The 72,089-nt window shown below is 32.9% G+C and overlaps 1 protein-coding gene across 2 annotated transcripts; it reads right to left on the minus strand.

Moving 5' to 3' along the window:
* Window positions 1-777: 777 nt before the first annotated feature.
* On the minus strand, window positions 778-31,747 carry Su(P) (prostaglandin E synthase Su(P)). 2 transcript variants are annotated; one of them, XM_085812093.1, is made up of 6 exons: window positions 31,316-31,745; window positions 22,874-23,086; window positions 13,985-14,190; window positions 8,228-8,440; window positions 6,075-6,192; window positions 778-1,426 (listed from the first exon to the last, which is right to left on the minus strand). In XM_085812093.1, exons 1-6 carry the CDS (start codon window positions 31,688-31,690, stop codon window positions 1,289-1,291), a joined length of 1,263 nt encoding a protein of 420 aa, XP_085668219.1. In that variant the 5' UTR covers window positions 31,691-31,745; the 3' UTR covers window positions 778-1,288. The 2 variants fall into 2 exon arrangements, with proteins under 2 accessions (XP_085668219.1, XP_085668220.1); XM_085812094.1 differs by lacking the exon at window positions 22,874-23,086 and having other exon boundaries at window positions 31,316-31,747.
* Between the last annotated feature and the right edge of the window lie 40,342 nt (window positions 31,748-72,089).

The following is a 72,089-nucleotide window of genomic DNA, read 5'->3' on the forward strand; positions in this document are numbered from 1 at the left end:
TGGTTTTTCAACATGCTAATCAATTCACGCAGAAAAAAGGTGGATGTTGTCATTCGAAAATTTCAAAATTGCTTTCATCATAATCGTAACTACTAACTGCTCAATTGTTTTAAATCATCACAATATTGAACACATACCTTTAAATAGCAATATCTGAAATGTCATTTTAGAGCAGATAGCCTGCTAGGAATTCATATATCAGATAGTTTTTTACAACACCCTGTATATTTTAGCAGTCCTTTGTTTAACTGTAGCAAATACCTGGTAAAGGGTAGTTATACAAATGTGTTGTACTGATAGAGAAATTATGTAATGCAATGATCTACAGCTGTTTTCCTTAATTTCCCTCCCCTAATGCAACAGCCTGGAAGATTCTTTCTCTCTTTTCATCTCAATAACATTTTCGCTTAAAAAGTAAAGTCTCTAAGGTTTTAAAGCTATGCATACAGAATAGCTTAAATGGCTTGTCCAAAGTCCCAGACATCAATTAATAGCTTTTGTGTAAGCTGAAAGATCAGCTGCAAATTAAACAAAATTGATAAAGCATTCCCTATTTGTCACGTACCAGTATGAATAAAAAGCAGTTTCTGTGAAAGCTTATCAGAACTTAGTAAAAAGCCCAATCAACTATACAAGGTAACAGTCAGAACAATAGGAAAATGTTTAACTCTCTTACCATTATAACTGGAAAAAAAACGTCTATAATATGTCTAGTGACTTTTGATTGCATAAAGTGTAAAGTACATATACCAAAAAATTACACAGTTTAAGACAGAGGCCAATATCTTAAATGAAAGTTTATTTTTATTTATTAAATGGAGGACAGTCAACAGTTTTGGTCAATTTCTAACTTTATATTGTTTTACTTCATTTCTATATTTTATATTAATAAAAGGCACATACACTAATTTCAACTCTACATATGTAATTCAAATGAAGAAACCTTACAAAATCGATAAATCTCTTAAATTTAATGCAATTCTGACATGCTCATTATACCTTGTTCACTGAGCAATATATAAAATGAGTTTTGTACATTATAAATTTCACATTGTATGAAATAAATAATTTAAAATTAACATTTTTTCTTCTTTTTATTCATTATGTTAAAAAAGATAAATTCAAATTACATTCAGAATTTCATAGGACCTGTAATCCTACAAAATGATCAAACAGTAGTAAATAAATTAATAAATAAATATCTGCAGATCTAAATATTTGAAATCCTAATCTGCTATGAAGTGGTTTCATTAATGTGAAAAAATTACTCTAAGTTGAATTGAAGATACTATCGCAATAGCTGATATCCAGAATGACTAGAAACAGCTTCTTTTACATTGTAGTACCAAGGACCAATCTTCGTATTATCCAGAAGATCTTGAAATGCTGTACAACCTTCTATAGAACTAAGTAAACCATACACAGCCTATAAAATAAATAAATAAATAATAGATAACAGAATTTTAATTAAAATTTTCATTAAATGACACAAAATTTCAGCTTCACAATAAAAGACCTTTCTAAATTAAAAATAGTTTATGCATATATCAAAGTTGACATCAGTTTGTAATAAAGTAATTAAAAAAGTTTATATAAATGATATATTGATATCTTTTAAATGTACATAAATAATCAGAATGGGCAAGGCAACTAAATGCTGACCCATGATTTCATAATATGACTTAATCCTCTATTTGTAATTAAAACAGCTTTTTGAATTCAGACAGACATGACCAGATCAATTTAGCTGTAAATATGTACCTACGTAGTATAAATACTGCTTCACGAGCAATTACATCATTCCTTTTCCTAACTTCTGCCATGCAAACATCGCTACACTGCTACGCTTACTTGTCTGAGATGGCATCATATCTTTTTGCTTGAGTATATGAAAATTATTGTGATTGCTTATGATCAAAAGGTGTATTATCTATGCTAAGAAATGATTCTGATGTGTCTGAAAATAAAGATGATGATTTGCCAAAATTAGTTTTGTCAGTATCTTCTTTCTACCTTACAAAAATTGACGGTATTTTGGTGAATATAGATATATTAAATGGTTAGCCTAAATGACTGATTTTTTTTTTTTTTTTTTTAGTCCAAAGGGGATTTGTCCCTGAAGAGCTATTGTTTTAGTTTTGTGATTTTACGTAGAATCACTATAAACGGCATATTACTTTTGAAATTGTTGCCACCAAATGCTACAGTCCTACATTATATTTGAAGAAATTAAATAATGAAAAATATGCATAAATGTGTGTATGTTTTTCACATTGTAATAAAACAATGATACCTAGAGCCATCCAATTTTGAAATTTAGAATTTTTTTATTATCGATTTTATATTTTGTAAAACTTTAACGAATTTCTGATTAACAAACTCGACAGTTTAAAAGCAAGAAATGGCAAAACTCTACGGGAAAAAAACCCTTTTTATCTCCAGCGCGCTGATCTGTGTATCAAAAATTCTAAAGATATGCTCATTTTAAAATTATTTTGTGACACTGATGTTGAACTGAATTTTATGGTTTAAGTGCAAAGAACATGATATTTAATAAATAAAGATAACTTACAAAATGTTAAAAAAAAACGCCCCTTTGGACGTAATTTAAAATCTGAAACATTTCAGTTTTTTTCATTTTTTATTTATTTATTTTTTACTGCAAAATGGCAAATAAAGCAAGAAAGGAAAAAAGGTTTAAAAAATTTTGTTTTATAGGAGAATGGGGGAATTTACTTTCATTCGACATGCACTGCACATGCAAATCTCTGGATTCTCGAGGTTACTGGAAACTTGCTTTGCCTTTCTAAAAGACAATCTGGATGGTGCTGCAAAATTTGGCTCTATGCCAGCTGTTTGATTGATGCTCACATGATACATGATTCGCCAAGAAAAAGATCACTTGTGACGTTGGCATGAAAATCGCATTTTGGGGAATCACAGTATGAAATACCCTGACTTTTCCAAATTTTGACTAAAATATTTAAATTCCCTGACTTTTTTTGTCAATTTTTGAATTCCCTGACTTTTTCCGGTTGTCCAAGGTAGCGTAGCAACCCTGTAAGAGGATTATAATATGTACTTAATTAATTGGAAATCACCAGGAAATACACAACAGAAAAAATATAATCAATGGCCCTAAATATACTACCTCACATATCTTGTAGAATTAAAAAATTCTATAACTAGAAAAGCACAAGAATGTACATTTGTAACTAATTCCCTGTGATTTCTGAACTGAATTATGACTTAATATGCTGAGAGGCAGTTTCATCTAGTTATGTAACAATGTCCTCCTTCCCCCTGGATATTCTTTCTCAAAACTGGGATGGAAGTTTTACAGTTAGCAAGGCCTATGAACACATAATATACACCTATTATGTGAGACAAAGAATGCACAGAAGCTGGATTTACCTGTACTGTACATTGTTCTTCTCATACATTCAGGTCAGTGGTATTCAAATTAATGGGTTGTGAAAATTTACAGTAGGGTCACAAGGTGAAAATCCTAAAGTATTTGATATGTAAATAAGAGTTGATGCTCTGACGAGGTGGCAGTCATTTGCAACTTTTTATGGTCACACTGCCATAAAATTTGAATACCACTGATCTAGGTATTCTGAGCCTGGTATTTTATGCTTGGCATTGTATGGAAAATGGTGTTCATTGAGCAATATTTGAATACTAACTTCTGTGCACATTTGGACATAATTTTTAAAAGAAATCTGCAAAATGTTGAAGCAGACTTATGCTGAAACTTATGCTCTTGAAACCATTTAAATGTCACATAATTTTAGCAATTCCACAGTTATTGAAGGCAAAAAACACACTGCCCGACTAGTGATAAGGTATATTTAAAAAGAACTCTGTGATCATATGAGCCAAAAGATAATAAATGATTCAAAAAGTAGTTACCACTGTAAAGATATAATAAGTTGACAATAAGACCACATGCCTATGAATACAGATACAGGGTATGAATATGCATCAAGCATTGTACTATGCACGTTGACTGAAGATCTCTAATTCTTTGCATGGAAATGGCAGGTATCTCACAGCCATTATCTTAATATACCTTTAATCACTTAATTATGGGAGACCTACACAACAAATGAGCATCAACTAAGTGATAACTGGATAATTACCCATGCTATTAGAAATTAGACATTATGCACAACTAATTTAAGATTATGTTAAAGTTGCTTCTTGCTATATTTATCTTGAATATCAAGGATAAATTGTAAAGTTGTAAGTGCTATGGTGTAATAATGATTCTGCTCTCAGGTTTTTCTGGTCAATTTAAAAATTTTAATGCTATTTGAACACACAGGTATCTCAAAGGAAACTTCCGTATATTCTTCAAAGACACTGAGTAGAAGTGTACCTTGAAGAAAAGATTCTGTCTGTCCCAATTCCTTTATAAGCACTAGCATGCAGTTAGTTATGAAAGCTTTGATTTATTTGATTATGGCAAAGGACTCAAAGGCTATCTGTTTAAAAGGAGGGATGCTTTTCATTGAGGGCATTCTAAGGGAAACTGGCTTGTATACAAGTTACACATGTAGAAACCATGAAAATGGCCATGCAGCCAGCCCATTCATGGGATTTGAACCTCGGACCAAACTACCAGTATTCAGTGACTTCACCACTTGGCAGCTGATGGACCATTTATAAAAGGTATATTTTGATAATTAATATGTACCAGCATTATAACTCTATGGACTCAGTTTTGAATCTTATTTCTTTCAGAACTTTTGAATCTTATTATGCTAGATTGAGACAAGGGGGGAAAAAATATCTTACTCAATTCATATTATGAAGATCACCAAATCATAAAGCTTTGAGTTAAGTTCACAGCAGCCTAAACAAGATCAAACACACATTCTTCTGACGTCAAGATCATAAAATGATTATCATGTTTGCTAGATATCAGTCTCTTAGTTATTTCTGATATGTACCTAAACAACTTATTCAAGCATTTGTTTTTTCAGTTCCAATTAAAAGGACATAAATATAAAAAGTAATGCAACTACATGCATCATATCCACACAGCAAATCCAAAACTTCTGGAATTCTACACCTGATCTAATTTTACCACAGCAATCCAAATTAAAAAATAACATCAAGTGTTTAATATTTTACCATTTTGGTAAATATACTGTGATAACAATAAATAATTTTTAAAAAATACTGTCATCTATAAATAAATTCCTTAAAACATAATAAAACACCTTAACTTCTCTGTATCAGTATCCCCACAAGTGTGACAGAACTAGAATAAGCTTTTAGTATCTTCATACACACACACACACACACACACACATATATATATACCTGCCCACATGGTATAGTGGTTAGGGGAGCCTACTATGGTAACGAAGAGCCCGGGTTCGAATCCCGGGTAAGACATGGATTTTTCTAAATGTATAGTGTCGGTGCGGCATGGCAGCACTCTAAATATGCGACGAGCCAAAAGTCATCTCGTGTGGATTGGTGAGAGAGGAGAGGGGTGGGAGGCCCCCGACCCCCCCCCCCCCGGACACTTTTCCTCAAAATTGGGGGTGGAAACTAGAAGTGCAACTTCTCTTCGGAGTAGGCTCTGGCAATCATTGTTCCATATAACATGGACAAGACAACAACAACAACATACCTAATTCCTGCAGGACTAGTTTCGATGGTTTAACCGAACCACCATCCTCAGCTGCAAAACTGGGGGGGGGAGGGAGGGAATCTTTCTTAATTATATAATCACAATTTCTGGGTTTCTTATGGTCTTTTTTTTTTCGGGGGGGGGGGGTTTGCAGCTGAGGATGGTGGTTTAGTAAAACCATCCAAACTAGTCCTATGAAAATTTAGAAAATATAATGCTGATTTTTTTTGTTTGACTTCTGAATTAGTATTTGTTTGCCGTGTTATTGTGTCTTAAAAACATACCTGTCCACATATAATGTTTGTAAGATATAAAAGGCATACACGAATGAAACCATATAATACATTCGGATAATACACTAATTTTTTTTTTTCTTTCTTCCTTATGTAATCAAAATTTCTGGGTTTCTTATGTTCTTTCTTACCAGATCAGCAAGGTTTGGCATGTCTCCACCTTGAAACTTTTTCTTTTGTCCAATTCCTTTTAACCACGCTTTGCAAGCGTCATACAGAGATTGTCGAACATCATCTTTTAATGCATATCTGCAAAAATGTTATTAAAAATAAATAAAATTATCAGTGCAATTATTAAAATTTTTATTCTCACAATCAAAGAAAAACTATTATTTTAAATTATTACTGAATATAAAACACCACTAAATTGAAATATATTATTATTATTCAATGTTGAAAATTTCAATTTATACTCAAAAATTTAATAATGATAATATAAAATAGAAACATTTTTCTATTTCAATTTTACTTAAAATTTGGAAATGTAAATAAGTACAGCGTAGTTGAAAGCCAATATAATCCCAATAAAACCTATGCGAAATGCTTGAAAAATACTAGTTTGTATACATAATTTCTCGTGTATCATAAGGGGGGAGAAATTAAATTCACTGTCTTTAAAATATATTAATTATGTAAACTGTTGCATCCTTTTTGAGTTTAATTTACTACAGCAAAAATACTTTCCCCTAATGTCTGCACTAGTTAAATATCAGCATTACGTCATATTCAAACATTAATTTTCCATTATTTTTTTCATCCAGCGCATGTCTTCGCAATTTCACCATTAGTCAAAGAGCAACTCAATGATGAGAGTGTAAAAAGTAAGGATAAAAATTAGCCTTGATAGAATTGTCTGTAATAAACTTTAAAATAAGAGGGCAGTTCTTGAGATGGTCACCATTCATATAACCCCGATGATACAGAGGGCAATAAGCTGAATCGTTAACTCCAATCCAATGTAAATGTTGCTGTAAATAATCATGGCCAGTTGTCAAACAAAAGCAAGCAACTCCAACAGCCTGCAATAAGGAACTGGGAATTTTTTTTCTTTGTTGAACTGGATATTCAATTTCTTATCCACTGCTGCAACAACATATATGGATATTCTCTTATTTTTCATTTTATTATATATAATTCTTTTAATATTACACAAAGGCAAAGGGGAATCAAGTTGGGCCATAAAGGATCCAGCCTTGGCAAGTCTGCATGCCTGCTCATTTCAAAAAATATCACAATGGCTCGGAATCCACTGAAGGGCAATGCTCTTTCTGTTTTTCTCTCAGCTCAAAAAGTTTCATTTTACAAGCATTAACCTTGGCATTTTCATTATAGTTAGAAATGGTAAGTGACAAAATAGCAGCTTGTGAATCAATGAAAAACACACTATTTTGATTTAGGCAATTTTTTTTATTTATCAATTGCATATGTTATAGCTGCTATCTCTTTAGCAAAATTGTCACAGTACTTCCCAACAGGACTGCTAATAACTAAAATTATGTGAATATGCTCTAGCACAGGCTTAATTTTCCATATAGAAATATCTAATCCAAAACATTCATTAAAATTAGTCTTATGTTAAAAAAAAAGTCTTTACTTGTTGGTTTTCTGATAACTACCACCACATCACCAAAAAAACCCATCTGCTGGTCTGACTTTTGTGAGCAGTGCTAGAAGCTAATAGGGATTTTTCCAACAAAGATGAGATTTTGAATTCTTAAAAATTTCTTCCCTTCCCTAAAAGAGAGTGAAGAATGGCCTTTTTGTTATTAATATTGCTTCAGTGTCAATTGTTTGTGTCCCCATAACAGCAATTAAAAGTGTGTAGGAATCACTAAAGTAGAAAAGCTCATCATCACTCATATTTGAAATTATCAGAATCCATGAAATAAAAAATTCATAATTCATCACCAAGAGGCACCAACTGGTTATTTGCAATGTATCTGTGAATACCTGATAACCAACAAGTATTTTTTAAAAAATTCTATAAAAATCTAGCACAAATCTAAATAAATAATAATACCAGGTACATTGCAGATGTTTTAGCAACCAATAACACAATAGAATATGCATAAAGTCTACACAAAATGATTCATAAATAATTAGATATATTAATTTTAATACAAAAGTATGTCAATTATAAATTTCCCAAATGACTTCTTTCAAAATTCTTGTAAACCAAAAATTTATTACAGAAAAGATTTTATTATAATTAAAAAAAAAAAAAAAAAACATGGAATAGTTTTTAACTATTCAAATACACAGTTACTATAAAAATATATCTTACTTCTTTTTAAGTCTTTTTCCAATAAAATACATTGCAGTTGCTCCAACGTAGATAACCACAAGCCTTTCTAAAGTAGAAAAATTTTTCTCCCACTCTCCAACTTCTGAAAAATAATTAAATGCTTGCAAAGCCTCATCATAAGTGCGATAAATATTCGGAGATAAAATATGTACAAATTCATCATCTGCCCATTTTCTCCATTCTTTTTCTTTCCTAGCAATAAAACAACATAAAAAATTAATATAAAACTACCAAAAAATTACAACATTATAATACAATAAATATGCCTAACAACAGTTAGCCAAAAATTCATTACTGAAATCATATGTTTTGAAACAGACAGAAAAATGATGAATGTATTTAGCTACTGTAATTCTAAACACAAAATAATTCAAAATTAATTCACATTTAGAAATAAGTTTAAAGAATGCAAAACGAATAAAAAATGGAAAAAAAAAAAAAAAAACTATCTACTTTGGAAGACTACTTTTATCTACTTTATTATTAAAAAGAAAAAAAAAATATATAAAGATTTCAGTGAGTCCAACTACTGTAATTTTGTTGGGTCCAGCTAGTATAATTTCATAAAAATATTTAATAATTTTTATAATATAAAAAATTATTGCTTTTTATTACACTAATTTTATCAGTCATTCACATAATTTTATAGAGGGTGTTTGCACATTTTAAGAATGACTTCGGGGCCATTTAATTAATGTTTAAAATCTAAAGCACATTATTTTTAGCTTTTGACCTGATAACCTTTTTCCTGGACTGTAAGTCTGCATCATAACCTCCATGATAGAAGAGCTTTTTGCAAAGTTTCTAGTGGTTTTCATTTCTCTTCCATTACTTTCCAGAATCCATCAATCATGGTGAGTTTGAATTTAGAAAGAGCTTCAAGAAACCAGAGGCACAACAGTCCATAGGTAAAATAAAATGGGACTTTGTAGGAATACACTTAAAAGGTATATAAGTAATACCTATATGAAGCTTCCTATTTTCAAAGAATGCAGTGGTACTTTTCAAAGTATGAGTCGTTGTTTTGTCTTGATAAAGTTTTACCCTTTGATAGTTATGTAGAAAAAGAAATGGAATTTCTTCTGTAAATATCAGATGTAAAACTTTCTCATGGTAGTCCATTGAGTCGATTCTAATGTTTGTTTTCACTCTTTGTATTTGTAATTTCCTATAGTAAGAGAATCCTGCAACAATCATAAACCCCTTACCAAAATTTTCTTTGCATTGAAGGAACCAAGTTTTTCCATTTTTTCTTTTTATTTTCAATAATAAATAGACCTTTTTTAGTTGCAATCATTTAGCTTCATCAAGGATCACAATGTATTTCCATTTAAATCCAGTTAAATAGTTTTCCTTACATGATTCTACAAATTGTTCTGCGTTGAGCCACATGCCTCTGCAAAAGCTGCTGAACATTGTTTTTAGTGTAATAGCAACAATAAGTAGAATAATAAGTTATAAATCTTGGCTTATTATTCTACTTATTGTTGCTATAGATGTATTTCAAGACTTTGTAATTGATTTCTGTATTGGCAGATTTACTTTTGTTTCCAACAATTTAACTTTAGAAACAGTATTTACCTTTCCTGAGTGTTTACTTGGAGTCTTCCTTCAATGTAGAAGGAATGAGTGACTGTTTTTCCCTTTCCAATTAGTCATGTTGCTTATTTTGCATATAGAAATTTTAATACCAGGCATATCACAGCATTTTTGATCTATGGGATAGGGGTCTCTCTTCGGAAACACAAAAACGTATCCTGCAGTCCACAGCTTGTTTACGTGTGATAATTAGAGCATAATTCATGCACAATTTCTAAACTAAGAAAAACTTGTGTAGTTATCCAGTTGGGAGGAATATAATAGACAGAGTGCCAATGGTTGAACTGTCAATGTCACTCACTTAATTTGTACTCATCGGCCGAATTGACCAGAAAAGTAGAAGTTCAGGTGCTAATTTTTACTTCCATGTACGAAGTAAAAAGGAAGTATTGTAATCGCGAAAAGTTTCAGACAGCATATTTCAACGAAAATATCCATTTTGACTGCTATCGAATGCAATTTAACGATGGTTTTGCGTGATATCTGTACGTAAGGACAGAATAAAAGACTCGTTTCCTCCAAAAAAATTATAAAACTGCTTTAAAATTAATTCTGAAGAGAATTTTACGTACGTACATACATACATTCGTACAGAGGCCACGAAAAATACTCTTCAGAATTAATTTTAAAGCAGTTTTATAATTTTTTTGGAGGAAATGAGTCTTTTATTCTGTCCTTACATATAGATATCACGTACGTACGTACGTATGTATCTCGCATAACTCGAAAATGAGTAGCCTCAGAACGTTGAAATTTTGTATATAGGACTGCTATAACATGTAGATGTGCACCTCGTATTTTGGTTGCAATCGGCCGCACCAAACGTATATAAATACTATTTTTATATATATATCCACTCTTTTACTCGCCACAGTGATCTCAGTTTGTTTACTCTTATATGTTTGTAAATTGTACATTTTTTGCTTAAAAATGATTGAATTATGTTGTTCTTATCTTCTAGTTAAGGTTTTTATGCCTTTCGTAATTCTGGAAGCAATATTTGTACAATTATCAACAATTTAAAAGCTTCCATTGGACATCTTCCATTGGAGAACTGGATTTTCTAGAGGCATTTCACATTCATAAAAATCTTTCTGTTCTAGTTAACGATCCTAATTCCAATCTAAATTTGCCTTCGGCTTTCAGAGAAATTATGTTTTAGTTCTGGTTTCGCCAACAGATGGCGCCACTTGCTTATTCTTGTCCAGGCTTTCTTATCTTATCTAATCATTATTTTCCTATCTTGTTCATTTGCGGTTTTGCAGCTGAAGATGATGGTTCGGTAAAACCATCGAAACTAGTCCTGTGAAAATTTTGTGAATATAACGCTGATTTTTGTTGTTCGACTTCTGAATTAGTATTTATTCGGCATGTTATTGTGTCTTAATTTAAAAGCTGTTTAAGTGTGGTTTAAGTTTTAAATGACATGGCGGACATATTTGTTTACATTTGAAACAGCAGAATTGTAGATTTGTTGCCAATCTAGAGAGACTAAGCTTCGCAACAACAAAAATAACGCCTTCATTTATTATTGCGAATTAAATCCTGCTTAATCTTTTCTGGAATTTTTTCGAGGAAATAAGTGTTTAAGATTTACTTCGTAATTTTTAATACAGATATTTTGAGTTTTTATGTATTTTTGCCTTGTCGCGAAGTGAGAACTGAATTAATTGAAAGAGAAATACTAAATCATCTGTGAAAAACTGTTTTCTGTTTTATTTGCTTAATTTCTTTCATACATCGTTTTAGCTTTATTATAGTATTTGAATAGAACATGTGGCAACAATAATTCTTCAAATGATATAAATTTTGTGCATTCAGAGTGACGTTATAGTAAACAAATATAGTGAATTTTAAAGAGTGCATTTATTCTATTGTGGTTTATGTGCTGTCGACGAAGTACATTTAATTCAATCCAATCAATTTAAATGAAATTGAAGAAAAAAATGCGTATAATTTAATATTCCATACAAGGAAGTCATGTGGTGTACACATTAGATTTTTAATTGATATAAAATTAGCAGTATGTCCATAGAGAAGGAGAAACTTTTAAATTTTTGAAATAATTTTACATGAAGAATTTTAATAAATTCTATTACAATAGAAAATGTAACAGAAATTATAACAAAGTGAAAATAAATGTAACAACAATCATTATTTATTTTATTACTAATGATTAGAATCGAGTCTTGACAAATCACAATTTGACTTTTATATTGTGTTTATACTAAAACCTATGTTTACATAAAAATATATTTTACTTTGGGGAAAAAAAAGGTTTTTGATGATAATTAGAAGCCCTTTCAAACATAAAGAAATTTTTCATTTGTCGTTTTGCAACTGAAGATGGTGGTTCGTTAAAACCATCGAAACTAGTCCTGTGAAAATTTTGTAAATATAACGCTGATTTTTGTTGTTTGACTTCTGAATTAATAAAGAAATTTGTTTAAAAAATTCATTAGGTAGTAAAGGCTACAAAATATCTTTGAATATAAAACATCTTCAAAATAATTTTTATTTGCTGTCTTTGCTATACAGAGAATGCAAGATAAAAATCTTATATTCTAGTAAATTTTGCCGCTGTCAAACATTTCTCTAGTAAACAGCAATTTTTTTTTTTTTTTTTTTTGACGTACTTAAGAATTTTTACATACTTTTTGACATACTTAGAAGTACTGAATATTTTAATCTGAAATCAGCAAAATTAATTTCGTTGCATTTAGAATGAAGTTAAGTAAAATGGTAGACAATAAAATGGTGAAGGTAAAAATTTACTCAAATGGGGGAGAATAAATAAAATAAAACTTTTAATTAACATTCTTTATAAATTTAAGAAGCAGCTTTCTACATATTTTTAATAAATATTTAGTAGGCATTATTAATAAAAATTGAAATGAATTCCCCATGAATAACCTTTGGTATAAGTTTACTTGGAAATTTAAAGTTCAAAATAAAGTATTGCAGTTCATTGAAGATTATACCAAAATGTGTAAAACACATTTGGTGGTGTTATTTTTAACAAATATGGTAAATTTTCAAATGTGCCAATATATAAATTTAATTATTCCTTGGAAAATTTTGAATAAAAATCTTTTAATTTTCCACAGGTATGCCTAGAAATATATCTACTTTAAGACGATGGTAAAAATTTTATAGGTTATAAATCAAATTTTTTTTGAAAAATATATAAAAACCATTTACAAATAAATCATAAAAAATGATTTATTTGGATTGAACCTAATTTTCAAATTCTAAATGAAGAAACCAAGTAAGTTTAATGGGAAAAAAAGAGAAATTAATAAATATATACCAAATTCAATTAACACTGGGGAACTAAAATTTTGAAACCTAATTTTTTAAAAACTACTTGGATGATTTTTATAAAACTTGGCACTCTGGCATAATTTGAGGCGCAGGATCAAAATATGGAAAAAACAATAGGTAAGTCATTTAAGAAGGAGGCTGACTTTGTGTCCAAATACCTATGCTAGAATAATGCTGTATATAAATCTAATACATATCCCAAGTTCCACTTTTGAGACATGTAAAATTCAAGTTGAATTTAATTGGAAGATGTACAAATGGGCTATGTGACAAAAGTCAAATTTTACAGAAGCAGCAAAGCTCTTACTCCATTCTTTGCAAGAATGTCAAAAATCAAGAATAAAATATTATGAGATCAATATAACTAGGATCCATGTAATTGTAATTCAGCGTGTTCCATGTTATTCAGCACTTTTTAAACATCTTTTGACCTCCTTATGATGAATGGGACAGTTTTTTGTTCCTGTAAAATTTGACTTTTGTCAGACAGCCCTCTTTTTACATCTGATTCAATTTCGTCAATCGACCCAGTATGGTGGGAGATGCAGAAATGTCTTCTATTTTTTGACTCACTCTACCTATTAATGAAGAGCAATATTATTGAAATTAAGTTAAATCCTTTTATCATAAAAAATACTTAACACATGTTCTAGAATTTCATCTAGTTTACTTGATTTTCACAGGAAAATTTTCAATCTGTTACAATTGTTATTAAGGTGTATGTCTTAAAATTGTTGGCATATTATAATGAAAGAAATATAATATACATACATAGCTGCAAAATCATAAAAGATCTTTTATTTAAACTCTTACTTAAAATAGTCATCAGATTTATCTTTTGGAGTCTTATCACCATACATGAGAGAATATTTATTCAATACATCTGTTATTTCTTTACCATCATCATCTTTATAAACTAATGGAGCATAATATGGTAAAACTTTGCTGAGGCCAGAATTTATATCAAGCAGTAATGTCCCCAATATGCTAACTATGACAGATGAGTCATTTAATTGATGCTGAAAATAAAATTACAGAATTAAATTAGAAAAACATATAACGCTCCAACTAATTCTTTTAAAAGACTTAAATAGTAAAATTTATTTTATTTTGATTACATTATAATAAATATCTAAAATATTCAAAATCTTTTGATATGAGAAATCTTGCTTTTAGTGATAATTTTAGTCTTTTTTTTTTTTTTTTAATTTTAATTTTTTTTTTTAAAATTTTGTGTGAATAATAAATAAGTCTTTTAACTCCCAATGCAGTTAACAATTTTACTTTATCTTCAAATTTATAAATAAATATTAAAATCTGAAAAATATGTTCCATTTAAGGGGAAAACATAGAATGAAGTTTTTTAAAGTATTGATTACTTTTATGTTCAATTTTTTAATTTATTTTTCTATACTATAATTATTCTTGGTAAAGCAGCAATATTATTGATGTCCTCCTTTCGTCCATATCCACTTGTCCATGCAGCCAATGCTACATTTTATATTTTTGCTTCATTGCTTTCAAACTGCTGTCCAGCAAGCTACATCAAATGCAGGAAAAGATGAATTTCATTTGGTGCTAAATCTGGGTTCTATGTTCAGTCATTTGCTTCCAGCCAAAACGGATTTATGTTTGACCAATTATATATAGCTTAGTATCATCATGAAGCAGTATTACAACTTAAGTAAGCATTTTGTTTTTTGATTTGAATAATTCAATGTAAATTTTTTACAACTTCATAGTAGGTTTCCAAATTTATCATTTTGCAGTGAGAGGAAAATTCCATGAGAAAAGTTCTATATCAGTTCCAACACCATGCATATGGTCATCTTAATTGAAACTGCATGATTCAAAAACTCAAACCAGACCAGTGGGTTAAATACAATTTGAATGGTGAATTCTACAAGATACTAGGATGTTTCTAACATTAGTTCTGCATCAAGAAAAGAAACATTACAATTCACTTTTTTATAATATACCCTCCAAAATATAATGAATTGTTAAGCTGTAATGATCCTTTAAGATCATGATCATTCCTCGGTCCATAGATGCATGACAGAAATTACAATGGGGTAGAAAAATAATCATTGTAAGTTTTCACCATCTTTGTGAGAAGTACAGTTATCAACCATGAATAGAATTCTTTACATTTTGGCTGAAAGTTTTTCATCCCACATTTGTGGTTTTCCTTACATCACCTATGGCATACAGTTGGTTTCATAGGAAATAGGTAAACTTCCACACTTTTAAGAAGTTTTGCTTCTAAACTTTTCTGTATCACATTCAGTTTTGTTCATGTTTGTACATAGAAGTGTTTTCACATTTTTAACAGTTTTCTACCAGTGATCCATCTAGACATGCACGGTAATACCCTTATTTCAAATTTTAATATTTAGTGTGGCATTTAATATTTAGTGTGAATTAGTAATTTTAATGGCTCTGAAAATATTTCATTACAATACTTTTTTTCACATCCTTGATATCAGATGTTCAGTCATTTCTTGATACCCTGGCATTTTCTTCTTGAGAATTTCCATTTTTTACACCTGTTCAGCCAGCAAGCCATTACAGCAAAAATTTGCAATCTTTCCAAATAGCTTGGCAACTTTCATCAACAACCGTTTAACAGGTGTAAGCTGAAGCAAGGCTCGCACCTATGTATCCATGTAGACATATTAGATATAATTGTACCTGATTAACTGCTAAGTTTCTGCCTCAGATGGAATTCTGGAAAAGAATGCCCAAGCAGTGGTCTGAAGGTCTGTCAACCCTCCTCCTCTACCACCCTCTTGAGAGGATTTTACCTCACTATGTGTTTTGAGCCTGTCCTTGCTGCACAGATACCCTACGCTTACTAATATCCATGCCCTCTGTGGGATTTGAATCCAGGCCCTTCGGCTTGTCAGTAAGCATCACTAACCACTAGACCATCTAAGAAGCAGCACTGTTCAACACATCAGCCAAAAAGCAGGCTGACAGTAATTTCTGAGAATGGTAAATAAACTATTTTGAAATTATTCTTAAACAACCTTAAGGTTGGCCTTTCCCAATTTCTCCCTCTTCTCCAAATATTTGTCATGGATAAAAATTATGATATCTCAATTTGTACACACAATACTATTGTCGAGTCAAATAAACAATATACAGTCAAAAGTCGTTAATCCGGTCCGGACTTCGGCTATTCCGGATTATCGATTTTTCCGGATTATAGATCATCAGTTTAAATTGCATATGATGGCATGCAGAAATTCTAAAATTAAAAATATGAAACTGTAATTTACGAAATAAAGAACAATTATGATCTAAAGGGTACCAAAATTTACAAAAAAAAGCTTAATATTTATTTGTTTACTTTATTAAACATTTCTTTCAATGTAAGTTGTTTAAGTTGCTTCATTTTATGTGATAATACTTTCTCTTTAATTCTATAAACAGACATAATTTTTTGTTCAGTTACAAAGTTTCGCTGTTCAAGTGCCATTAATTGCTGTGCCGAGAATATTGACTAACTCGTCAATCGAAATTTTTTCGTTAACATCTCTGTCACATTCTTCATGTCTTTATCCATTTTTTGCAGCAATTCCACTTTTTGTTTGATGGACATCGAAACATACTTTCGTTTTGTACGATCCTTTGGGAGCTCCAGAATCGGAAATTCTATTTGACATAATCGAAAGTTCAAGTTTACTTATACTTTACTCAAGTTCAAGTTTATAGTATTGCTCTTACAGTCTGCAAAAAATAATAAGCCGGATCCAATTCGAAAATTAAGGAACAACGCAATCATCAACATTAACTGAAATAGATAATTAGATAATTTTAGCTTATACCGTCCGTTATACATAAAACGCGCACGCGAAAACGTATTCTGCGCTTGCGCACATGCAAATGCGCAGTTGTAAGAGGTCTTACGGCGCATGTGCAGAAATTTTTAGCTTTGAGGTCTGGATTATAGTTCATTTTGACTTTTGACTGTATATGTAGTCTATCCCATAAATATACAAATTGAATGACTAGGGTCATTCTGAGGTTACTACCCATGCAATGGCTGCTCAGTTCGCAGCAAAGTCAATGGAATATCGATAACCATCTAGCTGTCAACACAAGCACACAGTTACACGTAAGTTTTTTCACATTTTTTGTTTATTCTTTCAATAATGAAGATTGATAAACAGTGAGAAATCAATAACAAATTTTTAGTGAAACTAGAGGAACTCAGGAAATTCATGAGATGTTGCAGATTGTTTATGGTGATAAAAAGAAAACAATCCTGTTCACTAAAAAAAAAAAAGCATGAATGAACCATAAATGAAAAGTGTTGAAAAAGCAGATTAAAAAAAAATTCGTACTATTCAGTTTTGAGGGCCGTAAAAAATTGCCAAACTATTGTTGATGCCAGTGCTGTCAAAAATAAATGCGGCAATCCTAACGCAAGAAAGGAAGTATAATAGTAAATAACTATCTAAGATTGATGTTTTAATTTAGATGAAAAGTTAATTTCATATAATACTTTTTATTATTATAATTTATATAAAAAAGGCTAAACATGACTGAATAGAAGCATAAGAGTAAATAACTATTTCAGATCATTATTATAATTTATATAAAAATTGCTTAACATAACTGAATCATAATTTCATCTCGTTGGTTGTTCAAACATAATTTTCTATAATGAATGATGCCTTTTCTATGAAATTTTTTATGAAAAAATTCTCGGTAAAGTGCAGAATTGCCCACTTATTTGTTTGCCGCTTTTTACGACAGTAAAAACAATTGGATTTTTGTCTATTTTCTTTTACCTTTTAAGTAAAAATAGGTTGATATGTACATAGATAAAGTCAAGGGTGCACGCAGTATTTTTATGCAATTCTGGGATTCTTTTTTAAGTGAAAATAGGTCGATGTGTACCTGGATACCGAGTATGTGCAATTCTTAAAAATGCATCAAGCAGTAGGTCATTCTGCACTTTAACCAAAATTCTACTGCAGACTTTTCTTCATGGGCAATTCCCAAATTGTTAAATCCATAGGATATCAAAAAAGGATTTAAAAATTAAACTAGTATTTCAATGGCGTCTTAAGAAATATAGAACTACATAAACTTATATAAACTTACGCAATCAGAAATCAGCACGTATGCTAGATTTGGCACACTGTTAAATGGGCGCATTTCTTAGATTTGGTGCTTTTGTGCATACATTTTTGCTGCATTCTTTTACGGTCCTCAAAACGGAAAAGTACCAAAAAATCAAAAATCCTGCTGTTCTTTAATTTATGGCACAATATATACAAGCTATTTCATTTCGTGCATGTTAGATGATTGGCACCCTGTTAAAAGTACTCATTAATAGTATGGCAGCCTGGACAGGGATGAATTTAAAAAATGGTAATTCTTGAATCAGAACTTAACAGAATTCTAGAAAAATTAAGAAAATGCAAAGAAATTTTCAACTGAAGGTAGGTAAAGCTCATTATATCAAATTTTTAGATCAGTGTAGCCATATAAATATTGTTACGAATTTGGTATTTAAAAAGCTAATGTTAGTTCAATTATAAATTAAATGGTTTTATTTCTCGCGCAGTGCAGCGCGTGACGAATGTTAAAAGAAAGCTAAGCCGGAAAATTGAAAATACAAGAGCACGCGCATTAAATAAATAAATATCTCTTTTTGATTTCGAGAAAGTACTGGAAAATTCTAGCGCGTGATTTTAAAATCTTATAAAAGGAGGAAAACATCTCAGTTTGTAGTAGTTGCTTAGTTTGTTGTTGTTTAGAAAACTACTGTTGTTGATTGTAGCGAATTCGCGGATTAGCGTTCTTTAGCTGTTTTGAATTACGTTCTATTGGATATTTGAGTAGTTAAAAGATAACTACTGTGAGATATTGTAATACTGCATGATAATTTGAGAAAATTTAAACATTTTTGTTGTGATAATAATAAATTTTTGTTCATTTTTCATCGGACTTGTGCATTCATTTCATAACGAACCCGTACGCACGCAACAATTTTTGGTGTCAGGAGTGGGGTTTGAATGCTAATAACAAGAGCAATGGAAGAACAATTGAGACAGCTCATTAGTGCTTTTGCTGCATTCCAAGAAAAGATGGAAGCTGGCCAAGCATCATTTAAGGAAGAAATGAAATTGGGCCAGGAATCCGTTAAGGACGAAATGAAAGCCGTTCAAGCTGGTCAAGAAGAAATGAAAAGAGAAATTACTTGCATAATAGAAAATAAATTTGAAGCTATGGAAGGCAGAATTGACGCAGTTGAAAATAAAGTTGGACATATTGAAGAAAGAGTTTCTTCGGTGAAAGAAGAAATAGAAGAAAGAGTTTCTTCTGTAAAAGAACAAATTGATGAGAGAGTTTCTGCAGTTGCCAAAGAAATGGATACTTTAAAGAAATTCGTAGCGTCGGCAGGGAGCAGGAGTGATGATTTTAAATTCTTACCAATGCCTGCTCGTCCACCTCTGAAGCTATCCACATATGATGGGAAGACCTCCTGGCAGGTGTATAAGACACAATTTTCTATCGTGGCGGATGCGAATGGATGGGATTCCCAAGCTAAGGCCTGTCATCTCGCCGCTTCTCTAAGAGCCGACGCAGCGGATATCCTTCAGACTCTTCCCGAAAACAAAAGGTTAGATTTCGAAGCTCTGTCCGGCGCCTTGGAGTTGCGCTTTGGGGAGAAGTGTTTAAAAGACTACAGCAGGCTCCAATTAAAATCTTGTCAACAGAAGCCCACCGAATCACTCCAGGAACTCGCCACGGATGTTGAAAGGCTGTCCCACCTCGCCTTTTCGGAGTGCCCAACAGAAACAAGAGAAATCCTGTCGCTGCAATATTTCATCGACGGCATCCGGGATCCTGAAATACAGAAAGCTCTTCGAATGGCAGATGTAAAGGACATAAAAAGCGCTCTGTTGTACGCCATGAAGTTCGAGGCAGCCCAGCAAGCAACTAGTAGAGATCGCTACCCAGTTAGAGCTGTGCGAGTCCATGAGCCAGTGGATCAACTGATGGCTCGTTTAGATGATTTAGCCAGACAAGTCGACGCTTTGATACGGAGTAGGAGGGAGAAGAAAGTGGCTCTAAGGTGTTGGAGATGTGGTAGTGAAGGTCACCTAAGACAGAATTGCAGAACACCCCAGGGTACGGAATATAAAGCAGATGATTTTACCAGACAAGTCAGTGGCTTGAGACGGAACATAAGTGAAAGGAAACTAATTCTAAAATGCTGGAACTGCGGAGTTGAAGGCCTCATACGAAGAAATTGCAAAACATCCCGAGGTACGGAAAATAAGACCATTTCCCAGCAACGACGCAGTAAACAAATTAGTGACCATATCGAGGAACAGAGGTTGTCAGATAATGAAAAACCTTGTTTTAAAGCGCTTAAAATTTATACAGTGAGTGGCAACAGTAACGGAATGTCCATTAATGGGAATATCGATGGAGTTCCTTGCGATATGATCATTGACACAGGAGCTAATGTTACCATCATTAGGAAAGATTTAGCTGAACAGTTTAAAGATAAACTTATTTGGACACCATCCTGTGTTACCCTTCAGACTGCGTCTGATGATAAGATTGACATAACTGGGAAGTTAAACGTAAACATCACGTTTGGAAGTGCCGCCTACCATCACACGGCATATGTGGCGGATATTACAGATCCATGCATACTCGGATTGGACTTTTTAAGGAAATACAATTTTTCCTTAGATTTCAAAAACAATAAGCTGCTTTCAGCATCTGATGGCATGACTATCCATCTTCAAAAGGGATCCTCGCCTGGAAATGTCGACGCCTTGTCCGAAAGATCGAGCTCGGGAAGCTGCCGAAATCATACCAGGGTCAAAAAGAAACTCAAGACTACCAGCTATTCTCCATCTCAGAAGCTCTTCGGTCGAGACCTTCGTCTGCCTTGTGACCGCCTGTTTAGTCGCCCTACGGATGCACCTTATCGCCTGAGGAACACATCCAAGATGCCCAGGCCCGGTTTGAGGGGATGCACCGTTCTGCACGAAAGCGAGTCAACTTGGCGACGGAGAAAATGAAGACCAGATGCGACACAAGAGCTACTAGACAGAGATCCAACAAAGGAGACAAGGTGTGGTTGTGGAACCCAATTCAACGAAAAGGTCTGAGTCCTAAATTACAGTCACCTTCGGATGGTCCATATACAGTGCTGAACACGAATGACGTCGTGGTTCGGATCCGTGAGTCTTCGAACTCTTACGACAGGTTAGCTTATTACTATGGCCATAGTACATAATGTAAATAATTGTAAATAGTATAAGACCATGGTCCATTTTATTTTTAAATGTGTATTTGATTTGATTTGTATTTAGTATTTGATTTGCATTTAGTATTTGATTTGTATTTGATAGCATTTGATTTGTTTTATTTATTGCATTTATTGTTCATGTTGTTTATTATTGTAATGTAATGCTTATTAATGCATTTATGCTACAGTTGTAAGTTTAGCTTCCTGTCCAGGGATTGTACTGCCCGGGACGTGCAGTCCTTGGGAAGGGGGCAGTGTTACGAATTTGGTATTTAAAAAGCTAATGTTAGTTCAATTATAAATTAAATGGTTTTATTTCTCGCGCAGTGCAGCGCGTGACGAATATTAAAAGAAAGTAAGCCGGAAAATTAAAAATACAAGAGCGCGTGCATTAAATAAATAAATATCTCTTTTTGATTTCGAGAAAGTACTGGAAAATTCTAGCGCGCGATTTTAAAATCTTATAAAAGGAGGAAAACATCTCAGTTTGTAGTAGTTGCTTAGTTTGTTGTTGTTTAGAAAACTACTGTTGTTGATTGTAGCGAATTCGCGGATTAGCGTTCTTTAGCTGTTTTGAATTACGTTCTATTGGATATTTGAGTCATTAAAAGATAACTACTGTGAGATATTGTAATACTGCATGATAATTTGAGAAAATTTAAACATTTTTGTTGTGATAATAATAAATTTTTGTTCATTTTTCATCGGACTTGTGCATTCATTTCATAACGAACCCGTACGCACGCAACAATATGAAACTAGAAGGAACCAAATATTTCATTCATTATATTTGGAGATTTATTTGAGCTGGAATCACTACATCATGACCTAGCTGTTCTTCTTTATAGTAGTAGTTTGGTTTTTAAAAGTTTAAGTATGTTCTATAGCTCAGTATTTTGTGCAAAATATGTTGCCAAACAGAAATTTAAATTCCCAATATTCCTCACATATCTTGTTTTTTCTTTTTTAAATTTCTTCATCAGTTTTGTAATAAAGGCGAATTCTTTCTTCTGATCTGAATATTATAAAAATAAAAGTAGTACAATAAATATTTTTTCTAAATAAAGAAGTGAATATTATTGATTTTAACAACCATTTGTTCTTCAAAAAATTAAAATAATAACATTAAGCCACAAAAATAATTACTTTATTCTGGAAATAGAATCAGTAATAAAAATTATTTTACTACTTTAATTTGAAATTTTATTTTATGCCTTTTTATAACCAAAATATTATTTAAAAGAAAGAACATTATATTAAATTAATACATATTCAAGATAAGTACATTTTTATTCACAAACACTGGAGAAAATTTTAGAAAACAAATTTAAAAATTTGTTTAAACTTTGAAATATATTTCTAATAAATAGTTTAAACTAAACCATAGATTTATTTTTACAGCAATATCATACCTTAACTTCTGAACCTTTCTCTTGAGCTATAAGAATAGGCACTTTTTTATATTTAGAAAACTTTAGCTGTTGACGCATAACAGGATTAACTTCAATAACATTATAAGGGATTCCATAAAAATCAAGAAAAGCTCGAACTTTGCAGCAAAATGGACATGTCTGGTACTGATATAATGTTAAGTCTAATCCTAAATTAGCAGCTGGTCCAGGCATCTAAAGAAAAGTTTTTAGAAAAGAAAATAAATGTTTTGTTAAAATTACATAAATATTCCTTTTCACAAAATGGCATACTTAATTTTTGAATGTTTATGTAATTTTTGTAATACATTTGGAAATGCAGAGAATAGCCAATTAAATCACAAGCAAAAAGAAATATTTTTAAATGACAGTAACATTTTCTAAAAATTATACATAACTATGTTTAAAAATACAAAACAGAAATACAAATTACTTTAAAAGAAGAAAAAAAATCTGTATTATGTTTTTATTATCCACAACCCAACCGAAAATACGCTGAAAACTATTGGCAAAAGCATTTATATTGTAACTCAAGTATGCATGTAGCACAGGTGTGTTAAAAGTATTCGTGGATTTGCAATTTAAAATTCGGTTATTTTTGTGAATTTTTGTCACAATAAATTGTAGTGGAATTGTGGAGTTTGTCACCTGTTATTTTTATTATGTTGGAATGTATACTGAAGTTTCAGCTGTACTTGGGTGATCCTAATTGTAGCCGGTGTGCAAATCTGTGTCTACAATTATCTGATTATTTTAATCAGGAAAATGTAAAAATCTGCTTATTAATGCTTTTAATGCAAAAGCTTGTTAATGAATGGTTCATAATATTTTTGGAAATTCTTTGCCTGATTCCTAATATTAATACTCGAAGGACATTCGTCATTAATCACTGAACGAAGATATGCCAATGAAAAATTAAAAAAAAAAAAAAAAAAAAAAAGCAGCCTTAATTGATATTTTTATTTCTATGGGGTAAAGAAAAAGAGGGTGGAAATTCTGATGACATTTTTTTTGCTCTTGAAAAAAAAGGACTAACTGCCTTCAAAATCTAGTTATTCAAAATTTGCATGAAACTTTGGTTACTGTTTTTCTTAGTTTTGAGTGATTGTTTGAAATTGAAAACCAAGCTGTTCGGCAACTTAATCCCTCACTTAGCGACATATGTCTGTCATTTACCAAATAGTATAACCTATTATTCTGACTATATTCAGTAATTTTTATTAAAAAATTTTCATCAATATTTTGATCACATTAACTGAACTGTTGATCACAATAAGGGTAAACAAAGAAAGTAACAAAAGTACATAAACAACATCATGTTTTGTTTACAAACATTGATATGTGCTATGTTTTGTAAACAAATATTTATAACAATAGTTTTCTTCGGCATTTCAATAACCGTATCCGAACCTAACACAATGCCAGTTCTAAAAAGTGTTGCCACTTGACATCATGTAAGATGCATAGTTTAACTTTCCAGCTAAAATCATAACTGTTCATCTAACTCAATAATTTAAAAAAATATATATACTTCTCAATACAACTTTTTATTTTTATAATATCTCCAGTTGATCTAATTTAATACATTTTATTCCTACGATTTAAAATATGCCTAACTTAAATATTTACAATTATTTGCACAAATATTATAATTAATGAAATATAGGTGCCAGTATAGCATGATGTGCTCTCCCTAATTTTCTAAATGTTTTAATACTTATAAATAGTTATATTATTAAGAGTTTCTACTTAATTATGTTAATATTTTTGCAGTCAAAAGTCATTAATTACACTCATAATCCGGACCTCAAAGCTACAAACTTTCTGCGCATGCGTAATGTTGACGCATGCGCGTATGACCTTTACGGCTGCGAATATGCGTGTGCGCAAAATATGTTTACGAATGTGCGTTTAATGTATAACGGACGGTATAAGCTAAGCTAAAATTATCTAATTCAGTTAATGTTGCAGATTGCGTTGTTCCTTAATCTTCGAATTAGATTCGGCTTATTATTTTTTGCAGACTGTTAGAGCAATTTTATAAAAGTAAGCTTGAACTTTCGATTATGTCAAATAGAATTTCTGATATATATTTACTAATATGTAAAGGATCTACAAAGCGAAAGTATGTTTCGAAGTCCATTAAACAAAAAGTGGAATTGCTGCAAAAAATGGATAAAGGCATATCCTTTGTTTATCTAAATTTTAACATTTGTTTATGTAAACTTTGTTTATCTTTAATGCCGGGGTGCGCAATGAATTGGAAGTTGATCTGTCCTTCCATCTTCGATATGATTTAAATCAAATTCCTCATCATTATAATTCGCTTCCGATAGCGAAGAAAATGACAGAGGTTATTGATAACGAAAACATTTCGATTGACAAATTAGTCGTCTATTCTAAACACAGCAATTATAGGATTTGAACAGCGGAACTTTGTAACTGAACAAGAAATTATGTCTGTTTATAGAATTAAAGAGAATGTATTATCACATAAAAAACGAAGCAACTTAAACAACTCACATTGAAAGAAATGTTTAATAAAGTAAACAAATAAATATTAAGCTTTTTTTTTTTTTTTTCTTGTAAATTTTGATACCCTTTAGATCATAATTGTTCTTTATTTCATAAATTACGGTTTCATATTTTTAATTTTATAATTTCTGCATGCCATCTTACCAGATTTAAATTGATGATGTATAATCCGGAATCGCCGAAGTCCCGACGAGTCCGGATTAACGACTTTTGACTGTATTAGGTACCTAAATAGTATTTACAAAAGGAATTAAATGTGAAGTATACTCAATTTTCTCACCTTTTTAAAGCAGTTGAGATAGTTTACAAAGCCTAAACCTCTATGATGCTAACATGTCAGTTACCTTAAACAATAAATTGCTGTTGATTTTCCAACAGAACATGGTCTTTTAGAAGAATCTGAATGTGCAGAGCCTTGTCACTGATATGGTAGTGATGTACAAGATAGGTTCAGATGAGATAGAGGTGGAGAAGAAAACAGGATCAATCTCAATCTGACTATATGCAAAGTCCTGCAGCTTGTGCTGTTTTATGTCAAGGATATTGCTGCGAGACTTACAGGCAAGTTGAAAAATGCCATCTCGGACTAATTTAAAATGTGCCATGAAGTATGCTGTTCTACTGTGACAGAAAGACTTCAAATGCAAGTTTCTGATAAGTACCGAGCAAACAGACAAAGCTATATTTGCAGGCCATAGAATGTATGCTGAATTCTAAGGGGTGACAGACCTGCCATATCTGAAGACAGTGATGCTGAAGTTACCAGTGAGATAAATCATGCCACAAGAATTGATGATCGATGGGTATTTGGTCAACAGAAGGGTTTGGATTGCCGATTCTTTTATATGCAGCACTGAAATACAGCTACCTTAAAATCAGAAGATAAGCATGAAGTTGCTGCTGGATTCGTTACACATTCCGATGAATGGTTAGCTATCAAATTTAACATAATTAGATTACCATCACCTAACTGTTAATCATCAAGAATCATCATCTATATCAGCATAGAAACATATTATTTATATCACCATATTACATAACTTATTATAGAGTAAATATATGTGTGTAGGTTGGTATTGTTTCTTTTACGAATAATTCTTATGCTTAGAATGAAATGCTTATTTTACAGCAAGGATGTCAAACTCGCGGCACACATCAAATATTTTTGCGGCTTGGCCAATATATCGGCAAATAATAATATGTAATAATAAAATAACATATCGACGAAGAAAAAAATGAAATGTTTACTGCTAAGTAATTAACGATAATTTATTCAGTGTTGTTAGATTACTCACAGGGAGCTGACACACACACTACTTAAATTACAAATGCGTGTGAGTAGCTTGCGTTCAGCTACCTTCGGCTTTTGGGAAAAACGTGCACACAGAACTTGTACACATCCCCCGATAGCTGAACTCATGGTCTCAGTTTTCCAATCATAGTTTTGTACGATATATTGGTACATGCATGTGCATGCACTTTGCTTTATTATTTATTATTACTTAATTCATATTATTATGGATTTCATAGTTATTTATTTATTTAGTTTTTTTTTTTATTTAGAATTGTAATTAGATTTGCTTCATGTTGCCTTAGCAACGCAGGCGATTTTTGAAAAGACAGCTGCGTCGGAAGGTTAAAAATAGAACAGCGCGTGCATTTAATACCTAGTAAATAAATATTTCGTAATTGCTGTTGCCATCCACAATAATCCAGATATTTATAGATGTTTCCAGTATATTCGAGAAATTAATTATAAAGCTTATAAAAGCCGAGAACAAACAACTCATCTCAGTAGTAGCCGTAGTTCTAGCGAACTGTTTGTTTACTTAATGCTGTGATTGATTTGTAGCGATTTCACTGTGAAATAGAATTAGTTTCTCTGTTTTGAATTGATTTTTGCTAAACGTTTGACATTTTGTGATATTGTTAGAATATTTTTGAAGAAATATTTCAACATTTTGATTTATCTCTTGTGGAAAGGATAAATTTTTGTTAACTTTTTAACGTTCACCGTGTTTATTCCAGCCCTTTGTATTCAGTATATCTATATCAAAACCAAGTGGTAGTAAAATTAAACGAAAAATCGCTGACGAACATAGAATATTCCAAGTAAAATGGGAATTAGAATATTTTTTCTGTGAAATAAAAGATAAAATAATCTGCTTGATATGTAATAATACTATTAATGTACCAAAGTTATATAATATTAAACGTCATTACGAACAACACAAATCGAAATATAACAATTACGAAATATTAATGAGAGAAGTTGAAAGAGCTCAAGTTAGGAGTGAAAAAGCAACAGTCCATGTTTAGTAAAGTATTGCAAGAAAGTGAAGCGGCGGTTACATGCAAGCTACGTCTTGTCCGAGTTGATAGCTAAACATTCAAAGCCTTTTACTGACGGTGATTTCATCAAGGAATGCCTAATGAAAGCTGAAGAAATTGTTTGTCCTGGAAATGTGAAGGCTTTTCAATCAATTTCATTGTCTCGAAATACAGTTACGGAAATATTACTGATTTAGCCGCGAATTTAAGTGATCAGATCAAAGCAAAATCATCTAGTTTCAAAAGTTTCTTCATTGCCTGTGACGAGAGCACGGACATTAGTGGCAAAGCTCAATTAGCAGTGTTTCTTCGTTCTTGTGACAAGAACTTTAACATTTTTGAGGAATTACTGGAACTAATACCGATGCCTGGTACTACCACAGGAGAAGATATATTTACTTGTGTTTTTGGACTTCTGCAGAAATACAATCTACCTTTGGCAAAATTAAATTCTGTAGCTACAGATGGCACTCCATCAATGACCGGGAAAAACAAGGACTTCGTAGCATTACTAAGAAAAAAACTTAGTGAAATTCACGGTTCAAACATTCATCATATGCATTGTATTATACATCAAGAAGTTCTATGCACGAAAGTAATAAACATGGAGAATGTTTTGTCATATATAAAAAAAGTTATAAATTTTATAAGATCTCGAGTTTTAAATCAGCATTAATTCACGGCTTTCTTAAGTGAGTTAGATAGTGAATATTCGGGTTTGTCCTACTATACCGAGGTACGTCGGTTATCTTGCTCCAAAATTCTCAAACAATTCTGGGATTTGAAAAAAGAAATATGTCAGTTTTTAAAAACAAAAAATCAAGACGTAAGTTTGTTTTACGATCCAATATGGATACAAGATTTATCTTTCTTGGTTGATATAACCAAACACTTAACCGATTTAAATTTATCATTACAAGGAAAAGATCATATCATTACGAACATGTTTGACATAATTAAAGCATTCAAATGTCAACTAGTTCTTTGGGAAAAACAACTTAAAAATGAAGATTTGACGCACTTCCCGATGTGACGCATGAACAAATCAAGTTTAGATGATACTTGTTCGTATCAAACGCAGAAAACATTGCAAATTTAACAACTGAATTTGAAACGAGGTTTAATGATTTTAGTTCCCTCGAAGACAAATTTTTTTTTTTTTTTCTTCGATTTTCTCAGTATTGACTCAGTACCCAGCCATATGCAAATGGAGGTGATCGAGATTCAATCCATCTCAAATTTGAAAGCAAAATTCATTGAAGTGGGCATGCCTGAATTTTACAAATATTTACCAGCCAGGTTTGAAAATACTCGAAAATTCACATATGAAATTATTTCCATGTTTGGTAGCACTTATCGGTGCGAGCAGTTATTTTCAGTCATGAAAGGTAATAAGTCTCCTATTAGAAACAGTATTAATGATGCTCACCTTGGGTCAGCATTGAAAGTTATCACTGCAAACAAAATTTCTCCCGAAATAGGATAGATAATAGCAGAGAAGAGATGTCAAGTATCAGGACGTAAACATTAAATTTTTTCTTGTTCTTTTCTATATAAATATATATATATGTTTATTATTGTATTATTCGAAATAAATCTACGTTTCTATGAATATTGATTTTTTTTTTTTTTTTTTTTTTTTTTTTGCGGCCGCCTAAAGTTAAACCTTATTTGTTTGGTCCAAGTGTACCTATGAGTTTGACATCCCTGTTTTACAGCATTCAAAGCTTCTCTCAGGAAAGGCAATAATGCAGATAGGTGATGATTATCCTTACAGCACAAATGATACCAGATAATAATACAAGACTGAACATTATCTGCATATTTCATATCAAATCATATTAAATGCTATTCAAATTAAATAAAATACAACTACCTGCAACAACTTATAAACATCCGCATCAATATTATGATTAATCAAACATATTACTTACATCATATACGACATGTTTTTGTTATAAAATAGTTGTTTGTGTTAATTATTTTTAGGGCTGAAATTTTTTTTTAATCTTATTAGTTTTTATCAGAATAATTTTTTGTACAAGACCCCCCCCCCCGAAAAAAAAAACCCATGCAGACAGATGATGCACAACCGATGTGCAAATGAACAATTATGCAGGTTATGATCACTTTTTTAGCATAATAGATTATCTCTTTTAATATAACTGCATTCAGAAGAAACATTTTAATTTAAGAAATTTCTGCACCATCCAAACTTTTTTCCCTGAACAAACTCTAAAACTGATTCAAATTGAATGAAAACTCAACCAATGTTATGGTGCTAACAGAAGTGTCAAAATATGATATATCACAATGGCATTAATATTAATTTCTACCTCAGCAACTAAGATTTTAAATAAAAATTGAATAATAAAAATGATGCAGTCATATATGAAGATACTATTAGAAAACTGCAATAAAATATTAGTTGGAGTTTATATAATTATGCCAATAGTAACTGGGATGAAAATGATCTGGTTTTTAAAGCAGTTCACCTTTAATACTGTACTTGAAATCATATATTACAGTACATTTTACACATTTTAACTGATAAATCTCTTTTGGAATATTTCACACCATAAAGAATTAATTCTAATTAACCTATAAGGATTTCTCGCGAATAGCAATAGCGTTTTATTATTCTGTTCTGCTTAGTTTAATAGTTGGTATATTGGTTCAATCTGCAGGTGGGACATCTGACATATCATTTTCAACATGAAACCTCAGACGAAAATAACTAAAATAGCATAAAATAAAAAAATTTAGGGGAAAGTGCAGAACCACCCACTGCTTGGCACGTTTTTAAGAATTGCACATCTTCGGTATCCATGTACACATTGACCTATTTTCATTTAAAACATCCCGTAATTGCATAAAAATGGCATTGCGCACTCCCTTGACTTTATCCATGTACACATCCACCTATTTTTGGCTAGTCTTTGGAATATGGTAAGAGGTAGTTTAGCGACATTTTGGTAAGGCGATAAAAGTTACTAGCTAGGAATTTTGCAGTGTACATGGATAAAGTCAAGAGTGTGCACAATGCCATTTTTGTGCAACTCTGGGATGTTTTTTTAAGTGAAAATATGTCGACGTGTACATGGATACCGTGTATGTGCAATTTTTAAAAACGCAGCAAGCAGTGGGCGATTCTGCACTTTCTCCCAGTTTTGAACCTAATCTTCGTAATGATTAAGCACTTTTGTTCCATAAAAGTTCTAGCATAAGCGTAATTCGGCTAGCAGGTTCTTGGAAAAAATGTTGAGTAAAAAAAAAAAAACATGCCTTTACTTCGTGAAAACAAAATGGCATCCAAAACAAAACTAGTAGGTTGCTGTAGCAGAGTTGGTCGCCAAATGTTCGCCAAGTTACCGTAATTCGAAGATTAACCCTATTTTCACTTAAAAAGTGAAAGAAAACTGAAAAAAATCTAATTCTTCTTACTCTTGTAAACAGCGCCAAACAAATAAGTGGGCGATTCTGCATTTTATCAAAAATTTAATGCGTTACATTCTAAAAATACTTCTGAAATATAGTTCAAATCCGGAAACTGCTTACCTGCCTAGATGGTTTTATGTCTGGAATATCATAATTTACAGTATAATCATATTTTTCATTAAGTGCTTGAGCTTGAGTTCGAGCTTTTCTATTAGGTGCAGCTAAATAACCATACAGCCCACCACCAACACTTAAACCACCAATAACTAGAGCAAATTTAGAAAATCTAGATAGACCGCTACCAATGTTAGTAGATGATTTCCTGGTAAAATGAAGCAAACTTTGTTTCACAGGAACTGTTCGCTTTAATGACGTCTGGTTTCTCGTCGTAATATAAAGCAAACTTTGTTTTACAGGAACTTTTCCCGTTAATGTTATCTGATTTCGAAATGCAATACTTGATAAATTACAGAATTTATTTACATTTAGAGCCATTGCGTTTAAACGGACAAGACAGACAAAGTAGACAGATGTCTTGGTTTGCACCCGCTAAGTCTTTCTGCACCGATGGGCGAAAAATCAAGCATAGGTGCGAAGGAAAGGTATACAAAAAAGGGGGCAATTTCGTATTTGAGGAGAGTAAAAAGGAACTTCGTACATTTTGTACGATTTCAAAAGGCCAGACAGAAAAGATGGGACAAAGTAAAATTTAAAATAAATGGCCCAAAAATAATAGAGGTTAAAAAAAAGGGGCCTATAGAAAGAAAAGGAAAAGAAGTGGAAAATATCCTAAAATACGACTGTGTCCATGAGTGTAGTTAAAAGGAGAAGAAGCTGTCTTCATTTACAATAAATAGTGTCTCACAGGTGTGTGTGTGTGTAGTGAGTGTGTTTGGTAATGGTGAATAGATGTGTTACTGGGGAAAAAACAAATATTGACGGTGTTAAAATGCTTCGTATCAAGGTATTTAGCATGGAATATAAAGTAATATGTATGCTTGCATTCTGAGATATCAACAAAAGTCATCAAACAAAAGTATATATTAATTTAACCAAAGTAACTTATGCTACTTTCATTTTCAACATTTTCATACATTTTTCAAAAAACAGCAGCATACTAACAACATAGAACAAAACAAAAAAAAAAAAAAAAAAAAAAAAAAAAAACCGCACATACCCAAAATATATATATATATATATATATATATTGTGTAAATTACTGAGTATATGTATTAAAAACACAAATTAAACAGTATTTATTAATTTAACTATCATAATTTATTACAAGATTAATTATTTTACTATCATAATTTATTACTGGTTAATTAATGTTAGTATAACACAATGAGGCACACTGTTATTTATATAAGCTCATAGTTCTAAAACTTCATTTAAGGCGGTGAAGAATAAACCATCCCTTACATATGGACATTTAACAGATAGCAAAGAACAGTATGAGAAAAAATCGGTGAGGTATAATATTATTTAAAGGCGAAACTATATTCAAGCGATCTAAAAAGAAAAGAGAATACAGAAGATCCGAGAGGATAGCGCGATGCCCAAATTTTCCCTCTCTCGAGATTCCTTAAGGGCTTTGTAAGTGTTGACAGACGTGTACTGATAACGTTGGCGTCTGTTTGGAGTTGATAAACAAAGGAAGCCACAAGCAATGGCAATTTCAAGTATTTTTTAATGCTTTAAACTGATGAAAAATTAAGATTTATTGATTTAAAGGCACTTATTTATAGAAATTTGATTTAGTTTAGATGAAAGAAAAGTACTTATCTTAAAATTCCAGGCTTTTGGAGTATATCCTTACATTGTCCGCTGTTTTATTCTCGTCAACATCGGAGCCGAAATTCATTGGAATGATATAGGTGTTGTAAAAAAAAAAAAAAAAAAAAAAACCTTTTTCAAAGTAATTTAATTGATAATCACCAAGAGGAAAGGAAATTTTTTCACTTTTTTACGGAGCGCAGCGATCGTGCTGCCGCTTGCCTCGGTGATCGCAGACCTCCAGACAGCCATTGCGTTTGTTTATTATGTAACACCGCGTTACAGTTATAACACGGTTAATTTCTGGATTGTAGAAAATGAAAAATGTCTGGTTGTAGGAATAAAGGAAAGGCTGTTAGAATAAATTTTTTATCTGTTTCGGAAAAATTTCTCATCTTCATTAAACTCTCATTATAAATTCATCATAATAGATATTTGAATTTAGATGGACATTTTATTACCATGTTCTAACCTCTCCGAAAGTGGAATACCCACTCATTTCTTACAAAGAGAAAGTGCCAAACTTGAAATCTCAACGTTTTTCAACAAAATATATATGAATCCACTCATCTAAGACTATGTAGCGATACAAATTTAATTTCTAAAATTCAGTAGCGCAGCAAATAAAGTTATGTAAACTATAACGATTGAGATGTAGCTCTGTTTGGCGGTTTCTCGGAACTTCAAAATGCTGTTTTCGAGTTTCTCAGATGATTGAATCTCGCAATGAAAATATAAATAATAAACAAGGAGTTATACGCAGAACTTTTATGTTCCCTCCTTTCATGCACTTATGAATTTAGTTTGTTTGTATTTTATTTAATAACTGTAGTTAGCAAACATTTCTTTTCAAGCAATACTTGTTCGCAAGCTTATAACAGTCCATGCAAGAAATCGTGTCTTCTTTTCACCATTTCGAAATAATTTAACAAGGAAGAAATTTAAAATTTAGAAAATGCAACCGAAATTTAGCGACGTTGTGAAAATAATTATTTTCCAGGAAAATGATTCACGTTTAGTCTGGCCATATAACAAAAACGTGACATCGGAATGGAACAAATTCAGAGAAGATCTGAGCATGAAAAAGGAAGAAGGTAGGAAATATTTTTTGCTAAACATGTTAAACTCACTACTATTTTTCAATAACAGAATCCATATAAGGGTTTAAACTGTAAGTTGCATTTTACCAGGATCATACCACATTGCTCTGATATGAACTTAGATAATACTGAAAAAGACCACCAACCCACTTCTAGTCGGCCGATGCTATTAGCACCAGCGGTGCGATTAGCTGCTTAAGCTATTCACACCAACATTAACCACGTATGCACATTGAGTTGTCAGATCAATCATTTGAAGCCAAAAGCACGGATTCTACGTACAAGAACTGCCTAAGTGTTGTAGTGAATCTTTTTCTTTAAAAGGCGGGTTATTACCTTGGCGTAGTTTCTCATTTTTTAAGCGTTGGCGACTTTCAAAAGTTTAGAAAGGCAAATGGGTTTCTTTTCTTATAAAAAGAAGGAACACGTTTCCTTTTATTAACGTATATATAAAAAAATACATATAAAAAAGGCAGATTTTTATGTTCGCAATGTTTATCGTTTTCCTGAATGGTTGAAATAGTTTAAATGACTGATTTGGGTGGGGAGGACAAAATCTTGTTTACATTTTTGTACTTCTTAGAATACATTTAGCTTCAAAGATGCGTTTTGTGCAATCAAGAGTTTAATTCATTCTTCTTCAAATCAACTATTAAATGAATAATTAATCATATAATACTGGTTATTAACAATTTTGTATGCCTGTTTATTTTCTTTTATGGAAATACTTGGCATTTTCAGGACACAAAAAGTACTTCAAAGAACTTTGAAATATTAGTACAAACACATTAATAAATTAAATTGAAATAAATAATGGGATGTAATTTAAAAGACAGAAATAATTTAATGTAAGAGATTTAGATTTAAAAATTTGCACACAAATGATTTATCAGATTTTATAAGGTTTTATTTCATAAATAACTTTGATTTTGGAATATGGCATTTGAACCTATAAACCTGTTTGCGTACTGAAAAAGTGATGAATATATAAGAATATTATCATTTTCAGTAAGTTTTCTTATTGAATGATAAATTCTGGCAGTCCTATGCTATAAGAATAGTGTCTAAGTTTGAATAAAAATTCCTCTGTTAAATAAAAGAATTTAAGTAATTTCTGTAGCCTTTTTGTCAATACACTGAAGATTTTTTAACTAATTACTCGTCCTCGCTTGCAATTAGAATCATCATTAAATCCCTATTTTATCTAATCATTATCATGTATATAGATTGACCTCGTCTTTGTAACATAATTATTACTTTCAAATTATTCTCCTGCTGGTGAACTATTAACAACATTCGCTCTCATTACCGCCCGTCTTACATAAATCGGTGTAAAATGCTGGTAACTGTGCTGATTGTGCGCATGCGCGAACGTAGGTGGTGTGAATAGCCTGTTAGCTATTCGCACCGTCGGTGCGATTAGCCACTGCGCTTCTGGTCAACCATCTATACGTTCCACTATTCCAAAAACTACCAAAAAGAAATTCTCTGAAAATAAAACCCAAAAGAATGTGGTTCAACCCATAATAGTGGATAATATTGTTAAAGCTGACGAATTTCTTGCAAATTTAAGTAATCAAACTGGAAGAAAGATAATGCGCACTCTTAAAGGAAATAGACTACAAATTGAACCCCCAGATGCTGACTCTCACCGCTTTATTCGCAAAATCATAGAAGAAACACATCTTAAAGCCCATACATTTCTTCTGCCTGAAGAAAAAGTGATTAAAGTCGTAATCAGAGGCCTGTCAGTGACCATGAACCCCAATTATATTGTCCAAGAACTAACAAACCAATGCTTTATCATAAATCATATAACTATCATGAGAAACAGAAAGGAAAATAAGCCAATGCCGCTTTTCTTACTACACCTCCCTAAGACTGAAGCATCAGGAAAGATTTATCACATCAAGCACATCGTATATATGAATGTCACTGCTGAGGCCTTAAAACTGAGGTCTGGCCCTCTACAATGTTATCGTTGCCAGCAATACTTCCACAGATCACTTTTGTGTACTCGTGACTGGGTTTGTGTGCCTTGCGGTGGAAATCATGAGCCTAAAACCTGTCGAGTTGACAAAGATAAGCCTGCCACTTGCTGCAATTGTGGTGGTCCACATCCAGCTAACTTCTCCAAGTGTCCAGCCAGACCGCAAACAAAGCAGAAGTTTACACCCAGCAATCCACCAACCAAAAATCCTTGGAATTTACAAGACAACAGCTTTCCACCTCTCAACGAAGAAATAGATTCTCCGAAGCCTGAAAATAATAAGGGCTCCAACTTATCCGAAACTCCAACCGCAAGCTCCGCCTTTTCAGAATTATTTAATTTGGGTTCATTAAAAACAATATGGACTGTTATTACAGAAGACCTCAAAACTATGAAGAAGCAAACTTCGCCTATATACAAAATAAGTGCAATTTTGGACATTCTTGACAAAATTAGTAATTGCCTTTAACATGCCACGCAGTATTAATCTGAGAAACATCAAAATTCTTTCATGGAATGCCTTTATAACAAAAAAGATGAATTTGGCAATCTTCTTCTGGAACTGGAACCTGATGTAATTCTTATACAGGAAACGTATTTGAAACCTGCGCTAAAAGTGCTTTACGCAAATTATTCTATTTACCGTACGGACGCGGAGGTGGAATTATAACTTTTGTTAAAAGGAGCATCCAACATCAACTCAAACAAAAATTTTCTACCTCTTTTAAAAGTAATACTATTGAAATTCAAATTGAGCACAAAAAATTCATTATCTCTAATATCTATATACCTCCTAATAATAGTCTGATCATTTCTGAAATTGAACAGCTACTGGATTTTAACTCTCCTGCTTTATTTGGAGGAGATTTTAACGCAAAGCATCAATGCTGGAATCAAGAAGCTAGCAATAGAAAAGAAAGAGAAATTTTTGGCATGATTCAAAATAGAAATTATACCATTCATGCCTCTGATGAACCTACGTATTACGGCTATAATAGTTCTTCTATTATTGACTTTTTTCTATATAACAACCTCGACTATAATTGCCAGATTTCTGTTATTCCAGCTTTCTCATCTGACCATAATCCGATTCTTCTTGAAATCAGCATTAATAGTTATTTACCTTTACTGGGCAAGAGTATTGGTGTTACTGACTGAAAAAAATTCTCACAAATCATTTCCTGGAAATCCGAAAATTACCAATGAAGAAGATATTGAGTCTGAAATCAAGAAATTTACCACCTTTATTCAACATGCTATCAATGTTCCAACCAATAAATTCATCAGTTCCCATCATTTTCTTCCTCTTCCAGCCAGCATAAGACAAAAAATCAAATGCAAAAATCGTATTAGGAAAAACTGGCAAAAAACAAGAGACCCAAGGCTAAAAACTCAACTGAACGCTCTTCAACGTGAGATCACAAACGACATTAGTAACTTCAAGACGCAACGCTGGGGTAACTTCCTCAACTCTCTCGCAACTGACTCAGTACTTACCGGAAGAACCTTAAGAGTCTGGTAATCTTTACTTCACTTCAGAAAAAAACCTGCACCCATCTATCCAATACTGGGATTTTTATCTTTATTCCACGCATCCAGACATCTCATATATCCCTCACATAGACCCTTCCAATTATAAATTGTATGTGTGCTCATTTATCAAATCTACGAGTTTCTTTTGTTTTGCTGATACATCATTTTCACATTCAAGGACTACTTCAAAAACCGTTTTGGGGAATGTCGGGAAAAGGTTTAAATCTCCGTTGGTGTCGTTTGAGTTCCTCAGCCAAACTGTCTTGTACTTCTTTTCCTTTAGATCCCTTTCTTAGCAGAACCTAATTGAAATTCTGAATGTTTTTAAACTGCATTCCCACCTGTTTATATATTCTAAACTTCTTTCATAGAAATGTTCATTTATTTCAAAAAACTTAAGCCCTCATTAATTTCTTCTAAATTTATTTATATTTTTTATTGCTTTAGCCATGGATAGAAACAAGCGTTTCATTTTTTCTGAACTCTGAATTACTAATAAGATTTACTTCTAAGATTTGAATGCTCTCTTTTTCAATTAAGAAAATGTATGTTTGGAAACACACGTATTTGACCAAACAAAACAATGCCTACAATACTTTCAAGGAAGGATCTCTAAATAGTTCTTGAAACTCAATGGTATGTTTTTATTAAGAAAGAAAGAAAGAATAAAGCCCGCCAGATGCATGGTTAATTATTAAACAAGGGTATTAGTTGTCTTTATTAAAAATGGGACAAACTGATAGAGTTATCAAAAGAATGGGGCAATTGAGAAATATATCAGGAAAACGGTACAATCCTGTTCAAAACAACATTTACATCTACCCTATTTATACTGCAGATTGGTGATGTGAAAATAATGTTCGTTTCATATAGTCATCAATATACTGATGACGGATTAAATATATAATGCTAATGAGGTATATCAAAGAAGCAATTGAAGCAACAAAGTATTTTACTACAGTTGCATGTATTTAATTTAACAAATTTTTTACAATTCCCCATAAAATATCAAATTTAGAAGTATAAAAAAGTGTAATTTTCGTATTGATGCAAATCAATTGGCCTTGCTGGTCCAGCCGCCTAAAATAATTATGGCTAAAAGAAAGGTAAAATATATAAAAATTTTCATGACTCTAGGAAGTACAATTTCATTTGGTCTAGATATGAATAGAATTTCAAAATTGTACATTGAATTGTACATTTCAAAATTGTCAAATGAAGAATAATTTCAAAAGAATATTTAGTGATTTTAAGAATAAAAGGGAGAGTTTTTAATTACTAATTTAATCAATCATTCTATCCCAACGGCTCTAGATGCAATAGAAATTACATAGTGAGCTGTAGTGGATACTGCATTTCAATGTATAAATTTTTTAATATGTCAATTATTTGTAGTTTTGCTCTGAAAAGGTCTGAAATGATGGAGGAAGCTTTCTATTTTTCCATCCACAAAAACGTGTGATTGTTTAACTGTAAAAATACTGAATGTAAAATATGGGCCAACTTATATCATTTCTTCAGATATACTCAACTTTATACCTGCTATTTCTCATGTGCTATTTTTTTATATATATTGGCTCAAATATTTAATTTTATTAATTATTTAATTTTATTTTGATTTTATTTGTATTGAAGAATTTGATGATTGGGGACATAATGGTCATTCTGTACAACATCATATGCATTATTTTTGTTGTAAAATTCCTTTTTTTTTTCTTTTCTACCTATCCAACTAAGACTCAAAGATTCAAGAAAAAAATATCAAGAAAGGAGCTTAAAGCGATATTATCGCAAGATATAGGATAGATTAGCTATTTCTCTTTCCGTTATTATTTATTAGGGTGAACATGCCACTCAATTCGGATTCCTCGCCTACACAACCCGATACCGTATAGAACGGTGTGCATTACTTAAACCATACGAGAAGTTTTTCCATATCCAAATATTTCTATGAGGGTGAAGTTGGGAGAGGAGAGGTTGAAGTCTAAGCCCGTAAAATAAGTATGTAAAATTTCAAAGTCATATACGATGCAGAATGGAATATTTGGCAGTATCCTGCTCTGTATATTATGCGGAACAAAATCCTTCAGGAAAATAACCCTGCATACGCAGTTCATTTCTTTGCGTCGTTGTTTCTGTTTTCTGTGAATCGGAGAGCTGACGACAACAACGAGATGGTATTGTAAGTTGCAGTATCAGAGTGCATTGTAGTATGCCCTTTGGCATTGTATTACAGTTACGGCTATTTAAATATTCCTACAATTTTGTCAGAAATTTCGGGATGAAAACTTCATATTTGTTAATCTCTTCTGGATTTTATATAGATATTTAACAAGTAATTTCAACTTTTTTACTCTTTTTTAATGCGCGAGTAAGTGACATTTTTTAAGTTAATCTAAAATTCAAGTTTGAAGACCTTCTTTGTTAGTACGCACTCATCTGGCCACAGTCTTACTGTGCAACTAGATCACATTACATCTAGGCATCGGAAATCATCTTTATACTTTACTTTATTTTCAGAAGAGCTGACATCCCGTTTCCATATGATATAGAATAAATGTTTTTTCTACCCTGAAAATTTAAGTGATGAATAGGTAGAAATGAACGCAAAGGCGCATTGTATACATTATTTCCTTGGAAGAAGTAAAATTTGTGAGAAACATTGACCAGCTAGGAAAAAATACATAATGTCGACACCTAAGGATACATTCAGAATGTTGAATATTTGTATGTTACATCTTTCCAGTCAAGAAGAAATTTAAGAAAAAAAAAGGGGGGACTAGAAAAAATTATATAATGTTGACATTCAAGATTACGTTCAAAAAGCTGCGAATGTTTATATGCTATATCCTTCCGGCCACGAAGTTTTATAGGAAGAAAAAAGTCTTCTAAACCCAAAATTACTGTTGAAAATACTGCAGTGGCATAAAAGGTATATATACGACAAAATACAACATTTAAATTTATCAGTCAATATTTATTGCATCTATTTCTGAAATAATCCTTCCTGTTTAGTTCACTTATACCAACGATTTTTCAATCCCCGAAACATGTTTCAAATTATTTTCCTGAAATCCTTTTCTAAATCACAACGAATATTTTTATTGCAACAGTAGCTTGAAAACAACGATTACGAAACTGCAGTTTTATGTGTGGAAGTTAGGCAAAATTTGATGGTGCCATTTCAATAGAATATAGAGCGAGAAGAGTTGTATTACATGTTAAATTCTAAGCCTAAAATCGTTAACAAGAAGAGCATTTTTTTCCCCAGTGACGGGCTTTAGCCGTTTATAGGCGTTGGCCAGTACTAAGCTCCCAAGCGATAGTCACTTTTATGAAGGCACAAAATAGGTGAGCCGCCGTTGCCTCCTATGCAAGGACGGACGAATTACATCCATGCCTTCTCCGGGATTCTAAAAAATGCCCTTTGGTACAGCAGTCAATAAATAAACAGGCAATAAAATTATGAGTCATTAACCACACAAACTCCACAAAACACTCAGATATTTTATCATCTGGGAATGCTTTGCGGTTTCTCAAATCGAATCCCATTTTATTTTAATTCTTTTGTTACTGCTGATGAAAAGTGCTCTTGATCGAAGAAGATGTTTAAGAAAGGTTTCTGCTGAGTGGTGAGAATGGAGAACTTAAAAGTTAATTTTTATCATATTATGTTAATTTATTTTTAAAAAAGGAAAAGTGCTAGTCAGACTGCTCCTAAAATTTGTGCTGTATATGGGTAAAGTTCTGTCCCTGATGACACAGTTCGAAGGTGGTTTGAGAAGTTTAAGAGGGGAAATTTCAGCCTGGAAGATGAGCCCCGTTCTGAAGAATCATCCTCGGTAAACAAGGACTTGTTAAAAGTGTTTTCTCTGAAAATCTGTGTAATACATTTCAGAACCAACCAGACATGTTAGACATTCCAGAAAGTATGGTATATGATAGTTTGAAAAAGACTGTGTATTTATGCCGCTCGATGAATGGGTATCCTCAGAGTAGTATACGTTTGCTTAAGTTTCGGTATGTGATTATTTGCTGAAAAGAAATAAATTTGCTCCTTTTTTTAAATGGCTCGCTATAGGAAATCAGAAGTGATATTATGCAGTAATATTACAAGAAGAATAATCATGAATTACACCAAAAGAACCTCCTTTAATAACATCAAGAGGAAGGCTGCATACCCCAAAATAACATTTTGCATATGGCGAGACTATAAAGAACACGTGTTCTATGAATTGTTGCCTCCAAATGGAACAATTTCCGAATGGGAAATATTGTTGCGTTCTACGGGTACGTGGGTTTTGGAGTGACTGATGATAAAACTTGATGAAGAACCGAAACACAATTTATTCTTCGGTATTTCACGGGACAGATCCAAAGACTACGATAAACACTCTGAAACAATCAGCATCCTAGTCTTCAGGCTATCAGGCTATAACGGGGAGCACAGCTTCATGGCAAAGCACTAAAGTACAGCTCCCGACTCGGTTTGGTCACTTGTACGCTAATCTCAAAGCACTACTACTGAACTCAACACACTCAAGATACTCTTCACTATAAAACTGCTACTCCGTGTACAGGCAAGGTATTTATAGCTTTTGACCTGCCTTCGGGAACATTCTGCAAAAAAAAAAAAAAGGTAAGAATTCGTTCTAGAATATTCTCGCTCCGTCTACGACATGTCGAGATTTTTTAACCAAATCGGCGATAACTCGCCAAATTTGGCAGCCTTGCCTTTCCTTGCTTTTTTCTGCAACCCTACGCCTGCTTCGCAGGGAAGCTATCTTACCGAAGCTGGGCATTTTGCAGCAACATTGTTCCTAAATGGTAGTTTTAAAGGCTGAACTTGAAGCAAAATGCCCAGAACTAATTAAATGTCGAGGCGTTGTCATCCGTTATGACAATGCTCGGATCCGCATTTCGACGACTGTCAGACAAAAACGTACTGAGTATGGGTAGGATGTTTTTTGTCACCCGCATAATCAGCTGGCCTTGCCTCCTGTATTTTCATCGCTTGAGGTCAATAATATTTGTGGCAACAATTTTAAAAGTGATACTCCGTTCATTGTGAGCGGATGCAAAAGCGAGACTAACAGCTTGTTTTCGGGCTAAAAGGAAAACACATATTTTGTGTATGAAACTGCAATATGAATTCGCTTTATAATATGATGAAAAATCTATTTAAAGGGGATATATATATATATATATATATATATATATATATATATATAACAACATTTATGATATGGTAAAAAGTTTGCCGACATAATAATTCATTTGAACATTAGATTAGGTATTAGAATATCGTTTAAAATCATATATACATCAATAAATGGATTTCAATTCATCTCAGAGAACTTTTTATTTTTGAAATATTATAATCTATTCATAAGGTTTATATAACTCGTTACTCTATAAATGAAAACAATATTCAGACCACAAAAGATTAAAAAATTTTCTCCTACAGATATATTCATTGTTAAATGCAATCCACTAATATTTAATTGGAGAAAAAAAATTTTCTTGGCCTTTGAGTTTGGGTTTTGTTTATTTAGTTTGGATTTTGGACCACATATAGGCTAGAAGATCAGTTCCTTTTTTGATAAAAAAATTGAATTTTTCAGATTCTTCAGAAAGTTTCTCAGGCAAAATGCTTTGCTTGTTCGGATGGAACTGGTTCCATAGATGTAGCAGAAATTCTGCTCCTTTTTTTATGAAGCTATGGTACTTATCCAATTGAGAAGGATCAGTGGGCGAAATGCTAAATTCTTTCATGCTCCTCTTTGAGCTGAAGTCATCAGGACTTCTAGAGAAAAAATATTTCAAAGTTATTGAAAATTATATTACTGAAATTATTTTTGAACGTTCTTAAAGCAGTAATAGCTGACAAAAATATTGTAAAAATTCCTTTATGGAATAAGGACATATATTTAAACCCATTAATGAAGAAATATTTGGGTTTAACAAAAAAGCTCTTGTTAATTTTATCAACAATTTTAATTTTAGTTATACTGAAGTTAGTTTAGTTTAATATCGGTTTAATATCCGTCAGTTATTGAAATGTTAATTACTATGTAGTTTTACTGTAATATAGGTTTCTTTTAAAGAAATAATATTGTGATAGTTACGAGTAGATTATTCATGACCACATTTCATTGGTTATATTATAAGGTATTTCTTCCTCTTTCCTAGTGCGTCTTCGTGAAGTAGTGGTTCTGCACGCTGGACCGGTATTCCAGAGGTCCGTGCTTCGATTCTCGGCGAAAGCGTTGCTAATTTTTCATCTCTCCGGCCTCCAAAAAAATCCTAATGTCTCTACAATATTTTTACTACAACCGCGTTCTTGGTAAATTAAATTACTGGTATAAATTTCACCTCTCGATTTTCGGACGCTAAAATGCATACAATCCAATGGCCTCAGAGATCAGGTGACTTAAGTATTGTTAATGTAAACAAGCAATGTAGTAGAGATCACGTGACTTATGTATTATTTAATATAAATAAGCAAGGTCATTTCTTCTCTTCCCAAGCGATATCAACTGGCATCTATTCAGAAAGAATCAACGAAGCCAAGAAAGTGTTTACGGACTTGGCAGAACTTGTCAGCATTATAAAAAGTGCGGGTTTTCTACAATTAACCCAGCAAGTTAAAGAATTAAATAAAAATTATGCAGAAACTCCTAGCAATAAGATTGACAATAATGGGTCCAATAAAATTAAAAGCCCTGACATGGAATGCACAGTGTTCTTAGTAAAACTTTGGAACTTCACAACTTTTTGTTGACGTATGATATTGACGTTGCTTTGATCACAGAGACTTTTGCCATCCCATGCTTTAAGTTCCAATCACATTATGTTTCGGCTACGCAGGACTTGATGTCGAAAGGAACAATTCTCAGAACCCGCACAATTTCCAGGAAACCCACGTAGCTAGGTTACCATTTTCACTTACTACAAAGACTTGAACGCCAAACACTAATCGATTATCGCTCAGATTGGAATCACGTGAGGCTTAAGCAGAACTTTCGTCTGATTGGTTGTCTCTGCTCTGCACTGAGGTCCAGCCGAGACATTTTCAGTGATATTTGAAAAAATCCCGCGTAGCCGCAACATTGTTTCCGTAGCTAGGAGGGACTTCGCTTCAGGCGGGGCTCTTTTTTATAGGAATCCTCCCGTTTAAACCAATGCTACCAGAATCTCGTTTCTCAGAAAAGTCCCGTTTAGCAGGAACTGTACCCATGTGTGATAACCTCTTTGGTCTTACGATTGCAAATTATGGATGCTACCGCTGAGTCATCGTGGCGGAGGTGTTGCTATTTATGTAAAAAATTCTTTACAATCGTGTCATATTGCGGATTACCGCAGAAACGGACTTGAAGCGCTTACTGTTTCTATATTATTACCATTGTATGTTGTAGTTTATCTTACCGCGTTTTATAACCCACCGCAGAATTCAATCGATGCGAATTTCCTTTCGAAATTTCTTCCCAATAACAAAAATGTAGTACTTGCGGGCGATTTAAACGCCAACAATACTGAGTGGGGTTGTCGAAGGACGACTAATAATGGAGAGACTCTCAGGGAGTTCATAAATAATCACCCGATCTTATTTCTATGCCCCTTCTGAGTTTACACATGTTCCTGAGTACTAAGCTCACCGAACCAGTTCTCAGTTTTTAGTTTAGGCTCGGCTTCGGAGGATTGAGAGATTTCCGTGTGAGCTTTGCTGTTTACATGCACTTTGTATTATGCTGTGTTTAAAGTTCTTAGGAGTTTGAAGCGGTAAGCATTGATTGCGCTCTGTCATACTGAGAGGAGCTGTGCAAGTACTTTTGTGAAACGTTCCAGAACTGTAAAGTATTTCTTTTGAGAAAATAAATTTCACCAAGCTATTGTCGATTCTGTGTGCATTCAATCCATTACAAACCCGTACGCATGCAATAATTTTTTGGCGTCCGCGAATGGACGCCAAAAAAGTTACGCCCCTTTGTCGCCAAGTTTGAAGACTGTTAATGATTTCTCACTAAATTTGGCGACAGAAATTAGTCTCGAAAACCATCACCAATTTGGCGATATGTCGCCAGTTTAGAGAGATAGAAATCTACCTTATTGTTAAATAGACTTGCCTCTCTTATCTTATTTTTCCGGCAGAGCTTCGTTTTTCTTGAAGCTATTGAAGTCATTTCTTGAATGTTACATTATACAAAATTCGGTAACAGTATAAGGTATTTCTCCCACTTCCCTAGTGTGCCTTCGTGGTGGTGTAACGGTAGCACGCTGGGCCGGTATTCCAGAGGTCCATGGTTCGATTCCCGGCGAAGGCGTTCATATTTTTCATCTTTCCTGCTTCCAATTAAGCTAATGACTCTACAAGTGGCGCCCGAACTAAAAAGGGTTGTGGATGATGATTCTCCGCACCCAGGATTCGGCGACTAGGTCCCCTAAAACCCTAGTCGCCCTTTAAAAAGGGGAGTATACAAGGTATTTCTTCCACTTCTCTAGCGTGTCTTCGTGGTGTAACGGTAGCACGCTAAGCCGGTATTCCAGAGGTCCGTGGTTCGATTCCCGGCGAAGGCGGTTGCATATTTTTCATCTTTTCTGCTTCAAAAAAAAATTACCTAATGACTTGACTCTACAATAGTACTAAATAACCCGGATAGCGCAGAACTAGTATTAAAATTGCAGACGAAATTCGGAACAGGATACTCTTGGAATACCTTCTAACAAAGCATTACCTGATAACTACGTGTGAGACATCCGTGTCTTGAGGGGTAACAGACCGATGTTCATCTTCAATGCTTATTTCCATAGGTGATGTTGCATGTATTCGAATATTTACATCCTCGTCATGAAGCTGTTTCGGAGCATCTGGTTTCAGAAAACTACAAGTATAGCATACAATAAATGCATGTATGTGTATAGGAGGTAGAAATGACTTATACATATCTTAATTACAAGCAATACATGACTGTCCATAATATAAGCAATTACATGACTATCCATAACTAAGGACAGTTTGAAAATTGAAGGTAATTCGCAAAAGTTTTAGGTAAACAGAAAACTTATCGTTACTAATATGAATTAATGCAGACGGTCTTTAGATATTCTTAGAATGATTTGATTAAAGAATTTTTTTTAAGGTAAATGTTTTGGATAAACGTTTTGGCAACAGCTCATTATTTGTAATGAAGAAATATGGTATACTACATTTAAATGTATTATTCTTTCCTTATTTATCACGTAAACAAGCTGTGGATTGAAGGATATGTTTTTACTCTTTCCAAAGAGAAATATTCCTATTCCATTACTCAAAAACGTTGTGAAATGCATAATAGTAAAATTTTTAAACGCAAAATAAGCCAAGTTTTTAACCGTGAAGGGAAAATCTGTCAGTCATTACTTCTGTGTGAAAAGATATTTCCAAACGAATACACCCGGAAAAGATACGTACGGTTTCTTAAGTTTCTAGAGTTAAATCTCACCAACAGAAAATCTTTCTATAATGAAATCAATTGTAAAGTCTTAAATACATCCGTATCAAAATGCGTCTATAGCAACAATGAATAAAATAATAATCCGACATTTACAGCTTAAAAAACGCTAAAAAATATAATGCTAACCACCTTTGGTCGAAGCATTAACTCAACGTGAACAATTTGAAACCTTGTAAAAGAACTATTTAGAGGAAGATAAATGTGACCCTCGATGAAGCATGGGTTTACCTAAATGACTGCAGCAAAAATTAATAAGTAAATCATAAATAAAATAAAATGAAATAAAATCTGAAAGGTTTCAGATTTTAAATTACATCCAAACGGGCGTTTTTGTTTAACATTTTGTGTGCTACCTTTATTTATTAAATATCACATTCTTCGCACTTAAGCCATGAAATTCAGTTCAAGAGCAATACCGCAAAATAATTTTAAATTGAGCATATCCTTAGAATTTCCGATACAGAGTCTCGCGCGTTGGAGATAAAAATGCCTTTTCTGTACAACGTTGCCATAGCTCGCTTTGAAAACCTTGAGTTTGCTAATCAAAAATTCGTTAACGTTTTACAAAATATGAAATCGATAATAAAACAAATTCCAAATTTCAAATTTTGGCTTCCAGATCCCATATTCGCAATAGGATTACCTCATTCAAAATTGGATGGCTCTAGGTACCGTTGTTTTATCCCAGTGCGAGAAATATACATACATTTTTGCAGATTCTTCATTATTGAATTTTTTCAAATATAATACAAGGCGATAATATTTAGTGGCAACAGTTTGAAAAGTGAAACAGACATTCAGAGTCATTCGACGCACAATCGCAAAACGAAAACAATACTCCCTCAGGAAAAAAGCCCCTTTGAACTAATAAAATAAAATAAAATAAGTAAATAAATAATCTATTTTTTATAGCAAACGAAGAGAAAGAAAATGTACAAACCAGGTTCCATCAATATAAAGAAAGTTCCAGTAAGGGGTTTATGATTATTGCAGGATTCCCTTACAATGGGACATTAAAAACAAGAAGGATGGGAAAAAAGTTTAAAATCAGCTCCACATACTGTCAAGAGAAAGTTTTATGTTCGATATTTGCAGAAGATATTGCATTTCTTTATCCCAGTATCTCTGACAGAGTGAAATTTCATCAAGACAAAGCAAAAGTCATACTGCGAAAAGTACAGGTATTGCATATATTACCTTTTCAAAGTATTCTTGTTCTCTACCAAGTCCTCTACCAGCACAATATCTTAATCTATGAATATGAGACACACACTGTCCTGACCTATGGAATGATGGCTTTGGTTTCTTGAAAAGAGGTTTTCCTAATCGCAAAACCCATCGCGATTGATGCACTCTGGAGAATAGTGGGGGAAAATGGAAAATAATATTCCCATATATTTTAAGAAAAATCCTTCTCTCGTGGAATTAACGATGCATAATTATAACAAAAAAAAAAAAAAAAAAAAAAAAAAAAAAAACGGAAGTATAACTCCTAACAAATCGGTTATGTTCTCTTTTAATTTAAAAATATTATTTACTAACATTCCATTCAATTAAATACGAAAAAAATCTGAAAGGTTTCAGATTTTAAATTATGCTCAAAGAGGCGTTTTTAGTCCACAGGGCCTTTGTCCCTGAAGTACTATTGTTTTCGTTTTGGAATTCTGCGTTGAATCACTCTGAATGTCCGTTTCATTTTTCAAACTGTTGCCACCAAATACTATCGTCCTGTATTATATTTGAAGAAATTAAATAATGAAAAATATGCATAAATGTATGCATATTTCTCGCATTGTGATAAAACAACGGTACATAGAGCCATCGAATTTTGTATGACGTAATCCTTCTACGAATATGGGCATGTGGAAGACCAAATTTGAAATTTGGAATTTGTTTAATTATCGATTTCATATTTTGTAAAACTTTAACGAATTTTTGATTAACAAACTCAACAACTTAAAAGCTAGCAATGGCAACACTCTACGGGAAAAAAAAACCTTTTATCTCTAGCGAGAGGAACTGTGTATGGAAAATTCTAAAGATTCATTTTAAAATTATTTTGCGACATTGCTGTTGAACTGCATTTTATGGTTTAAGTGCAAAGAGCATGATAATAAATAAATAAAGGTAACATACAAAACGTTAAAAAAACACCTCTTCAGACGTAATTTAAAATCTGAAAACTTTCAAATTTTTTTAGTCCAAAGGGATTTCAGTCCCGAAGGACTATTGCTTTCGTTTTGGCATTTTGCGTCGGACTCATAAAGGTCGGTTCACTTTTCAAACTGTTGCCACAAAATGTTAGAGTCCTGCATTATATTTGAAGAAATTAAATAATGAAAAATCTGCATAAATGATTGTCTATTTCTCGCATTGTGATAAAACAATGGTACATAGAGCCATCGAATTTTGAATGACGAAATCCTACTGCGAATATGGGCATCTGAAATCCCAAATTTGGAATTTGTTTTATTATAGATTTTATATTTTGTAAAACTTTAACGAGTTTTTTATTTACAAACTCAATGCTTTAAAAGCGAGAAATGGCAACGTTATATAGAAAAAAAATACTTTTATCTCCAGCTCGCGAGATTGTGTATATCGGAAATTCTAAAGATATGCTTAATTTAACATTATTTTGCGATATTGCTCTTGAACTGAATTTTATGGTTTAAGTGCAAAGAACATGATATTTAATAAATAAAGGTAACACTCAAAACGTTAAAAAAACGCCCCTTTGGACGTAATTTAAAATCTGAAAAATTTCAGATTTTTTTTTTTTTTTTTAATTTTCTTTTTTTAATATTTTGTCTGCTACCTTTATTTATTAATATCACGTTCTTCGCACTTAAACCATGAAATTTAGTTCAAGAGCAATACCGCAAAAAGAATTTCCGATACACAGTCTCGAGCTCTAATTTTTTTTTTTTTTTTTTTTTTTTTCCGTACAGTTTTGTTATTGCTCGCTTTGAAATCGTTGAGTTTGTTTATCAAAAATTCGTTAAAGTCTCACAAAATATGAAATCGATAATGAAACAAATTCCAAATTTCAAATTTGTGCTTCCACATGCCCATATTCGTAGGAGGATTACGTCATTCAAAATTGGATGGCTCTAGGTACCGTTGCTTTATCACAATGCAAGAAATAAACATACATTTATGCAGATTTTTCATTATTTCATTTCTTCAAATATAATGCAGGACTTTAACATTTGGTGGCAACAGTTTGAAAAGTGAAACGGACATTTATAGTGAACCAACGCAAAATCGCAAAACGAAAACAATAGTCCTTCAGGGACAAGGCCCCTTTGGACTAAAAAAGGCTATTAGATCGAGTATTAAAAAGTATTCTTTGCATTTAAGCATTAATTAAACGGCCCCGAATTCGTTCTAAAAATGTGTTGTTCTGAAAATGTGTATATCTTAAAATTATTTGCGGAGCAGTGAATACATTAGATTGAGGCTTAAAAATAACTTAAAACAGCATCTGAAATCATTTTTGTCTGAATACTAAATAAACACTCAAGCAATAATATAGTCTATATATCGTTAATTTTAGTACTTTATGATGTTTTAGATCGTGTTTAATATGTTCCTGTAATTTCTAAAAAATTCTTTTATAGCCTGCCTTTATTGTAGTCCACAGCTCTTGGAACAAAACAATATTTACAGCTAAATTTCTAACTAATATATTTCTCTTCTTGACTAAAATAATTGCTGTGAATGACAAATTTCTCTCTAAAATTCAAAAGTGGGGAAATGGAAATCTCAGTTATATGATGAGCTGTTGATCTACAGCGTAGTTTCGACTAGTTTGCTTCACAAACTCGGCAATATTCTGAGGCTTTTAAGTACTCTTGTTCTTAAGCAGATTTCTACAAGTGTCCCCACTTCGTTGTTAGTTTTTTTTTATATATGATATAAAAACAATATTAACTGCTTTTTTAATTTGTTTGCAATTAACTATATTTCCATCCTTAATGTGTGTTGCCGTTTTGGCTTGTGTTTTATGAATTTATAGATTTAATTCCATTGTGTTAGCTATTTTGATAATATTAATTGAATTCATAACGACTAATATTTTCATTTCTTCGTATTCTTTGCACTCTCATTGGGGATTTTTATGAAAAGTCAGTAAATAATCTTGAGGACTGAAAGTAATAATTGTAGAGAAAGTCACACAAATAATAATCAATAATATCCCGGCATCCATTGATTCAACATACGTAATTACAGAGACTTTCTGTAACATACATGATTACAGAGTAAAATAATCGTAAAATCAAAAATTAAACTCTTCATAAATTACAAGACATAAAAGGAATGAGAGCGCATTTTGCAGCTGAAAACGGCTTAGTGCTATTTTCCTGTATTAACCGATGGACCTTACATCGTATACAACATTTTTAGCCGAAGCAGAAGTTCTCTTTCTCCCCCCCCTACTATCTGTTTTTTCTCCATTCCTTAAAATTATAAATGATACTGTAATCATATGGTATTTTTCACTGATTTGTCGTCTTTTTAGACAAAGATTAAGCCTTATTTTAATGCTTAAAAAAGAAAAAAATCTGATGTGTCCACCACATGATTTGCTTGTACAGAATATTAAATTACACGCATTTTTTCTTGCATTTCATTTAAACTTATTGGATTGAATTAAATCTACTTCGTCGATAGCGCATAAACCACAATAGAATAAATGCACTCTTTAAAATTCACTACATTTGTTTACCATGGCGACACTCTGGCCCTAGGTTCACTTAACAGCGTTATATTTCATTCATTTTTTAACTCATAATGCACAAAATTTCTATCATTTTATGAATTATATAATCATTGCCACTTGTTCTATTAAAATACTAAATAAATCTAAAATGATGTATAAAAGAAATTACGCAAAGAACAACGAAAAAAAAAATTTTTTTTTCACAGACGATTCAGTATTTCTCATTCAATTAATTCAGTTCTCACTTCGCGACAAGGCAAAAATACATTAAAACTCAAGATGTAAATCTTAAGCACTTATTTCCTCAAAAACATTCCAGAAAGGATTAAGCATGATTTAATTCGCAATAATAAATGAAGGCGTTATCTTTGTTATTGCGAAGCTTACTTTCTCTAGATCGGCAACAAATCTACTATTCTGCTGTTTCAAAGGTAAACAAGCAATGGCCGCCATGGAAAAAATTATTAGGCTTAGCGGCACTTGAACAACTTTTAAATTGTTGATAATTCTAAAAATATTGCATACAGATTCACTAAAGGCATAAAAACCTTAACCGGAAGATAAGAACAACATAATTCAATCATTTTTAACTCAAAAAATGCACAATTGACAAACATATAAGAATAAAGAAACTGAGACCACTGAGCCGAGTAACAGAGTGTATATATATATACATATATTTATATACCTTTTGGGTCGGCCGATTGCAACCAAAATACGAGGTGCACATCTACATGTTATAACAGTCCTATATACAAAATTTCAACGTTCTGAGGCTACTCTTTTTTGAGTTATGCGAGATACGTACGTACGCACAGATGCTACGAAATATTATCTTCAGAATTCATTTTAAATTAGTTTTACAATTTTTTTGGGGGGAAAGGAGGTCCTTTATCCTGTCCTTACGAACAGATGTCTGGCAAAAACATTGTTAAATTGCATTCGATAGCGATGAAAATGGATATTTGCGTTGAAATAGGATGCCTGAAACTTTCCGCGATTACAATACTTCCTTTTTACTTCGCACAACTAAGTAAGAAAAGATAGCATACTTCTAATTCGCATTTAGTTTATAAAACAGTTATTTTATGTTAAACTGTTTTCCTGTCCTCCTCGTTTGCCATTTTCCTGCCAGAATGTAAATTTCTAGCTCACGTGATATTCGAATGAAGTAGTAAGGATATCGTATTTAATGGAAGGTTTTGAATGGTAGAATCAGAGCGTGTTCTCCCTGCAAAAGGCCACGTTGCTCATTTGATTTCCTTGAGAGCAGTGTTCTGCGGCTCTGCGTTTTCTCGCCATTAGGCTTATCACTCCGACTTTTACGTCAGAGCCAACTGCGTTACTCTATTTGCGTAGCCATTAGACTTTCTTATTTTTATTTAGTTAAGTGAAATTCAATAGCTTTGATTTAAGCATTAAGTGCTGACTTCTGTACACCCGAGTGCTGCCTTCTATTAACTTAAGTAAGAGTCCTTTGCACTTTTTTCAGTCTTTGTGGTACTTTGCATGACATAGTGATAATTAGAAATTAATAAAGTCTTGAGGCGTATCGTATATTTTATGCTACCTAAGAATAGGAGACGCTATAATTTTAAAAATGCAATGCAATACAAAATACGATTTATTATTGCTAAATTTAATACAGTACATTCTTCTGTGAAAGTCATAGATTCAATCTTAAGTTTTAATGTATATTACTTGAGCGTCACTTGATATACAGCCTTCGTTACTACCCACAGATACGTGATATGTTTTAGTTGCGGTTACAGAGCCTTTAATGAATTATAATTGTAATCAATATGTTATGCATGAAATTCCTTTAAAGTACTGTACCTCTCGTTATTTTTTTTCTTTTTTCTTTCTTTCTTTCTTTTTTCTTTTTCTTTTTTTTTTTTTTTTTTTTTTTTTTTTCCCAAGTTTCTCTTAACTAAGGTAAATGATTCGGAATTTGATGTGGAAAAATACATAATATTAATGTTAAAAATACTATAGCAACAAGCATCAGTGTAAGTGGTGTAAATTTACAGAATTCTTATAGTTACGAAGATTCAATACACTCTTCAGCTGCAGGAGTGAAAATAACAATGAGAAAGCTTTTGTTCACACGGCAACAGTAAGTTGAAAATTTCAAGCAATTTGCAACTAAGAAAGAGGAAACAAACCCAGAGGCGCCGTCTACTGACAAAAAAGCGAAAGCAAATGTGAAATAATTTCTTTAAAATCTGATGGTAAAGATGGGTTAGCAGTGGAATCATTAACCGGAACTGAAAGATTTTTATGAATATGAAACGGCTTTAGGAAATCTAATTCAGCAATATATATCTTGAACATTTCCCCCCCCCCGGTTCGCTGTAGCCAACATTTGTTGGCTGCACAGAAACGGAAAACATGATTTTTGGACCAGTAATTTTGGGAAGTGAAGGATTTATGTGTTTTTTCGGCGTGTTATTTATGTTACAATATGTTACTAGAATTTTAATAATCTATAATGCTAATATTAGGAACTGACATGAAACAATTAGAGATTTTAAAGATCCTAAAGGATACCTTTCAGTAGGCATTACGAAGTTATACTCCGTTTTCCTGTCGTTCTTGTTATTGAAAGCAGATGCTATTCCAAGTGCTAATTGAGCTTCTAAAAGCTGTTGTATGTGTTCATCGTGATGATTCATATCTGAATTCGAAGCACTGAAAAACCAAATTTTTATGTAAATTACTTTAGGCATAATATTGTTACGAAATGCACAGACGCGGTAAGATAGCTTCCCCCAAAGCAGGTTTAGGATTGCCATAAAATTGCAAGGGAAGGCAGGGTTGCCACATTTGTTGAGAAATCGCACATTTGGCGACATTTGCCGACAAATTTAGCGATATGGACGGATGGAGAACCTTCTGGAATGAATTTTTACCAGTTTAGCCCAGAATGTTCTCGAACATCAGTCAAAAGCTATATAAGCCCTGCTGGTACGCGGAGAGTTAGTTAGTATCGAAAGCGTACCTCGTATAACGGGCTGATAGTCAGTCATTGAGCGAGTGTCTCGAAGTCTAGCGCCGAGTTGGTCATCGAGTGCATCGAAGTCTCTTAATGTATCGGGGTTAGTGCATCGTCGAGAGAGCGTGTTGAGCTTCGGGAACGACTGAACCTGAACCGAAGAGTCGGGAGACGTGCTCTGTGTGTCGTCGAGTGCATAACGAGTTGTAGCGTGGAGAGTCTCGAGAGTACGGGGAGTTCCGAGAACGACCGAGCAGAGTCGGGAGCTGTACTCTGGTGCTTTTCAGTTAAGCTGCCTTCACCGTGATAGCTTGATAACCTGAAAGCTGTGTCGCTGATCTTGTCAGCGTGTTTATAACAGTTCGACGACTGTGAACGAGATTTTGGATCTGTCCTGATTTATACTGGTAAATAAAGTGTTTCGATACTTCATCGTCAAGTGTCGTCATTATTCACTCCAAATCCTCATGAACCCCGTGCGAACGTGAACGTGATACGTAACAACAACTGGTGTCAGAAGAAAAACGAAACAATATATAAGATACGTAGTTTTTTAAAGTTTTTCAAATCTGCATATTTTAATTTAATCATTATGTTAGTGCCATGTCGACAGATTTCAACGCTTGAATCAAATCTCAAAAATAGGCCTTACATGTTTCCTTCGCGCTTAAAGTGGTTGGGTTCGAGGCATGCACTGGCAATAAATCACAGATTTCGCATTCGGGCAAAATAGAAAGTATTGCCACTTGAAGGAAATGCTTGTTGTAAGCCTCTTGCGCAAGTGATCTTATACACATAGATGCACAATTGCGTCTTGAACAATTAAGTTTTTTTTTTTATTAGATATGTGCACAAGTCCGCATATCATGTACATTTATTTCGCGATAGTCTCATAGCAATTTTCCACCTGCTCCCCTTGTTCATTTGTATACCAATTTAATGCCAATTGTTTCATAAATTATGATGTCTCTTTAATTCATTTGATGATATATGTGTTAACTTGTGATTACTTTTTCATTAGATCTCTGTAACCGTAGAAATAAACAAAAACCGCTATCAAATAGCCTTTATCAAAATTTCATTGCATTGTATGTTAATAAGGAGAGTAATTTTTTAAGCTATCAGTATTCAGTTAAATCTAGTTTTTATATGCAAGTAATAATCATTTATTAAAATAAGCAAAAATGTCCTAATTCAAATATTAATGACTCCTCATACAGATTTCCAGATGTTACCTGATGCGAGTTGTTTCACGTGTTGTCGTCTGCAAATGGTGGCTCAGAGCTGCTATTCCAAGAGATAAATGCATTTGCAAAAGCTTCCTCAAGTAATCTTCATTTTGTTTCATTTGAGGATTTAAATTCCTAATTAATGCGAAGAAACGAAAATAATTAATTATATATATGTAATACATTTCATAACTCTATAGTTGTCAGTAAGCACACTTAAGTCACGTTTACCCTTTAGAATTTTAATCATAGTTTTTACTTATATTTTTTTGACGAATACACTTTCCTTTAGTTTAGCGGAACTAATTTTCTCTTCTTAAAGATTAACATTTATTCCTTCTAAAGCCCCTGAAATTACTTCTGATGAGGTCATGGTATGCAGATAAAAGTGCAAAATTGCGATTTAATCTGATACTGCGACTACTTCTTCAACAGCTAAGAATATCAAAGACATATTGGCAATATGTCCTATCATGCAGTAATGTTAAACACAGGCAGAAAACGGACGAGAAGTTACTTAAATCGTATGTTTCTTTTTCCTTTTTTAGGTGTACATACATATATATATATATATATAACTAACGAAAAGAGAACAAACTAAAAAAGACCTTTGTGGTCAAAAATTTTGCGCACTGAGCTGCAAAATTTAGAAAACAAGTTAAAAGAAAATTCCTAGTTCGTACGCCGAAACGTTGCTTAGATACTGTGGTTCCGTTGAGAATATTAACATAAGTAAAATAAAGTGCAATGAAAGGTGTAAATATAAAAGATTAAAGAAACAATATAAACACTTGAATATTTACAAATAAAATTCAATACTAATTGTAAGTAATATGCTGATCAAAGCAAGGCATATTTTAAACATTAGAATTAAAGTGTGACAAAAGACGTGAGCAAAATTACAAAAACAAAGAAGCGGTAAATGGTAGATTAGCCAAATTTGAATCTCATTAAGGACTCTTCAAGGGAAATTTTTTAATGATTTTCGAATCTAACTAACTCCATATCGCGTTTCACCGAAGCAGACAATTGAAACTGTATACGAAACTCCTTTTTAAATATTAATTGAAAAAACTTAGTCATAAAACGTTAGTCTCAATTCTCTGTTCCAATTTTCAGCATATTACTTACAATTAGTATTAAATTTTATTTGTAAATATTCAAGTGTTTATATGGTTTATTTAATCTTTTATATTTACACCTTTCATTGCACTTTATTTTACTTATGTTAATATTGTCAACGGAACAGTATCTAAGCAACTTTTTGGCGTACGAACTAGGAATTTAAAGTGTTTATATTGTTTATTTAATCTTTTATATTTACACCTTTCATTGCACTTTATTTTACTTATGTTAATATTGTCTACGAAACAGTATCTAAGCAACTTTTTGGCGTACGAACTAGGAATTTAAGGTGTTTATATTGTTTATTTAATCTTTTATATTTACACCTTTCATTGCACTTTATTTTACTTATGTTAATATTGTCAACGGAACAGTATCTAAGCAACTTTTTGGCGTACGAACTAGGAATTTAAGGTGTTTATATTGTTTATTTAATCTTTTATATTTACACCTTTCATTGCACTTTATTTTACTTATGTTAATATTGTCAAGTATCTAAGTAACATTTGGCGTACGAACTAGGAATTAAAGTGTTTACATTGTTTATTTAATCTTTTATATTTACACCTTTCATTTCACTTTATTTTACTTAATTTAATATTGTTTACGGAACAGGATCTAAGCAACTTTTTGGCGTACGAACTAGGAGAGGAACTGTAATTGTTGTGAGGAAAAAAATATGAGTATGCTATCGTAAACCACGTTTAGTCAATTAAAATCGTGATAATGTTTAATTCAGGGTTTGCCACTAAACGAGAAAGCATATAAATAAATGCAATAATGGGTACAAAACATTTTATTTCATAGCATGTCTGCAATATAACTTATGAGATATTTTCTTCCTCCTTCCAGATGCCTTCGCGATGTAACGTGCAAACTCGGCGTGTATTCGAGAGGTCTAAGTTCCAGAACTTATTTTGCTTCGGTACTTCTGAGTTTCTGAGGTAGCGCGTGATTGTAGCCATAGCGCACCCTAAATAAAAGAGCCCCTGCACATCTTTTGTGTAAATGAAAAACAATTTCAGCGGCCAAATTTTATTTTAAAAATAAATATGCGGTTATAACTTCCAAATGCATGCCTGTCTTTCTCTCGGGAACAAACACTTTGACGGAGATGTTAAAACTTTTAAGGAAAGAAAATCCCCCCATCCGCATGTCAAAGGTTTATTCTCCAATGAATTTATGAGAGCAGGAAAAAGGTTTAATCCCTCGAAAGTACTAAAAGTGGTTATATTTGTCGTACACATCCAGCGCTAGTGACCCCTCACTGCAGAACTTCTGCAGACTTTGACTATGTAACCAATAACCAAATAAGGGGGATAAAAATTTTCACTTGTGCAGACCTTACATTTGTTTTCATATTGTTATTGGATCGAATTCGGGGGATTTTCTTTTGGGGGAGCCCAGTTGCATTCTGCTTGAAGCTAGAATTATATGGACAAAGCGTTGCTGTGAGAAAGCGTAAAGCTGTTCTCTCTTTGTTTGGAAGCTATGTTTCTCCATTAAAATTATTTCCATATGCTCATATTGTTTCTAGTGATGCCTCTATTCTCGGTATTGACGCTTTAATCGATTTACGTTTTTCCATGCGTGCGCTAAAAAGAAGAATGGTTTTTCTTTTACTCGTGTCTTGAAGTGGTACGTAATACAGTATATTCACGACTTGAGATTCACCTGGAGGCCGGCTAAGCTAGTGCTTAGTTTTCTGGATGAAATTGAAGTCCAGCCAGAGCTCCAAATAAAATGAGGCTCGATATTTTATTTATTTTATTTAACTATTTATCATGATTTAATAATTTATTAAATTTTTAATTATATGTTAATATTTTATTGAATTTTTAATTATTTAAATATTTTAATTATTATTCAATTTTATTGTTTTAATTATTTATTTTCCCCCTTCTTCCTGACAGCCTTCCATAGGGCTCCAACACTTCTGACTTTAGAAATTAAACCTTGTTAGGTTTGAGTCCCGGCGAAGACGTTGCTCATTTTTCATGTCTACTGCTTCATAGAAACCTAATGACTGTACAAACTGAGGTGCAGAAATACAGTCAAAAGTCGTTAATCCGGACTCGTCGGGACTTCGGAGATTCCGGATTATCGATTTTTCCGGATTATAGATCATCAATTTAAATCTGGTAAGATAACATGCAGAAATTACTAAATTAAAAATATGAAACCGTAATTTATGAAATAAAGAATAATTATGATCTAAAGGGTATCAAAATTTACAAAAAGGAAAAGCTTAATATTTATTTGTTTACTTTATTAAACATTTCCTTCAATGTAAGTTGCTTCGTTTCATGTGATAATACTTTCTCTTTAATTCTATTAAACAGACATAATTTCTTGTTTAGTTACAAAGTTCCGCTGTTCAAGTCCTATAATTGCTGTGTTGAGAATACCGAATTTGTCAATCGAAATGTTTTCTTTTTCAATAACCTCTGGGTCACTTTCTTCACTATCGGAAGCGAATTATAATGACGAGGAACTTGATTTAAATCATATCAAAGACGGAGTAGATCGAGATGAAATACTACACTTAGTACGGAATTATAAACCAAATAAAATAAAAACATCTGCCCTGAAGATAAGGATAGTACTGACAGATCAACTTCCAATCCGCGGCGTGAAATTGATAAACAGATTTCGAATTTCAAAACATACTTTCGCTTTGTAGATACAAATTACATATTAGTAAATATATATCGGAAATTCTATTTGACATAATCTTTCTAATCTATCATAATCTAATAATGACATTTCTGCCCACCCCTCTGCCGCAGAGCAGCGTGAAATTGATAAACAGATTTTGGATTTCAAAACATACTTTCGCTTTGTAGTAAATATATATCGGAAATTCTATTTGACATAATCGAAAGTTCAAGCTTACTTTTATAAAATTGCTTTAACAGTCTGCAAAAAATAATAAGCCGGATCCAATTCGAAGATTAAGGAACAAAGCAATCTGCAACATTAACTGAATTAGATAACTTTAGCTTAGCGTATAACTCCGTTACACATTAAACGCGCATGCGCACAAACATATTCGCAGCTGTAATGGTCTTTTGAGCTCTCGTAAACGCCTGTGCGCATGCGTGAACGCGACGCATGCGCAGAAAGTTTGTAGCTTTGAGGTCCGGATTATAGATCATTCCGGATTATGGGTGTCCGAATTAACGACTGTAATACTGGAAAGAAAGTAATGAGAAATTACTAGAGGTATTATTCGAAATAGTGGCCGCAGGCATCATTAAGCAGCTCAATAACAGAGGACAAATGATTATCAGAAGCTCTCGATAATGCCGGGTGTGCTGTTGATGTCTACAGCAATGAGCGATGGTTATATGTCTTATAAGATTTTGTACCGTTTCCATAGGTCTCTTATAAATGAGTGATTTAAAAAGGGTGTACCTAAAGAAAGAAGTCCAAGGGACAGTGAACCAGATTAAGAGGCTCCCAGATCCAGCCGCTAGAGGTGGCCCTACACGGTTAAAATGCCTCAACCTCCGGAGGCCATCTGAGAGGGCGGCACCCCCTGGTCAACCAAGGAAGACATAAAAGTCTGTGCAAAGTCTGGGAAAGTAATCTCAACGCTTACAATACAAAGTCAACGAACAAAGTTAGACACATTCCATTGCTCAGAGTTAACCAGAAGAAACCCATCCCCCAAGAACAACCTGCGATATAGAACAATATAACGCTCCCAAAACCAGGGAGCAAACAAGACAGTGCCAGTACGCTCCCCGCCGAGCTTGAACCTACCACTGAATAAACGATGGCTCTAGTCCTGTTAAAACAGTTTATTTATCCCAGAATTCGAAGCTGTCTAGATAGAACCATATTGCCAGTTTCAGTCGAATCCCAGCGATAGTTATCCGAACATAGTTAGTCCAGGTGAACCTGGTTACCAGCGAGAGATCTGCCAAGCGTAGACAAACAATTGCTCCACCATATTAAGCCTATCTCCTGTAAAAACAAGGGTAAGGTTACACGTTGCTCTAGAAAAATCAGGAGATAAGCACGTATAAACCACACTGTGAATGATACAATGAGCAACAAATTCTAAAAGATGTTCAACAGGAAACCAAAGTATGTTGCGTCATTGTGGCATTTGAGCAGAAACTGTGGCCTCCAACAAATATTCACAGACAATTGCTAACAGATATTCATTCTGTTCTGACTTCAACTAGTGTGGGGATTTCCGTCGACCACATGTAAGCAATGTGCGTTTTGACAACGTCTTCTCACCTAAAGATAATCTCATCGAAAAATGAAACAGTGGCAGGAAACTATGACTTTTTCCTGGTGGCGTGAAGCATTCAACGCACGAGCTCTACGTGATGGAGGTAGTTACCTTCGGCAAGGAGTTTCATGTTCCGTACGTGATAGGGGGTGCATATGTCAGCATGTAGAGTCTTTCACATTGCCGTATCCTGAACATCGCATTTATCTACAGTAGTGTGTGTACGTGTTGATAGAGAAGCGACATATCGTTGCAGTACGCGTTTTTTTTTCATTTCAGGTATATGTACGTTGCAGAGTCAACCTATATCAGAACTTGCTGTCTCAAAGAATCCCGTCATTTGCAGTCTTCGAACGAATTTGGCGGAGATATTGTGATGCGAATAATGCTTCCCCTCTATTGTTCTTCGTGTATCTGCTGTGCTAAGCATACAAAGCATTCTATATGCATAATGCATCAGTGGATTCTTCATTCGTTTAATTAGTCATATAATTTTTTAATGAATTTTTCTACCTGACTATTACCACACTACTTTCTAATTCCCGAAACCCGCAATTCTCCTCCAGCAAGTGAATTTCGCAATGTGTTTTACATCAGACATCGTGAGCTAACCTAAAACCTGCCGTCTTTCTTTTCCTTTCAAAGTCAGACCCTGTCTTATTTTCGAGATTTTCAGTGACTAAACATAGTTTGCGACAGCAAATATGGCAACAATATCCCTATGGCAATTACTGTTTCTTTTGATGCTTACTGTCACTTCTTTTCCACTGGGATGGTTGACGAAACTTGAGTTCTTAAGTTTCGAAAGCGAGACTTAACCTTCCAGCACGCGCGCTTAGCAATTTCACATGAGCAGGCGCGAGTCGTATTTTTTACGACATCCGTTATTTTACCATTTTTGGCACGAAAAACGACAGAAATGGGTGAATATTGATAATAAATTTGTTAGGAAATAAAATATTAATCTTATTATTGTAAAATACAAATAATATCACATTCAAATATAAGTAAATTATTTTTAAATTCTTATGTTAGTGAGATGGAAATGCAATGATGTATTTCATTATAGAAAATTTTAAATTTATTATTTAATAATCATATTTTAAAATCGAAGCTAATTTTAATATTCATCAGAAACATCTATAGACTGTAGGGTTTATATTTATTTTAACTAACATTTATTTTAAGTTTAAACTATCTTTCCTGTCAAGCCTTACTTTCCCCTGGAATTGCTAATGCCAGAGTATGTAAATTTTAGTAGAACGCGCAAGGATTCAAATTATCAGCGGAAGTAATCTGAGTTAAATAGAAGTGAAACGAGTTCGAAAGTGTGCTTTCTTGCTTCACGAGCGTGGAGGTGGCTAGTTAGAAATCGAAGAACCACGCGTTTCGGCCTGTGTGCTTGCCTCGGCAGATTGTTAATCTTTCAACGTAATATTCAGTTTGCTGAATTATCAGCGGTATTTTAGAACGCGGTGAGGTTAGTTACGTTTAGAGAGCCTCGTAGTTATAGTCACTTGTTACTATTCTTTTCTTAGTTTCTTATTTTTATTTTACCGCCCGGTCGGCGTAGTTTGTGAGCGTCAAGAACACGCATTTGTAATTTCTAAAGTTGAATAAAAAGGGATTTAAACCCTTCTCAAGACTTTGGTCTACTTCCAGTTCTTAGCAGTCACCACTATTGTTGCGTGCAGGTTGGAAGCGCGCAACGTTACAAGACAATAAAAAAGGAAAATACCTTAGTAGGAAAAAACGTAAGTTTAATCATTACTTAATTCTGCACGGAAATTTATTTCTTACTGGTTACAAAAACGCACTTTAAACTAACTTTAATATTTTTATTTATTTCTAAAAAATAGAAATAAAAGAAAATAAGGAATGGAAATCGCTATTGTTCTCCCATCCAAAGGTTTTCTTGTCTTCCTTTGTTTCATCAGATAATTCTTGAAGAATGCGAGCAAAATCAGTTGGTTGCACATATTTTTTTACCATAAAAACAGATATAAAATGTACAGAGCCAAATGTATTCAAATTAAAATAATACACTGCAGTTAATCACACCAAATTACAAAATATTTGAGGAAAAAAATATTTTCCGAATTTTCACCCACGACCACGCGCGTGTCGTATCTTTTACGAAAAAGCTGCCACGTAGCACAAAAGCCCAGTAAAAAAAGTCAAATGACTTCCTGTTGGCACATTCCATGATATGGAGAAGAGTACAAAGGATGAATAGAAATTATCTTTAGACGTCTCAGCTTCGATATGCGAAAAATGTGCATTAAAAACTGAATTTGTCGTAAATTTTGCGCATACGCGTGTGCTGGGAGGTTAAGATATATATTAGATTTATATACGGCATTGTTCTGACATAGATATATCGACAAAAGGGCGGATTTTTCTTAAACGATATACCTTTTTCTTTCATATTTCAATTCTACAACTCAAATTATGCCCAAATATTCAATTTTATAAAATTTAGTGAAAAACTTAGCAAGAAGATTAAAAATTTATTTTGGCGCACTTTTTCAGTTTACGCCAAGAATAGACCAATCGGCGGATTTCTTATTTTATAGTAACCTATTTTCCTTTTACTTTTTTCATTATGCACGACGGAAAAAAGGTTCATCATTCATTCTTTCAAATAATTTTAACAAAGTGCGTAAACTATATTTTGTGTAATTATCGTTTATAACAAATATGCCAAGTTTTAAAACGCTCCAAAATGTAAATTAACGTATATCTTCGGAAATTTTCAATAAAAAAACTATGTTTTTTCAGATATACCCAGAAATATATCAACATTAAGGTGATGGTAAAAATTTTATAGGTTATAATTCAAAAATTGTTTCGAAAAATTGATGAAAATGACTAAAAAATACAAATTTTGAAATTAAATCAGAAAATATCTGCGAATTTTATTTGGGTTGAACCTATATTTCGCATTGTTAAAGAAAAAAATCAAGTAAAATGAAAAAAGAAATATTAATAAATATATACCAAATTTAATTAACACTGAGAAGCTAAAATTTTGAGAGCTAATTTTTTTAAAATCTATTCGTGCGATTTATACAAAACTTGGCACTTTTACGTAATTTAAGTTGTAGAATCGAAATATGGAAAAAAATCGTTATGCCATTTTAGAAAAAGTCGGATTTTGTGCCATAATACCTACGTTAGAACAATGCTAAACATAAAATATATCCTAAATAGCAGTTCCGAGACACGAAAATGGCAATTTAAATTTCGTCAACAGGCCCAGTAGAAGGAAAGACATAGATTTGTCCAATTTTTTAGTGCAGTTTGTAAATATTAGAGAACTCTGTCTTATTTTCGATGAGGAATTAGTGTTCTCATTCGCAACTAAAATGTTTCAGTCCCATGAACGAAGCACTGAAACCATTTGTTAATTTTTTAAATAACTCTTTTCTCTGCTGTGAGTAAATACTATTTGAATTTTAGTTCTAAGTTTTTTATCTTTTTCTTCATAAAAATGCTTAAGTTGAAAATTACCTGCTTTCAGTCGGGTTTATAGATCCTTTTGTCTCTGCGTCTGTTTTGGTATGCGCCTTAAGTTCCATATCCAAGGCTAGATTATGAAAAATCTTAGCTAGTTCTCTCCATGGTTCCATATGTCGATTCATGTCAACATTCAAATAACTGAAATCAAAATATACAGATGAGAACATTCTTTAAAAAGTTAATATTGTAATTAAGACACAATAACACGCCGAATAAATACTAATTCAGAAGTCAAACAACAAACTTTTGAACTTGAGACTTGCAATTCTCTTCCGTTTCTCGACATTCTGGTCACACGTAACACATCCAACTTCAGTACTATGATTTACCGTAAACCTTCATCGGTTTGTCTTCCACCACACTTTAAATTATGTCATCCGACTAAACAAAAGTTAGCTTCATTTTATTCCTATGTCTCCCGAGCTCTTCAAGTTTGCTCCTCCAAACTAGCCCTTGATGAAGAACTAAATTATTTAAAAGCAATAGCTATTGACAGGGGCTTTTCACCCAACATTATTAATCAAGCAGTTAAAAATTCTCATCTCAACACACTAAAAGGCACACTCTTGTTTTAGGAGATTATAAAAATTCTGTTGTCATTTCCTTCTTTCCATCAATTAGCTATAAAGTTACACATATTCTGCAGAAATGTAACTTTCGGGTTGTGTATTCTCCCATCAATAAAATTCCGAGTTCCATACTCAAGGACCCCATTCCGGATATGAATTCCTGGGGTATTTATAGACACATGAGGTAGGAACATGAGGCATATGTTAGAAAAAAGGAAACACAGAAGTCTTCTGTTGCTCAACATTGTTGGTCCGAAAATCACACTTTCAATTTTTCTGCTGCCAAAATTATTCAAAAAACATCTTCCATTGGAGAACTGGATTTTCTAGAGGCATTTCACATTCAAAAAAATCTTTCTGTTCTAGTTAACAATCCTAATTCCAATCCATATTTGCCTTCGGCCTTTAAAGCAATTATGTTTTAGTTCTGGTTTCGCCAACAGATGGCGCCACTTGCTTATTCGTGTCCAGGCTTTCTTATCTTATCTAATCATTATTTCCTATCTTGTTCACTTGCGGTTTTGCAGCTGAGGATGGTGGTTCGGTAAAACCATCGTAACTAGTCCTGTGAAAATTTTGAAAATATAACGCTGATTTTTGTTGTTTGACTTCTGAGTTAGAAGTTAATATTGGTTTGAAGGATTTCAAATCATTCACCGGTGGTAAAAATACCACAGTTTAGTTGAAGTAATAACTAACTAGCCCTGTGCAATTAACGTATTCCTCTAAAGCGCTACACCAAAATAATAAAACTGCTAACCACTGCACACTTTATTTTAAAGGATGCAGGTGAGAAACGGGTGGTTAGTATGTTTACGCTTGGAAAAAATCCCATATATACAGCAAGCAAGGTCACTAACCCAAGCCTCGAAATATCAAGCGGCTTTTTGATGATTGGAGTGAAGACTTCCATCCTCACATTCCACGTTAATATAGTCCTTTGGTATTCTAGTAATTTGCTGAAATGGCATGCACTTTTATTAAGTATATCAAATTGATTTTTATAGTATTAACTTTTAATTAAATTCATACTGATTTCCCGCAATATAAGTTAACACGATGAAAATCATCCTTAAATGTAATGAAGCCATTAAGAAGGTGTGTTTTGGACGAAAGAATGCAATGTGGCAGATTTCGCCAGAGCATTTAAGTCCACAGATTGATCTTCAGTAGTTCTGAATTTCATCATTAAATAAAAAGGATAAAATAGGTTCTGAAGGTCACTGATTTAGCAACCTTTACTATGCGAAACAGGAGATCTCGTTTTCAAAATCCTAGCAGGATCCGATATTGATACCAAGTAACATGATCTCACTTATAGATGCGAGAGAAACGAAGACACAATTGTACTCCAATTTCGCAATGGACTGGTTGCTTTGAAGCAGACTATGAGTCGGTGACGTCACGCACACCAAGATTTCTGGTCAGGAAGAGAAAACCTTGAAATAGAGTAACTTTGATCGATACTACAGATAACACTACAGTTAAAAAACGTCGCAATTACAATGCTATCATTGTTTATTTGTGGGAAAAGTGGTACATCTAAATTTTCCCCACGCATAGCGATAATTAAAGCACCATAATTTATCAGAAAATGCGTAAATTTTCCTCAAGAAAATCCGTACCAAGAAATATATCACTACAGAAATATTGTAAAAAATTTATTATGTTTATCTAAGCAATAATCAAAATCATAAAAACGTAGTATAGAATGTATTGTTTTATAAGAATGAACTGCATTTTTTGTGATATAGATACCTACACACAACGAAAGCTCTTTGTACATCCAATTTTTTTTTTTTTTTTTTTTTTTTTTTTTTTTTTTACTTGAATGTCATCAAGGATATATCTCTCTCTTTGTTTACAATGAAGCTAAAGCATTTGCATTTAGAGTGCAGTACTTTATTAACAGCCGTGTAGGCCCTATTTTGCAAGCCAATGTGGTAGTGATTCTTCTGGGAAACGGCCGACACAAATTCTTCTTCAATCAATCTTGCAAAACAGAGATTTATTTATCTTTATAACGCTGAAGGATCAATAATTACTACAAATGCACAAACCTTGCAGCATTTCATTCATTTTGGTAACATACACGAACTCAAGACTCTGAATGGAGCCAAGAGATTTATCGCTATGTCACGTAAGCAAACAGAAAACTTAAGAAGGGTGTAAAAGAATCCACTTATTCCTATGTCCAATAAACAAACAGAGGACGTAAGAAGGGTGAAGGGTGTAAAAGACCTGACTTATCGCTATGTCCAGTTAGAAGGGTCTTTGACCCTTCTAATTAAGAACTCAGCTGAACAGAAGGTACCCTTGGTGTTTACAAAACCATCCAGCCATCAGGGCGTAAACTGAGAAGTAAAGAATTCTGATTTAAGCTAATCTAAGTCGGTTAGCCAAAAGCTACGCAGAAATAGTTAATGCGAAAGCTGACTCAAATCTACATTGCCGTTACAGCACTATTGACACGATTAAAGCAACGCCGTGCACAGAACGCTAATGTAGAATATAAACTAGTAACGTGGTCTTCTGGCAGGCGGAACATGCTCTGACTAAGCCATCTAAAACCTTCCTTTAAATATCTCTTTCAACCTCATACGAGCGAGTTCAAATTTGCATTCTGTCAAATAATAGTATATCTCCAATTTTGTCGCCAAATGGGCGATTTTGCGCCAAATCTGGCAACCTGCCATTCCTTGTAATTTACTGGCAAACCTAAACCCGTTTCGCGGGGAAGCTGTCTTACCGCAGCTGGGCATTTCGTAACAATATTAATTGCTGACGTATTTACGCCGGTGTTGGGGGTAAGAGACAGCTCGCGTTAATTACCTCTGTGAAGCTTCAGCTGATTATTTAACTTAGATTTAATTATATATTTCTGTTTTGAATCACAGCCAAAAGTATTGGCGGTTTTGTAAGCACCGTAAATGCCGACCGTAAATACTTTCTTGAGTTGAATAAAAGGCTCTTTTCACCCTTCATTGATATTGTTGTACTCAGCACATAGTTGCTTAACAAAGTTCTGGCCAGAGAAAGTAATCTTACAGGCTCACCGACAGTTCTTGGGAATCGTGTGGCATCAAGAACAATCAACGTTTCAAAAGATATTTAAACAATACTGCGGTATGTGACATCGTAAACTACTTTCGTTCTTTAATCTGGTTACGAGATAAACTAGATCATGGGCTTTTGAAAGCGTCCTTTACATATATAAATCTCCCAGAATTGGAAAAGACAGTGGTTTCATCCCTGATCACTGCACAATTTTGCTGTTTCATCTGTCCAAATCTTGCACTTCTGTTGTTTCTGAAACCAATATTTAGTATGGGCAATAATTATCAATGCTATAGTTCGACCGTCTATAGCGCAACCCTGGTTGGCATTCTGCCAAAACACATAGACTCGTCCAAAAGGGGCGGTATTACTTGCTGCGACGTGAAAGGTCTTCTCTTCTCCGGAAAGAGCTATGTTGGAGGGAAAGAAAGTCCCCATCCTTCCACCCTACTTTGAGAATAATTCGGTCCGAATAGCGCATGCGTGTTTGCGCTCATGGTCGCGGATGAGGCGGTCGAGCTATATAACAACCCGACTGCGAATATTAAAATGGCAAGCTTCTGGCGGGCAGTTTTTATAGAAATGGATGTGAATGTGAGCAGTATCTGCTTTATGCTTTGCGGATACCACTCTTTTAAATAATCTAATATCTCAGGTAACTCTCTCTTACCTCAGTAATTACGGCAACTGGACGAAATTCTTCGCTATTCCAAATATGCAGGCAAGAGCTTGAACATTGTGAATCTCGATACATATAAAAGACCTGTTGTCTTGGGAACAAATGTATTTATTATACAAGACCTACAGTTTGGCCTGCTTATGTTCTAAAATTCTCAATATATCAAGTCATTCTAATATTGCTGAAAAATCACTTTTTATGCTATTTCTGATAAAATTCAAAATTTATTTTTAGCTGTTTATTATTAATGTAACTTAATTTTATTAATTTTTATTTCTTTCTTAGCATTTAATTTAATTTAATTATTTAATTTTGATGGTCTCTACGACTGTGGCTTCTCTAATTTAATAAGTTCAGCCACGTATTTTTCATTGGTTAAAGACTTTGTTACTTTCTCTAACAAATTAAATAACTATATCTTTAATAACAAAGATTTTTGTAGTGTTTTTTAATGTAAGAAACTTTACGTACTTTGGCGTATGAGGATTTTCTCCTTGTTGAAGACCGGTGAATAATTCCTTACCAAGTTCTTTCTCCATGGCCAAAATCTGGGCAAAGATATTGTGAACCTTTTGATGTTTTTCTTCCAAATTGTGAAATTCGGTATTTTTGCTCGGATTTTTGAGATAGTTTTGTTGCGGTATTAAAGCTAAAATTCCAGTACTTTTCTTCGGTTGGTTTGGAAAGTAAGTTTTGATGTTTTCTCTTCCTGCATCAGTTTGAATATTAGGATTTTTATTTCCTGTTCAAATAAAAACGTTTGTCAAAAATGTTAATGCTACCAGGCGCGACATTAATGTTGTTGAAAATTTAAAAGTTTGACTTAATCGTTCACTAGAAAATACAGACAGACAGACAAAGTAGACAGATGTCTTGTTTTGCACCCGCTAAGTCTTTCTGCACCGATGGACGAAAAATCAAGCATAGGTGCGAAGGAAAGGTATACAAAAAAGGGGGCAATTTCGTATTTGAGGAGAGTAAAAAGGAACTTCGTACATTTTGTACGAGTTCAAAAGGCCAGACAGAAAAGATGGGACAAAGTAAAATTTAAAATAAATGGCCCAAAAATAATAGAGGGAAAAAAAAGGGCCTATAGAAAGAAAAGGAAAAGAAGTAGAAAATATCCTAAAATACGATTGTGTCCATGAGTGTAGTTAAGGAGTTCATCTGCAAAAATTAGTGTCAAGCAAATTTTAGCTAAGTTTTAAAAAAAAAAAAAAAAAAAAAAAAAAAAAGGAATGAATTCCTACATGGTAATGTGTATGCCCTTATCTTGAGACCTAACTAGAAAAGATATATATCATCACAGAGATGTACATAATATTTTAACTAAAGTAACATTAAATATTACCGTTCCCAAAAAATTCATGTATATTTCAGAAAAACAGTAATTGACAAAATCGTAAATCCATCATACACAGTGTGAGAGCATTTCAGCAAAAATAAATTATACAGTTTATTTTTCTTAAATATTAGTTAACTATAAAATTAATTTATTAATTTAACCGTTGAAATTTATTATAGTACAAGTTTAAAAAATTCCGTCACTGTATTTTTATTTGCTCATAATTCTAAGTTTGAGACCTGAAAAAAAAAAGTCGGGGATCTTTGTTACAAAAATCACAATCTATACTCATCGATGATCAAGAGATCCCCATTTTTCCCTCACAAGAAATTCCTAAGCACGAAAAGGGGGGCCTCCGAAGGGTGTGAGTTGCTGATAAGAACGGACTACTGATAAGGAATGTGGCGTCTCTACGGAATAGTTACGAAGAAAAGAACCACATGACCTGCTACTATTACCAACTATTGTATAATGCTAGAATCTTATGAAAAATAATAAATAAAAAAATTTAATGACACTCTAGTGATAGAGAAACAGATATTTTATAGAGAATAGAATGTTACTTATCTGAATATTCCGTGTCAGGGCCTCTTTTGGATTTCTCGTGTTCATAGTGAACAGCTAACAAAACACCTGAAGTTTCGAAGAAGCGAAGTTTCCTTTTTTAATTTGATGAATGAGACATTGCATAGGAAAGGTGCATTTAACTATTTTAGAGAGTTGAAAACATTTTTGAAACATTTAAAAAAAAATTCGGAGCTATGTTTAGACACTGCCTCCAGCTTTCGTGATCGCAGCGCCAGACCAATTTTTTCACCCAGTGTCAAGCATATTCACAAAGCCTACAGACCATTCTTCTACGGTCTGCTCTCATTGGATGAAACATCTGCTTGGCGGTCATATTTGGCATGGCGAGTTATCGCTCTGTAGGCGTGCTAATTAACGACAAACAAACCTTTTGAGCTTTCAGTAAAGCGAGAAGAAACAGCGTTTATTTCATTCGATAATCTTTTATTTTTTGAATGAAATCTAAGGGGAATTGTGCGGAATATATTTTAAATAACCTACTGATCTTATTAATAGTTTATTTGTATTTGAATTTAAACTATTAAAAGTACGATAATTGTTTTGCAAGGAAAAGTGTTTGCATGGAAATGACATATGTACTTTTTGTCATTTTTAGAAAGAGTCTGCTGTGTAAATTTCCATAGCGCATTTATTTATATAAATAAAGGAATATTAAAAAATGAACCAAATGAAAATATTTAACGGCGTCGAATACCTATTCGCTTCACTTAAATTATGAAGTAAGCATAACTAAAATTATATTTTATTCCATCATGCGCTATTTTAATTGAAACGCTTTTCGTAATCTTGCTACTGGTATCTACTACAAAAAGTACAAACCAGTAAATAAAAACAAGAACAATTAGCATTAACAAGAATAGAGAAAATAAAGGTGTTAAAATTTTGCAGCGCACCCGAAGACGAAACGACAAATAATG

The sequence above is a fragment of the Stegodyphus dumicola genome, chromosome 2, assembly GCF_044657685.1.
Source record: "Stegodyphus dumicola isolate Sdum_Otavi_A_Nest chromosome 2, ASM4465768v1".
Lineage (NCBI taxonomy): Eukaryota > Metazoa > Arthropoda > Arachnida > Araneae > Eresidae > Stegodyphus > Stegodyphus dumicola.